The 60,948-nt window shown below is 46.6% G+C and overlaps 1 protein-coding gene across 2 annotated transcripts; it reads right to left on the bottom strand.

Annotated features, from left to right (window-relative positions):
- Positions 1–12,648: 12,648 nt before the first annotated feature.
- On the bottom strand, positions 12,649–45,154 carry LOC146808928 (interferon-inducible GTPase 5-like). Of its 2 annotated transcripts, none has more exons than XM_085615732.1 (2): positions 44,437–45,154; positions 12,649–14,181 (listed from the first exon to the last, which is right to left on the bottom strand). In XM_085615732.1, the coding sequence occupies exon 2, from the start codon at positions 14,174–14,176 to the stop codon at positions 12,941–12,943; it is 1,236 nt and encodes a 411-aa protein (XP_085471858.1). In that variant the 5' UTR covers positions 14,177–14,181; positions 44,437–45,154; the 3' UTR covers positions 12,649–12,940. The 2 variants fall into 2 exon arrangements, with proteins under 2 accessions (XP_085471858.1, XP_085471859.1); XM_085615733.1 differs by having other exon boundaries at positions 44,275–45,130.
- Positions 45,155–60,948: the final 15,794 nt, after the last annotated feature.

Below are 60,948 nucleotides of genomic sequence, written 5' to 3'. Positions count from 1 at the left end.
CTAGCTGTTAGCCTACATCCTCTCCCCTTTACTCATTTTTCATGCACCTTTCCTTGTCATTCTTATGCCTAATTCTTCCTTTTCTTTTTCCTTTCCTTTATGTTTTCCATCCCACCTCTCTCCTGTAATCACTTGTCATCTCTCACCTCAGTGGCCCTCCATCTTTTCCTCTTGTCAATGTTTGATCATATCTGCTACGCTTTAGCACCACAGTTGTACAGACAGGGCCCTGTGCTTTTCAAGACTTCTAATGAAAGGACTCGACCACGTCCACAGCTTCTGGTTGCTCACTAGCTTCTACCATTTAGAGGTCAGTTATGCACTCCACCTTTCATCCTGCCTCACAACTTTACCATTACTTGATCCTCACATAGTTGGGTCTATCCAGATCAGGAACACCAGCGAGCTCAGAATTGTTCTGTTCATGGCAGGATTCTGTTCTCGCATGCCAACAGCCATCACCTCGAATGACGTCACATCTGTAGCAGGCACTGCAAGCAGCCCAGGGCATAGGTGTTAAGCAAGAAAGCTAAACACAGAAGCTGAGAAAACGAGGCCGCAGGTCCAGGTGACTCTAAGGAAAAGCTGGTTCCATAATAGTAAAGGGGCCTTGGGTGGGTGTTGAGGCTACCTAGGGAGGGCCTGGCCATCCCTCTGGAGACGGACCAGGTTACACCTCCCATCCAGGAGCTTTGAATGATGACTCGAGCCAGCCAGGCAGGTACCGTGAAGTGCAGTCCACCTAATTTCCACACAAGACGATCTGCACATGCGGTCATCTGGAGGAAGTTCTTGAGCTGTCCAAGTACTCACTAACCCGGAGTACCTCTTTGCTGCTGATAAGTGTAGGTACTCTGCCATTAAAGCATTGCCCCGTTGCTGAGAAGTGCTGGTACGTTCTACCTGAAGTTAAAGAAATGCAGGTGCTCACTCCTTGACAGAAACTGCCCATTTAAAGCACTGTCTGGAGGTGGCGAGTTTGAATCCTAGTAAAACTGATTACAAATTCGGCTTTACGGGATTAATACCGAGTGTAGTACATAACAGTAACCTCTGTGATTTATAGTGCTTAGAAACAACACAAGTATGGAATGAGGAACTATGGACTTGAACGCGTTATTATGACACCAGCCCCTCTAGAAGCCAAGATGCGTACCCGAGGCCTCTGTGATCCGAGGAGCAGATGACACTCCGATCACTTCCGCTGGAACACTGGGTACGTCACGTCATAGCCAAGAGAACTGGAGCAGGACACTGACAGAGGCATAGGACTCGAGCAAAAAACATCATATAATACAGATGCCACAAACAAGAATGGGGCTCAACATACAGCAGGAGGTGCAGGGCTGCTATGACTTTACCCAGAATACGCATGCATTTAAGTGTGCACCCTCTGGACTATGCACTGTACTTTGACGAACAGACCACTACCCGGCAGATTATCACTCATTCCGCGTGAGCCTCACGCCTCGCATCACTCCCTCTCTTGGCGTGCCTCAGTGACTCAATTGACCCGGTGGATTGCGGCACCTCATCCTGTGCTGGCTTTAACCGTGTCTCTTACGCGACGGCCTCATCGAAAAATAGGATCAGGATCTGGCAGGAGAATAGCTGCCAAGTCTGGAATCTGACTGGATCCCACTCTACCCAGCAGGCGGACCAGTGTCTTTGAGAGGCCAGTAGGGTTGGGGCCGAGTCAGTCACACGTGCTTCTGTTTGCCAGCTGATGCTGGGTGACCATCTATTTAAGTCTGTTGCTGTTATTATCGCTGCCAATGCTCTTTTGTACAGCTGTCTGTTATTCCCATCATGCCTTACACATGGGGCGGGGGGTATGTGTCATTTATCCTCGCTGTGGAGGCCACGCGTGTTCTTTTGGCCCTTGTTCGCACTGTACAAAACTTCAAGATGAAGACATAAATATAAAATCTGCCTTGAACCCCGCGCGTTGTCGGACAGGGCAAACAGGCAAGGCATAAATGGAACATCTACTCGCCACCTTCACCCGAGCCGGTGTGTAATGTACACCTAGGGCACAGCTGAGGCTTCACAAACACAACAGAGTCGGTTCCTCACACCCTCTCAATCACAGCGGTTCAAGTCAAGATCACTGCAGGGTAAGGTCCCCAAGCAGGAAACACTCTAGCAAAGGAAGAGGCACTTCCTTAGTTCAGTTTTGTAGCTCGAATGTTCAGAAATTTTTAAATATTCTAATCATCCATGTCACATATGGCTGCGTAACGGGGTCCGGACAGTGAAAGAAGCCGTCACGGTTCTCTTTTCCTGCACCCTACCGCCGGACTGGGCCAGGTTTGGGAGATACACGGCCGAGCTCCAACATAGACTTATGGAGGAAGAGGGGCTAGGCAATACAAAAGACAATCTGGTTTATCAAACAATCAGTCTCTAGTAACCAGCCCGTGACGACCCCATTTTAACTACCAAACCTTAGCACCCGTATCAAATTTGCAAAAAGGTTGAACTGGCAATCTCTCGCCGTTTTCCTAATGTATATAAGCCACCCATTTATTATGTTTGATGTTTGATAGTGCTGTACGTAAACTCACTTCTTTTATGAATGTCCTTTAATCAATGGTTGTTTTAACTCTCTTTTTAATTGTATGTAAGTCATATTGTAAATGGTTTTAAGTAACTGTGCAATATAAAATAAAAACTCAAACTTCCATGTCACATTCCTGCCACTTTTCACAACTAAATGTACAAATAGTACAAAAGGATGAGAAACTGACTGGGCACAGTTTTTTTTAGAATTGTAAACTTGTGTTTGTGGCGTTTACAGGAGAAAACAAGCATTGGCAAAGCCAAAGGGTCTCCGCAATGCCCAAGCTTTTGGCCTTGTCAATGTGAATGTCTTTTAGCCATGTTGTCTAGCAGCACATCTGCTGTTCAGCATGGCTGAAAGTCACTGAAGGCCCAGAATCACAGGATGTTGAGCCGATGCCGAGTCTCTTCGCCCTCACCATTTTGAGTTTCTTGTTCTGCCCCCCCAAATACATACAAGCGATATACCGTGGCCTGCGCTGCCGCATCATTGCCCTTTTTTCAATGGCTTTCAGTAATGCTGAACAGCATATGTGCTGCTAGAGAACATGACTAAAAGGTATTCACGTTGACAAGGCAAGTAGCTTTGGCATTGCCACGATCTATTGGCTTTGCCAGTGCTTACTTGATGTTGACACGGTGTTGCTGCAAATGTGGAAGTGATACTGATAAACAGTCGAGGAGCTTTGAAGTGAAGCGAGGATGTAAGTTTATGCCAGAGCTGCCGATAGAGGAACTGGGGAACTAGGTTCGAATCTCAGGGCCGGCGGAACAGTTTGTGATTCTGGGCAAATCACTAACACTGCCCCTGCCTAAAACAATGAATATGTCATTGTTTATTTTAACTAGTGAGCACTTAAAGCGCTCCAGTACCATCGGCTGGTGTTACCACTATGGCAAGATGGAAGACAGAACAAGCGCTCTAATACCATCAGATCGTGCAAAAATAAATAAATAAAAGCAGCAGTGACGAGGGAGGTGGTGGGGGATGGGTCAGCAGGAGGGGAAGGGAGAGAGGCAAGCAACAACAGAAGAGGGTGGAAGAAAGCAACAATGAAGGGGGAAAAAACATGTTAATTGAAAAAAATATGTTAATTGGATCAGCGACAAAAATGAATGTGTCATTGTGGAATGTAATTGGTGAACACTTAAGGCGCTCCAATTCCATTGGCTCGTGTTCGCGCTATGGAAAGATGGAGGATGGAGTGAGCGCTCCAATACCATTGGACCGTGCAAAAAAATATAAACAAGTGCTGTTCATGTTTTAGCAACGTTTTAAGAAATGCATTCATTTATGTACAAAGGCAGGCATTTTTGTGGTTTATGTGTATGTTTACAAGGGAGACTATGACAAGATGGAGGACGGAACGAGCATTCCAATACCATAGGATCGTAAAAAAAATAATAATAAAAGCAGCAGTAATAAGGGAGGTAGTGGGGGGGGGCGTGTCAAACAGGGAAGCAGGCATGGATAGGGAGATCTGCAAGCGAGGACAGGAGAGTGCTGGAAAAAGCGACAATGAAGTGCTAAAAATATACCTTAATTGAAGCAGGACGAGCGGCAAAAATTAGTGTGTCATTGTGGAATGTAACTAGTGAGCAATTAAAGTGCTCCAATACCATCAGCTGGTGTTCGCACTATGGCAAGACTGAGCCAGCGCTCTAATACCATCAGATAATGCAGAAGAAAAGGTTTTCTTGTAACAACATTTTAAGAAATGCATTTGTTTATCTATACCTGCATGCATTTTAGTTGTATGTGTGCATGTGTACCAGGGAGATGACCTGAAAACACAAGTACTCCTATGGAGTGCTTGCAAACAAAGAAAAAATAGCTGCGCAAACTGGGAACAGTGGAAGGAGACATGTACTTGGTTCAGGAGCTATGGGAGGGCCAAACACAAGAAGAGGGCATGCCACCTGCATGCCAGGATGAATTGCATCAAAGAAAATGAGAGCTATCTTGAAGATTACCAATGGCAGGAGATGGGCTGTCTGTAAGCCCACAAACAGAACACAACACATCTCTTTGAGACAAAGCATTACCTGTCTAGCCGAGACCTAAAAACAATACATTTTGTACCAGTGAAAGCTACTGGCTTTGCCAATGCTTATTGTGTTTAGAAACGGGGAGATTAAGTGATTTATCTGTAATCACAAAATGTGGAACTGAGGCCAAGGCTAGGGAGATGATATTGCATACTTTTGGGTTATGATGTGGTGTAAGGGCCCCGAGTTGCTGACTATGGAGCTGGTAAATGGGGTTTGAGTTTTGGCGTTGGCTTAACATTCTTGATTTTGAGCAAATCAGTTCATTTGGTGCTATTGTAAAGCGCTCTAATACATTCAGGTGGTGTTGGCGCTACATAATACTTCACCAAAAAAGCCAAATGTGAAAAGCAGAGTTGGGGGAGGAGGGGATCTGGAGGAAGTGGGCATCAATCAATCATGTGTTTGTTAAGCGTGACTACTCACCAGTGAGGGTCTCAAGGCACAGGGGAGATGCAGGTTCCAGTCCATCAACGAGGGGGTCTGTTGAAGACCCAAGTTTTGAGGTTTCTCTTGAAGATGGGGAGCGATGTTGTCTGTCTGAGGTGGAACGGTAGGGCGTTCCAGGCTCTGGCCACGAGGAAGGAGAAGGAGCAGCCTCCCAATCTGGTCTTTATGGTGCGGGGGACCACGGCGTAGGAGAGCTGGGTTGATCGTAGCGTCCTTTGGGGTGCATAGAATTTTAGTTGGTTGTTCAGGTATGCTGGTCCGGTGTTGTGGAGTGCTTTGTGTGCGTGGGTGAGAATCTTGAAGGTGATTCTAGCCTCGATGGGGAGCCAGTGGAGTGTGCGCAGGTGCTGGGAGATATGGCAGTGTCTTGGCAGGTTGAGCACCAGTATTGCGTCGGCATTCTGGATGTTTTGTAGCTTGCAGGTGAGGTTTTTGTTCATTCCGGCGTAGAGTGCATTGCCGTAGTCGAGTCTGTTGGTGACGAGGGTGTGAGTAACAGTCTTTCTGTGCTCTAGGGGGATCCATTTGAAGGTATTACGAAGGAGGCGAAGGTTGTGGAAGCAGGAGGTCCATCTTGAGCTCGGCGTCCAGGATGATTCCAAGGTTGCGTGCGTGGTCTGTGGGGGTGGGTGGGCTTTCGAGGGCAGGGGGCACCAGGTGTCATTCCAGGCATCAGGTTGTGTGCCCATGATGATTACTTCTGTCTTGTCATGTTTGAGATGGTTGTCATCTGCGTATGAAACAATATTGAGCCCATGGGTTCTGGCAATGGGGGCGAGCTGGGCCATGAAGACGTTGAAGAGCATGGGGCTGAGGGAGGACCTCTGGGGACTCCGCAGGTGGTTGGTGTAGGGTCCCAGAGGAAAGGAGGGAGTCTGACCCGCAGCGTTCTGCTGGAGAGGAAAGAGTGGATCCAGTCGAGGGCCTTGTCCCAGATCCCTGCATCGTGTAGTTTGCGTGTTAGGGTGCGGTGGGATACTGGGTCGATGGCCGCTGAGAGGTCTTAGAGGATGAGGGCTACTGTTACTCCTCTGTCCAGGAGGGAGTGGATGTCGTCTGCGAAGAGGGCGGTTTCTGTGCTCTGGTTTTTTTTGAAGCCGGTTTGGGAGGAGTCGAGGATGTTGTGCTCTTCGATGAAGGTGGCGAGTTGGCTGTTGAAGGCTTTCTTGATGACTTTCGCTGGGAATAGGAGCAGGGAGACGGGCCTGGAGTTTTTAAGGTCGGTGGGGATTCTTTAGGAGGGGGTTGATCTCGGCGTGTTTCCAGTCATCGGGGAAGGAGGCGTTCGCCAGGGAGCGGTTGATGGTGTGGCGAAACATGGGTCTGATGGTGTCGGCGGCTCTGTTGAAGATGTGATGGGGGCAGGGGTCCGTAGGGGGCCCGGAGTGGATTGACCTCATCGTATTCAGTGTGTCTTCGGTGGTGAGGGCTGTCCAGCTGTTAATCGTTGGCTTCAGGGGGTGGCTCGTGAGGGTTCAGTGTGTTGGCTGTCTTCGTCGAAGTTGTCGTAAATGTTCTGGATTTTGTCGTGGAAGAAGGTGCTGAGTTTGTTGCAGAGGTCTTGTGAGGGAGGAATGTCAATAGACTCGCTGGTGGGTTGGGCGAACTCCTTGATGATGCTGAAGAGTTCTTTGCTGTTGTGCACGTGTGTGGAGATTCTGTCTTCGATTTCTGTTTTTCTCGTACTTCTGATTAGTTGGTGGTGGGTGTTGGTGGCGGCTCTGAAGTTGTTGTGGGCTTCTGTGGATTTGGAGTTCCTCCAGGCCTTTTCCAGGCGGCGGTATGTGCGTCTGGACTCTCGAAGTTTGGTGGTAAACCATCTGTCTTTCTTGGGGTTTGTGGTGTTGTTCTTCTTGAGGGGGCTATGGTGCGGGCATCTGTGAAATGCGAATTCAGCGTGTCCAAGCAGCAACGGGCGGGAGGTTGACGGGCAACCAACAACAAATGCGGGCATGACTTGGATAGATTATAAGATTTGCCTAAATTTACGGTATCCTCGTGAAAAGTAACTTGTGTTAATGTAAAGCGCTCCAATACCTTTAGGTGGTGTTAGCGCTATATAAAACTGCACAAAACAAATGTGAAAAGCAGAGTCGGAGGAGGAGGAGGGCATCTGTGCAACCAAGTTTAGCGGGCCAAGCATCAACAGGCAGGAGGTGGACAGGAAATCAACAGTAAATGTGGGCTGCCATGGGGAGATTCAGTGATTTGGCTGTAATCACAAAATATGGAACTGAGGCCAAGGCTAGGTAGACTATGTGGTATCCTCTTGGGAGAGAATGTGTCATAAGGACCACAGCTACAGACTATGGAGCTGGGAAATCAGGTGTGAGTTTCAGCCTCAGCTTAAAGACCTTGATTCTGGGCAAATCACTTAATCTTACGGTGCCTGCAAAAATAAATGTGTCCTTGTGTAAAAGAACTGCTGCTAATGTGAAGTGCTCCAATACCTTTGGGTGGTGTTGGTGCTATAAAAAACTGCACAAAAAAGTAACTGGTGCTAATCTAAAGCACTCCACTATCTTTGGGTGGTATTGGATCTACATAAAACAGCACAAAAAAACTGAAAGAATCACAATGTTGGGCTACTTTACAGTAGTGAACATGAGGAAATACATTGCATCTGCAACCACATTAAAAGGCCTACTTTTGCCATGGACACTGAGAGGAAGGCAGGCACGCCTGGATGACATCACTCAGCCTGCCTGCTTTGAACATAATTCAAGTTAAGAAGCAATGGCAGACAGAAACACTTCACTGGTGAATGCGGAAAAAGTAAGAAAGTGTCCCGACGGGAGAAATTTGAAGAAAAAGAGTCCCACCCTATGAAGAGAAAAGCAACAAAGTGAGACATCAATAGTTCAATCATTTCACACAGGAGAAACATAACTATGCAATTACAGAAGAAGACACAGGTTCTATAGAAGCTTGGACATGCCCTGTGATAATGCATACCTGATTCATTTGAGGTCTGATTTTCCAGCTATAAACACCATTCCGGAACAACCACATATGGAGTAAACATACACACACCTAGTACCCACATGACAGGAAAAGAAACAGAGACTACACATGTGCCAAGTAATAGAAGCTGTGCACACATGCTCCAATCAGCACGTCAGCTATACACAAACAGCACATTAAAAGACAGAACACCATCACTCACTAAAATGAAACAGACTACAATGGGGGTTTAAAGCAGTGAGGTGGTCGGGAAGGGGCAATTTGCGTACCAGGCAAGCACTGGGAGGTGTGAGGGAGCAAGCAGCTACGGAAGGGAGGGGGTGGGGAAAACAAAAAGTAGCAACAATAGGAAAAGCAGTGACTGGGAGGGGTGGGTGGGAAGAGACGGAGCTGGTAAAAGCTCAAGCACTGTGTAGAGTACTGAAGAACGAAGAAAAAAGTAGGTCCTAAAATGGTTGTAAAAACGGGTGCAGTGGATGTTTACAAGTACTTGTTCCATGCTCTGGGGGGAGGGCTGAACACATGAAGAGGCATGACCATGCATGCCAGGGACAAATGGTGACATAGAATATGAGACAGATGAAGCGAGCAAAATGTAGCCCCCAGATTAAACAAGTCTCTTTGAGACAGCGCATGCACTGTCTCTAGCCAAGACCTAAAAAGACACTGTGAACAGCTTCAGTGGCCCCATCCACTTCAATGGCGTCTCACACCGCAAAACAGTCTCACCCTTGGTGGCAAAGACTAATGGAGGATCGCACTGTGGACATCAATTGCCTTCAATGGAGTCTCACACTTCATGACAGTGTCACTTTTGGTGGCATTGAGTCTAATGGAGTATCACGCTGACTGTGGACATCAGTGGCTTTCAATGGAATCTCACACCTCATGACAGTCGCACTCTTGGTGGCATTGAGTCTAATGGAGGATTGCACTGTAGACATCAGTGAACTTCAATGGAGTCTCAGTTCTTGAACAGTTTCAATGGTCCGGTTGGCTTTAATGGAGTCTCTAGCACTGGCATGCCTCAATGAAGTCCTTGTGGTTTCTTCAAGAGAGACTCACATCTTGGCCAGAATCAATGTCCATTTGACTTTAATGAAATCTCACTCTCTGGACACCTTGAATGGCACCGCAGACTTTCAATAAACTCTCACTTCCAAAAGAACTATTGGCCCTGTTGACTTTAATGTTGTCCAAGACCTCGGCCAGTGTCACAGTCTCAGCCTCAGCCCTCATACATCGTCGCTAGCCCGGTCAATCAGCTGATATCTCCCAAACCATAGTCTCAAAGACTATGATAACTTTAGTGAGGTCTCACAGTACGTACACCATCACCATCTCCTCTGAACCTATGGATCCACTTTTTATTTACCCCCCCCCCAAGACTGCCTTGGGTTTAGGGAGCTCACTCCTGGAAATCAGTCCTTTTTTCGGCCCAATTACTTTTTGGTGCCAGAGAACCCACCACTGCCCCCACCCCGCCGAGGCGATATCTGTGGACTCTTGGTCATGGATACAACGATCAAAGGAGATCCTGGGGCTCTGTTTAGCGCTGGGTGCAAGGCCCCGATAAATGCAGCGCCCCTTAAAAAGAAGTCACCGATTTTGTGTGGCTTACTCCAGCTTTTTAAAGAAGCCGTGCTCTCTCTGTTTGGCAGGTTACTGTGCCACAACAGAAAAATGCATGAACAAGTTTATTTTACTACTCACAGGACATAACTACAATGCAAAACGGTATACTTTATATTAAAAGTGAGGAAACGAGGAGAAATTCAGCCACCCAATGTTGGACTAGTCTTTTGGGCAGTCTGGCACTGCCAGATGGGCCCGCTTAAAAGGGTCTTTTAAAAACACACTCTGGCCAAGCATGAGTCTGCAAAAAGCCAAATAACATCTAAAAAAACAAAAAATACTAGCATTTGTGCTGAGAAGTCTTCCGCTGGCGTTGGAGTAGACCATATGGAGAAGCCACTAGGAATCCCTTTAGTACGTGTTAGACAGACACTTCTCCGACTGCCACAGCCCACCTGCATTTTCACAGTTACCACCCACTTGTTGGGGCATCTTTCTTTCACCACAGCCGAACATGACTCTAGGTGAAGATGTGGTTTAGTGGCCAAGGATCGGATTCCAAACCTCTTGGCTCACCTAACTACAAGGTAGGTGTGCAGGAATGTACAGGAGTAAATTACAGACCCTGAGACTAGGGCTTCAATGTTAGTAAACTGCACTGATGAATGTAAAGGGTCCACAACACTTCACTCTTTGGAGAGGGCCTTAAAAAGCGCAGTGATAGTAGGCTTGTGAGCATCCAAGAACCTCTGGCAGGTAGCCTCTTTTCTTGCAAAGGTCTTTCTAGGCTTGTGAAAGGCAGCCAGAAGTGCCTTTCCAGGGGGGAAAGGAGAGGAAACATTTGGTGTACTTCACAGGTCTATACAGGAAAGGGTGTCCTTCCTAGCAAATGCTTGCAAGTTGGAGTAGTCCTGGAAATATACATCTGAAATCTATTTCAAGGACTACAGTGGTTAATTTGTAAAAGAATGAATGCCGGTGCTCAAATATCTGCCCAGAAGCCCGCGGGCGGTGATACTGAATGTCAGTGTGTTGTCATGAATCCAAGTCACGCCTCTTTAATCCACTCCCAGCCCCTTAACCTCACTCTTGCTGGTTCCTGTTTTCTACCTTTGTAACAGTTTTTGCGTCTTTCTCTTCCTCTGTCTTTCCACTTGTGTGTTTTTCTTTCTCTTGCCTTCAGCAAATGTCTGATGCAGAAAAATAAGTGCTGGTGGGCCCCTCCAGCAGCCACCAGCTCAAATTAAGCACTGAGGACTACTGCTATATTTTTAGTTCTACGAACAGGAGAACATTTACTGTGACTCAAGCCCAAAGTATTAGCTGATTTTTTAATTCTAACTGCATCAGTTGCAAAAACAGTGTGATCTTGAAGAAAGTGCAACTCTCGAACTTAACAGCTAATGCTTTAAAAAAAGGAAAAAGGAAATTGACTTATTTCTAGCAATTTCACAGGGCATATGTGGTATCAAGGGCAATAGAGTAAATTATGTAAAAAATAAAAATAAATAATGGTATAACAAACCGTGACAACGGGGGTGATCAGACTCTGTTCGGGCGAAGATGGAGCATGGAGCAGACTGCGGCAACCATGGGACTTGAGTCCGTCATACTAATGTTCTGTGAATTGGGCCAAGAACAACAAGCCTTTCCGCAATGGACTCTCATGGTAGCAAGGCGAGGAGTGCAAGGCTTCCCAGTCACAGTGGACAGCAGATTTAGCCTAGTCTTGCAAAGTACAGTCTTTGGGTCAGTTCATGGTCAAGACTCACGCACAGAGAATGGTGGGACCACCCTCAAGATATGGTTCCCTTTGAGTTTCGCTTGCTGTCAGCGTCAACTTCACCTGGGTGATACACTCACAGGGGATCACATAGGGCTTTTCTTCCTTGATGGGCTACTCTTGTAAGGTCAGGGACAAAATGGGATGGTTTGAACACCATTTTTATAGACATTTTCTAGGCAGCAGCTGTACATCCATTCTCTAAAAACATCATAACTGATTTCATGTGGTTCTCTTTCAAGTGTCTTTCTCAGCCTGCTCTCCAGAGACAATCTTTATGTAAAGTGATGCTTCTCATAGGAGGTAGCATTGGAGCGGTCTCTAAGAAGAAGGACCCAACGCATGAGCACAATTTCTCTGCACCAAGCAGTCATCAGCTTTTCTATAGCAGTAATTGAGGAAAGACAAAAAGGGGACCTAGCCTAAACACTCCCTCACCTTGAAAAACAAACTCAGGCTTGGGTTCATACATACTGTGCCACTGGAACCAAGCTGTACCCCACTGATGAGCCCTAAAAAGAGAAAAACAGGTCTGGGTGACGTGTTCCAGTTCAGGAGGTACCTGGCTTGGCGGTTTGGGCAGGACTGTTTCTATTGGAGCAGGGTTAAGACTGATTTGCAATTGTTTGGGTTCAAACTGAGGTGTCATGGAGTGCAAAATAATGATGGACTGGGATGTGTCCCGAATGATTACCAGCAGCTGGGATTAACTCAAGCATTCCATCCATCAATTTTTTGCACTAGAGTTGCTTGAACAGCATTTCCCGAGTCTCAGGCCAATGCACCAAAAGGTACATGCCAAAATGTTTTAAATTCAGTCTCATTGGATGTTTGTGCATGGGCATGACACTCAGATCTACCCAATCTCCTTGTAATACCCAACTAGAGATTACCACCAGTTGAAACTTAAAAACCGTTGTCTCTCAGAGGGATAAATCAACTCATGAATATCACTGCGGTTTTATTAAATCAAGGAATGCTCCAGGGTCCATCCATGCTTAGTTTAGTAAGAAACAGCCAATATCTTGTCCATAGTCCATGACCCAATTGCCTCTTCCAAGAAGGTTTCAAGCAGAGTTTTTTCACATATGTCTGTTTGGAAATATGAGACCAAATACATACTGAAATATTAAACTGCAAATTCAGCAAAGGATTGAAATTAAAAGATCAAACTTTTATACCAGCAGAATAAAAGACATAGACTACTTCAACTTGAGAAAAGTAAATTATCTATAACAAAGAAACACAAAGCAAACAAATTCTTCTATAATTTAGAGATGTTTAATTGTTATGCTTGTACATTTTGTTAAACATAGAAATATTACTCATAGATGTGTTTGATTGTGACTTTCTCATTAGGGTTTGAATAAGACTATTGACTTTGCATATTTAGTCTCTCAATAAAGCAATTCCTGGTAGAGAACATATTCAAGATAAAGTGGCAGGTCAGAAGGAACTGAAAATCGAAAAAGTCAATTAATCTAGCCATCTGCGCTCACCTCCTGCTGAGGGTCGTTCCACTCCTGGTTGCTTTAAGTGTTGATACTGTACAGCACTTTAGTCAAAGTAGAAATATCCTGGGTCGGGCACCTCATATGGCTGGTCCATGTCCACCTCCTCCTCACTAAAGGCGGTCTTGAGCACCCTCTGCGTGTCCTGGCAGAATTCATCCAGGGCACTATTCAGAAGGGTGTATGCTGCCACAAAGGAGATGCTCCCAGAAACAATGTGGCTCAGAATTGGCACACGGCTCCTCACCAGGCTTGCCACCATTTGCCCACTCTGGGCAGCGTCTTTGAGAACTGTCTGCACCTTGTGCTCTGAAATGTCCTTCCCCAACATAGACTTGATCTGGCACTTGAGGTCGCTGGGTGTGGCATTGGCTCTTCTGGACAGTGCTAGAAGGGACTCGTCATCAAGACCGAAGTGCTTCTGGTAGCCGCTCAGATTCTCGATCAACATAGGGATACTGCAGTCCACGGGGTGGTTAGGAAGGACGGAGATGATGCAGGTGCTCAGGGCCTTCTTCCAAACGTGTCTCTTCAGTGACTCCTTCTTCTTCTCGATGACCTCAGCAGTGAGGTTAGGCAAGGACAGAAGTAACACATGCCTCTTCTGTCCAGTAAGTTCATCAACAAGTGTACTGTGTAGCTTCTGAAAATCATATTTATGAAGTTCAAAGCTAGACAATAAGAACACCTTGGGGTCCTCCACACCTACCATCTCTAAGCTCCTGATGCAGTCTTCACGCATCTCATTGAGTACCTGCGCCTCTGAGAAGTTGGCCTTCTTTCTTCTCTTGCATGCCTCCATATCCTGGTCTATCTTCGATCGTACAAAGTAGAAGTTTTTGTTCATTGCTTTGATGCTCCTTGCAAGGTCTGCATGGTTCTCACGAAAACGTCCAGAGGCAAGGACAATATAGAAGTCGTATTTTTCAAAGTTCACCTGCCGCAGGTACTCAGTTGCCTGAAAGTTGGGCGTTCCAATGCCCGGCAGATCCCAGAGCTGAACAGTTGGTAGTTTTGGATGTGGGTAGCCCTCTGTCACCATGGTGGTCTCTGTGACACCAGTTTTAGCAGCTCCGGGCTCTTCATCACCCACGTCGCGTATGGCATTGATGAAGGTGGATTTCCCTGCCCCGGATTCCCCAGTAATGGCGATGTCAAGCGTGGTGGTCTCCAGTGATCTCAGGAGGGACTGGATCTGGTTTGAGACTTCCGACACCACCTTGGATTGAATCATAGTACTCATTTCCTTCATGTCCAGCTCCCGAATCTCCATGGCACACATCTTGTCTTTAGAAAGGGAAAGAAGAGAGAGAATATGCTGTTAGTTCTTTCCATCATAAGCACACTACACCAGAATTAAAATGACAACATTGAGAGTTCAAGATGTTGCATCAGACTCCTTTCCATCGCCTACAGATGGCCCCACATGAACAGTCAACAGAGACGCCCATGCGATGGAATGTATGTGTGCCCTATTTTTTATGCATTGCCAGATGTTTGCTTAACTGTTCGATATAACAATGTTGTATACTGCACACTCCGTGGTATAATACTGCTGGCCAACGTTTTACATACTGTACCCATGTCTGAATGTCACTGCATTTTGGCCTGCTTTGTCAACCCCTTACCTTTGTTTAAAACTCAATAAAAGGGATTCAAACAAAAAACAAATCAGACTCCTATCCATGCTGCATGTTCTTGGAGTGGACTCGAGGGAATGAAGTGGCGTTCAGTGTCTGTGCGCAGCATAGTCCAAGGTGGACACATTTAAAGACCAGCCTAGCCCCTCTTTTGATTCACCACCTGTGAGGAGAGGGAGTGGAGTTTAGTCTCAGTGCCCAATCAAGCACTGATGTCCCCACAGGATGATCACCGTTTTTAGCCAAAACTCTCTCCTGGTGCATTACCTCGAGAGCTAGAACGTTATATCATTTGAACTTCCCGGGATGGATGGTCTCTAGTGTGTGCACTCATGACCATTCAAACCTTGGCTTCTCCATCGAAGGGACTCTTCTGTAGGGATTGAATGGAGAGTGAAGCATACATGAACTTTTGTAATAGCAACGTCAAACTGTAATCTATTTGCACTTTCAATGTTTCGCTTCTCTTTGGAAAAATAGCTTCAACAGATAGAAGAGGCCATTTCGTATTTAGGTTTCACTTGGAAACATTACTCCTGGAGATGACAAGGGAAATGATGTCACTATGTCCGTTCAACATTGCATTTTGTCTTTCTGTTGAGACATCCCTTGTAGAGGTGTGGTGACCATCTCCTGCAATTCAGCCAGGGTCTTTCTACATCAGGTCTTCCTTAGAGCAAATGGGAAGTGTAGTTTCTACAGTGCTTCCCAAACTTGTTAAAAACTATTTTTAGAACAACAAACATGTGTGACCCACCTAGCTTTAATGGACATGCGCTGGGCGATTTTTATATGCAAAGCAAGCAAAGTGTGGTAGCGCACTGTAATTTACAGACAGCACGTTATCCATTGAAATGGCCATAAATTTGCACAGACATACAGTTTTACTGATAAAACTATATTGTTCACAAATGATAATAAGTCGAAATCGAGGATCGGTGAATGTTTACCATTTGTGACTCACCAAGTAAAGTGTCTTGGTCTGTTTTGATCCTATTAAAGTCTTTGTTTTCATCACCCTTCAGAATTACAAAAACTATGTGCTCATTTTTGCTGTACTAACTCCTGATACGTACAGTTCATTTACAGGTAGCTACATGTTGTTGTGGGTTACAAAAAACTGACATCCTACAGCCTTTCCTTTCATAGAGTAAAGAGAACTATTTACCAGGTGGTCACATAATTCACTTTACTTTGTCTGTCTGAAAAGTGAGAGGAGTTTGTAAACACTAATCCCCAAGTTAAAAAAAACACATAAGCAGCAATTTGTCAGAAGATAGCTTGGTATTTGACCTCTGACTTAGACTCGCAACAAATGTGACCAGATGAATATAGAATCTGAAGAAATTTTTATTTATTGCTTAGACTTTCCTGAACCACCAAATATTGGATCATGAAACACTGCTCTAATGCTTTGTCTCTGTTCAAAGCTCTGTTTTAGAGGAGTGGGGTAGTGCGGTCCTGGACATCTTTTTTCACCAGAGTGAAGGACAGAGTACAGACATGGGTCTCAATTTCCAGATAGAGTCAAGTAGAGTTATGGACCTCTTCCTAGAGTACAGTCCATAGCCTCTTTCTAGACAAGGTCTCATGCAGAGCGAGTAGGGAGTAAAGTGCAGGGCCTCTTGCTAGATCAGATGTCCTGCCGAGTGTGGGTGTGTGTGGTGGGGTACCATCCAGGGCCACTTTCTAGATAAGGCCTCATGCAGGGTGAGTGGGAAGTACAATGCAGGGCCTCTTTCTAGATAAGGCCTCATGCAGGGTGAGTGGGAAGTACAATGCAGGGCCTCTTTCTAGAGAAGGCCTCATGCAGAGTGTGTGGGGAGTACAGCCCAGGGCCTCTTTCTAGATAAGGTCTCACAAAGAGTGTGTGGGGAGCACAGCCCAGGGCCTCTTTCTAGATAAGGTCTCACAAAGAGTGTGTGGGGAGTACAGCACAGGGCCTCTTTCTAGATAAGGTCTCACGCAGAGTGAGTGGGACACACAGGTGTGAGTCTCTTTTTAGATAAGGTCTCACACAGAGTGTGTGGGGAGCACAGCCCAGGGTGTCTTTCTAGATAAGGTCTCACGCAGTGTGTGTGGAGAGTACAGCCCATGGCCTCTTTCTATATAAGATCTCACGCAGAGTGAGTGGGACACACAGGTGTGTCTCTTTTTAGATAAGGTCTCATGCAGGGTGAGTGGGGAGTACAGTCCACGGCCTCTTACTAGATACGATGTCCTGCAGAGTGTGGGTGTGGTGGGGTACAGTCAAGGGCTGCTTTCTAGTTAAGATGTCTTGCAGAGTGTGGGTGTGGTGGGGTACAGTCCAGGGCTGCTTTCTAGATACGATGTCCTGCAGAGTGTGGGTGTGGTGGGGTACAGTCCAGGGCTGCTTTCTAGATACGATGTCCTGCAGAGTGTGGGTGTGGTGGGGTACAGTCCAGGGCTGCTTTCTACATACGATGTCCTGCAGAGTGTGGGTGTGGTGGGGTACAGTCCAGGGCTGCATTCTAGATAAGATGTCCTGCAGAGTGTGGGTGTGGTGGGGTACAGTCCTGGGCTGCTTTCTAGATACGATGTCCTGCAGAGTGTGGGTGTGGTGGGGTACAGTCCAGGGCTGCTTTCTACATACGATGTCCTGCAGAGTGTGGGTGTGGTGGGGTACAGTCCAGGGCTGCATTCTAGATAAGATGTCCTGCAGAGTGTGGGTGTGGTGGGGTACAGTCCAGGGCTGCTTTCTAGATAAGATGTCCTGCAGAGTGTGGGTGTGGTGGGGTACAGTCCAGGGCTGCTTTCTAGATACGATGTCCTGCAGAGTGTGGGTGTGGTGGGGTACAGTCCAGGGCTGCTTTCTAGATAAGATGTCCTGCAGAGTGTGGGTGTGGTGGGGTACAGTCCAGGGCTGCTTTCTAGATAAGATGTCCTGCAGAGTGTGGGTGTGGTGGGGTACAGTCCAGGGCTGCTTTCTAGATACGATGTCCTGCAGAGTGTGGGTGTGGTGGGGTACAGTCCAGGGCTGCTTTCTACATACGATGTCCTGCAGAGTGTGGGTGTGGTGGGGTACAGTCCAGGGCTGCATTCTAGATAAGATGTCCTGCAGAGTGTGGGTGTGGTGGGGTACAGTCCAGGGCTGCTTTCTAGATAAGATGTCCTGCAGAGTGTGGGTGTGGTGGGGTACAGTCCAGGGCTGCTTTCTAGATACGATGTCCTGCAGAGTGTGGGTGTGGTGGGGTACAGTCCAGGGCTGCTTTCTAGATACGATGTCCTGCAGAGTGTGGGTGTGGTGGGTTACAGTCCAGGGCTGCTTTCTAGTTACGATGTCCTGCAGAGTGTGGGTGTGGTGGGGTAGCTGCTTTCTAGATACGATGTCCTGCAGAGTGTGGGTGTGGTGGGGTACAGTCCAGGGCTGCTTTCTAGATAAGATGTCCTGCAGAGTGTGGGTGTGGTGGGGTACAGTCCAGGGCTGCTTTCTAGATACGATGTCCTGCAGAGTGTGGGTGTGGTGGGGTACAGTCCAGGGCTGCTTTCTAGATACGATGTCCTGCAGTGTGTGGTTGTGGTGGGGTACAGTCCAGGGTTGCTTTCTAGATACGATGTCCTGCAGAGTGTGGGTGTGGTGGGGTACAGTCCAGGGCTGCTTTCTAGATACAATGTCCTGCAGAGTGTGGGTGTGGTGGGGTACAGTCCAGGGCTGCTTTCTAGATAAGATGTCCTGCAGAGTGTGGGTGTGGTGGGGTACAGTCCAGGGCTGCTTTCTAGATACGATGTCCTGCAGAGTGTGGGTGTGGTGGGGTACAGTCCAGGGCTGCTTTCTAGATACGATGTCCTGCAGAGTGTGGGTGTGGTGGGGTACAGTCCAGGGCTGCTTTCTAGATACGATGTCCTGCAGAGTGTGGGTGTGGTGGGTTACAGTCCAGGGCTGCTTTCTAGTTACGATGTCCTGCAGAGTGTGGGTGTGGTGGGGTAGCTGCTTTCTAGATACGATGTCCTGCAGAGTGTGGGTGTGGTTTGGTACAGTCCAGGGCTGCTTTCTAGATAAGATGTCCTGCAGAGTGTGGGTGTGGTGGGGTACAGTCCAGGGCTGCTTTCTAGATACGATGTCCTGCAGAGTGTGGGTGTGGTGGGGTACAGTCCAGGGCTGCTTTCTAGATACGATGTCCTGCAGTGTGTGGGTGTGGTGGGGTACAGTCCAGGGTTGCTTTCTAGATACGATGTCCTGCAGAGTGTGGGTGTGGTGGGGTACAGTCCAGGGCTGCTTTCTAGATACGATGTCCTGCAGAGTGTGGGTATGGTGGGGTACAGTCCAGGGCTGCTTTCTAGATAAGATGTCCTGCAGAGTGTGGGTGTGGTGGGGTACAGTCCAGGGCTGCTTTCTAGATACGATGTCCTGCAGAGTGTGGGTGTGGTGGGGTAGAGTCCAGGGCTGCTTTCTAGATACAATGTCCTGCAGAGTGTGGGTGTGGTGTGGTACAGTCCAGGGCTGCTTTCTAGATACGATGTCCTGCAGAGTGTGGGTGTGGTGGGGTAGCTGCTTTCTAGATACGATGTCCTGCAGAGTGTGGGTGTGGTGGGGTACAGTCCAGGGCTGCTTTCTAGATAAGATGTCCTGCAGAGTGTGGGTGTGGTGGGGTACAGTCCAGGGCTGCTTTCTAGATAAGTTCTCATGCAGGGTGAGTGAGGCATTCAGATTTGGGTCTCTTTCTTTTCTAGAGGGGAGAGGAAAGTTCAGGGCACACGGTCATTTATTCGACTATATGGTATGGATGAATGAAGAAATATTTGTAGAGTGCAACTACTGCTTCAGAAGTCCTGGTGCTCGTGTAAGTCAAGAAGGACCAAAGGTTACAGCTCACCAAACAGCACTGTTTTCAACTGTGCTTTGAACAGGCTTTCGCTGGAGATGGCACGAAGGGGGGGGTGGAAGGGCATTCCAAAATCCAAGAGCCAGAATAGAAAAGTACCTGCCTCAGATCTGGCTTTGCGGAATCTAGGGATGCACAATAGGTTGTGGCTGGAAGAGCGTAGGGGCCGAGCAGGAGAATACTGTGTAAACTTGTCCAGGATGTAGCTAGGACCCCTCTGGTGGAGTGCTCTGTGATTAATCATTATCGCTTTGAATTATATCCTAGAATTGATTGGAAGCCAGTGTAGCTCTTTGTGCCCTTGTCCAATAACTGACTTTTGGGGATATTCAAATGAGCTTGCTGCGACGTTTGTACACGCAGCAAACGTGACAGCAGATTCTGAGGGGAAATAGGTAAAGTATGTTGGCATAATCCAACCTGGAGGTGATTAGCGCATGCACAATGCCCTTGCGGGTGTCAGGGGAAGAGATTGTAAAAGCTTTCGCAGGGATTTTAACAGACTGAAGCAGGTAGCAGTGGTGGCCTTGACGTGGGGTTTGAAGGCAAATGCAATGTTCATCAAGACTCCCGGATTCAACTGTGTTAGGAGTGAGAGCAGGCCATAACTCAGATGGCCAGAGACTCAGTGCGTCGAGAGTGGAGACTGAGCCAAACATCAAAGTTTCTGTTTTGTCAGAATTGAGTTATTAACAGCTGTTGTGCATCCACTGAGCAATGTATGCAAGACAGCCCTGAAAGTCCCCAATTAAAGTGTCATTAAGCTGATGGAAGGATAGCATTAGTTGAGTGTCATCCGCGTGAGAGACATGAGCCCTATTTACGAGAAACTAACGCAGCACGATTCCGCAAGTCATTTTACTGCACTGCGTTCGTTTCGAAGCACAGGGATGCGACATATTTACCACAATATGTTGCATCTCTGTGCTCTTCCCTGCGCTGGTACAAACTGCTGCCATGCGCCAGCGCAGGCACCCTTGCACCATGGTGCAAGAATGACCGCGTCACGGGATGATTGTTTTTGTGCAGGAATGGGCACCTTCCTGCACAAAAACAATCAATTGAGGTGATTTCCTCTTCCAATGCGTGCTGTAGAACGCAGCACGCATTGAAAGAGGAAAAAAACAAGGAGAAATGAAAACATTTCTCCTGTGTGCGCTCCTCGCTACGCCACCCATGGCGTAGCATTCCGACGCATTTCCAGGTTTACGATTGCTTGTAAATATGGAAATGCATCAGTGGACACGGGTGTTGCGTGGGAACACCCACAGCAACACCCATTTCACACCCCATAACATGCAAAGTGTTGTGTGAAAAGGGGCGATATTTACAAGCACATGTAAAGCCACGCAGGGTGGCTTTACGTGTGCTTGTAAATATCATGCAGCAAGTTGCGCCACCAATGCGTCACGCAACGTGGTGCACCGGCGGAGCAAGGGGCTTGTAAATAAGCCCCTATGTTTGTTCCCCAACTTTGTGCAACAAAAGATAAAGGGGCCATATAGATGTCGAAAAGGGTTGAGCTCCATGATTAACCCTGAGGAACACCACAGCCTATGGCTCTAGACTGGGAGGAAAAGGTTGTCAGTCTGCTAGAAAGGAGCGAAGCCTTTCCAGAGTGTGGCCCATACCTCCCGCCTGCTCCAGCCTTTGTAGAAGGATCCTGTGCGACACAGTATGGAAGGCGGTGGAAGGCTCTAACAAGAAGGCAGCAGGGTCTAACAAGATGGCCACCGCCTTCTGCCGCAAATCGAGGTTGCCCCTGATGTATTCTTTGAGACCAAGAAGGGCTAATTCTGTGCTGAAACCAGCACGGAAGCTCGACTGGGCGGGATGCAGAATCTTGTTCTGGTTCTCATGGCTGGTGATCTGATGGTTCACCAGGGATCCTAGCATCTTGCCAAGGCCTATAATTGCTCACATTGCGCGGGTGGGCATTGGATCCTTTAAACAGAGGGATCACCAGTCCCTTTTTCACAGATGACACAAAGTCCATTAAGATTCGCTTTCTTCCCGTTGTCGGAGGGGTAGTCGCGTCAGTCGACACAGAGGCACAGCAAAGCTAAGTGCAAGCTTTCCTGATCGTGCTCTGAAGGAGGAAGAAAGCATTAATACTCATCCTCAAATATCACGATCAGAACAATCACTGAACCAACCTCCTTTACTGATACTTCCAACAAAAGTGAGTACCTAGGGCTGCCTCAGGATTCACCGCCCTGGACCTTCAAACCGCGACATAGGGCCTGGCTTAGAGTTTGGTGGACGGGTATCACACCTGCCTTATTACTAGTTTATTATATCACAAGGGACTAGTAATAAGGAGGGTTTTGGGACCGGGACTTATCCTTTGTCCTCACTCTGACCCAGAGCCACGGAGTTAAAGGAAGAAAAGGGATGATGAAAGAAGAAGACAAGGACTGGTAAACAATGAAAATGGAGAGTGCAGGGATGAAGCAGAACCTGCGAGATGACATAACACAGAATGTGCCTTGAAATTCGGCGAGGAGTGAAACCCCGAAACCGGTCCTAGGATGCTTGTTTCCAGTCCAGGGAGGACCTGGCTTGGCAGTTCGGGCTGGACTGTTCCCACGAGGCACAGGGTCAAGACTGATTTGCATATAGCTGGGTTCAAACTGGAATTGCATGGTGAGCAAAAAAAAACGATAGATTTAGGCCCAGATCTCTGTACTGGGGTGAATGTATGACATTGTTCTGCATTCTGTCCATCAACTGTTGTTTTTGCATTGGTCACCCCGAGTGGGATGGGTATGCTCAGACGTGAGTCCCGTACTCTCCATGCCACTGGAATCAAGCTATTCTGGCTGAAGAGGGGTGAAACCCCGAAACCGGTCCTAGGATGCTTGTTTCCAGTCCAGGGAGGACCTGGCTTGGCAGTTCGGGCTGGGCTGTTCCCACGAGGCACAGGGTCAAGACTGATTTGCATATAGCTGGGTTCAAACTGGAATTGCATGGTGAGCAAAAAAAACCGATAGATTTAGGCCCAGATCTCTGTACTGGGGTGAATGTATGACATTGTTCTACATTCTGTCCATCAATTGTTCTTTTTGCAATTGAAGTTTAGCAGCGCTGGCATTCAGCAGCGTTGGCGCAGTGCTCTTTAGAAGAAATTTAAATCACAGCATTTTTTTTCTCAAATCAAGTACAACTCTGAGCCAGGCTTCTCCAAGCAAAGCCACTCCAACTGGTCCCACGTTATGGTTGAAGCGCTCTATTCCTGGACATAAAGTCGCACTCAGATCTCACCTCACCAGGAACTTATTTAGAGGAGAAAAGTGGCTTCTCTAATCTTTCTGTCCATGGCCCTTTAAATGTCGAAAAAAGAACCTTTGCGTTGAGATGAGGCTCATCCTCTGCGTCTTCCCAATAGGCATACTGGATCTTTCTGCTTTCCCTGTGGCACCATCCATCTCTGTGCACATGTTCTGTATATTATTCAAACCAAAAGCATCATCCAATGGCCTCTGTGTGATCCTAGCTGCCAGCCCTGCTGCAGATGTCCCCGTTCACTCCGTGCTCTCAAGAGAGATGGAAGCGATGCTGCTCACATCCATGGTTGAAACCCCTGGATCTAACGGCGCCCAGTGTGCAGCTGCACGGTGACACTCTAAAAAACATGACATGGTCCAACACAGTCCTACACGAGCCACCTGTGGAACACCCACTACATCCAGATGAGGAAACTAGACCACCACCTACCATTCTGGGAAGGATGTAACAACTTGGATAGTTACATTTCCTGGCCAGCAAGTGATCTTTCAGCGACCCACAAGACAACCCTCAGCAACAATGGAACTAGTAAACACAAGAAGATAATACACCTTCCAAATGAAAACTCACTGACCTGCAGGTGCAATAAAACTGCATGAAGCGTGGTCTGTCCTGTGCCCATACATGCTTTAAATATAAGTGTGCATACCACCAGTGCATGTTAGCGAGCACGTATCAGAACTTACACACCTCACCCAACTCTCCCCACCAAGATCAGACTGCAGTCACACACATCACCATGCATACATGTCTGCATCCAACCCCTCGGAGGGGAGGAGTTAACGTGCCATGATGCAGTTCACCACTACACAAATGCCAGATAACTGGATGGACCCACTTGAGGACACAGCATCCACCTCCCCCCCTTCCGCTGCGAAGCCACTGGGATCATCTGCGGCGTACCCCAAGGCTCATCCCTCAGCCCAACGTTGTTCAACGTCTACATGGCACCGCTTGCCCACATCGCACGACCTCAACATCACCTCCTACGCTGATGACACCCAGCTGATCCTCTCCCTCACCAAGGACACCCACACTGCCAAAACCAACCTCCACGAAGGAATGAAGGCCGTCACCGACTGGATGAGGAACAGCCGACTGAAGCTAAACTCGGACAAGACGGAGGTCCTCATCCCCGGATCCATCCCCTCGTCCTGGGACGACTCCTGGTGGCCGACTGCACTAGGAACACCCCCAACACCCACTGCCCAGGCATGCAACCTAGGGGTCGTCCTCGACTCTACCCTCTCCATGACGAAGCAGGTCAACGCCGTCTCCTCCTCCTGCTTCAACACCCTCTGCATGCTTCGTAGGATCTTCAAGTGGATCCCCACCGAAACAAGAAGGAGGTCACCCAGGCCCTCGTCAGCAGTAGACTGGAATACGGAAACGCACTCTACGCAGGAGCCCCGGCCAAACTCCTAAAACGGCTTCAACGCATCAAGATCGCCTCCATACGCCTGATCCTCGACATCCCTGGCCGCAGCCACATCACACCCCACCTGACAGACCTGCACTGGCTCCCCGTCAACAAGAGAATAACCTTCAAACTCCTCACCCACGCACACAAGGCACTCCACAACACCGGACCAACGTATCTCAACAGCCGACTCAGCCTCTACACCCCCACCCGCCAGCTCCGCTCCGCAGACCGCGCCCTCGCCACCGTCCCCCACATCCTAAGAGTGACCGCCGGCGGCAGATCATTCTCCCACCTCGCCACCAAGACATGGAACATCCTCCCCATCCGCCTACGGCAGACCTTCTGAAGACTTCTCAAGGCCTGGCTCTTCGAACAGTAGCAGCCCCCCCCCCAGCGCCTTGAGACCCTCGCGGGTATGCAGTGCGCTTTACAAATGGTATGATTGATTGATGCTCTGTGAGAGGTGTTGTGGAGAGTAAGTATTGAGAATGAACTCTGTTACTGTCGGTCATCCAGGACATAGTCAGCCAACTGGCATAGGCAGTCAATAGCGCATAATCAGTCAAATGACATAGTCCGTCAGCTGACATAAGAACCACCAGTGGATTACATGCAAAATGTAAACACTTGTGCACCGGTTTATGAAATGCCTGTGCAAAATCTGATATACAACATTCGCCCAAATTATCACAGCCACGCGTTTTGTGGTCTTTCCAAAAAGCAATCTCTCCAGATATATTTCTGAGCGCAATCATGTCCACATCCACAAAGTATTAAGAGCTTGCCCTGCCCAAGTATTTAGTCCAAGTTGGCTGGGGGGCACTACAGTGTCTGGTCGATAAAAATACACAAAGCAGAATGAAAAAGAAAGAAGAAACAGCAGTGGGACTGACTATGAGTTCCTCCTAATATTCGGACGCGTATGTAAACTCCTGAATTATGAGTCTGAAGGTATTAACACATATTATAATTGTTGTAGGAGTTAAATAAATCCAACCTTTGTTAAATTTCGGCAGGTCAAACCTGCCGAAATTTACAATGGCAAACATACAGTATTTACCGTTTCATTTGGATTTTGGTGCATTAGACACCAAAGTCCCCATGTTATTCCACATGAACTCGTAACTGGTGTTATTTATTGCACCCGATAAATAACGCACCCCGTGGCATTGTTATTTAACACCTTAGCTCGTAATAAGACCCTGTAAATAAAGTTCTTTTTATTTCAAGCATGAGCCCCGAAACATACAGGGAACTAAAACTATCTGCCACGAATCCTTGTTGCCTGCGAAACTTTTCACAAGCTACAAAAGCTCTCCAGAAAAAAGCAATTTAAGCAATGTATACCACACAATCCAAACAAGACGATATGAGCCATCAGCACAACTACCACTAACACTAGCTGACAGCAGTGAAGTCTGGGGACCCACTCTGAACCGAGGCATTGAGAAAACCAGCAGGAGAAAGACATCTACTGTTGTCTATCAGGATTATAAAGTCCACAGAAACACCACCAACAACGCACGCAGAGCAGACACTGGCACAGCCCCTTTACTGCTGCCTACAACAAATGCTAATGACATTTCAGCGCTCTCTAAAAGCAAGTGATCTGTAGCCAACCACTTTCAAGCCAAAAACACACAATACAATAAAAATTATCATTTTCATCACTGACATGAAGCAGCTGAATGACTACATAAACCTATGAAGGAAACAAATAATGAGCTAATGAAACAAGACTAAATGTTACAGAACATTGAAGAGGGACTTGCAGAATAAACAAGATTTAAAGACACCATACTCAAAGGCCAAGTAAAAAGTAAGAGGCTACTGGATACAATCAGAAACATGAAGACACACAGATCTGGAAGGCGGGATCTGCGAGCAATGAGCAATGGATCTTATACAAGAAGCACAATCACGCTCATACCCACTGTACCAAATACAAAGAGTAAATCACAAAGTTTCAGAAGCTAAATGATGATCAAATGTTGTGGGTGCTGCTAAGCGAGCACTACGAGGATACCCTGGCAGTGTGTGAGAAGGGAAGCCAACCAAAGGCCTAAACAGACAAAGATTGGCACTGCTCAGTGCAGAAAGGCTTTATGGGGTATATAGACTGCACGGCAAGGAACCGATCAGCGTTCCTTCTATCAATGGATAATTAATATATAATCAGAATATAGCACAATTACGGTAAAGAACCAAGCTATGACAATATATACGTGCATAGGCATACAGATGAAGCTTTACTGTATTGTTAAACACGCTAGGGCGACCGCATTCCCATATCCATGTATCCCTTGATCACTCTACCTAGGTCACTGCAACAACGAGCAGGCGTTGTCCGCCCACTGGAAACACGTGTTTGGCCCTGATAAACCACGGAAGACCTCCAAGTCTACCGCTTTTATCAGACCGCACCCAAACTGCACCCTAGTCCACCTTCTGGCACTGAGCCTAACACACCACTTCCCCTTAAAAAAAAGCTTCCACCGGTGCATCCGATCCTCCAGCACCCACAACAGGCCCCTGCTGTACTTGTTCTGGGATGTAGAGGAAGTTTGCACTGTGGCTGTCCCTGCTGTACTGGTTCTGGGACATAGGGGAAGCTTGCACTGCTGCTGCCCCTGCTGTATATATTCTGGTACACAGGAAGCTTGCACTGCTGCTGCCCCTGCTGTACATATTCTGGTACACAGGAAGCTTGCACTGCTGCTGCCCCTGTTGTACGTATTCTGGGACAGAGGGGAAGCTTGCGCTGCTGCCCCTGCTGTACATATTCTGGTACACAGGAAGCTTGCACTGCTGCTGCCCCTGTTGTACGTATTCTGGGACATAAGGGAAGCTTGCACTGCTGCTGCCCCTGCTGTACGTATTCTGGGACAGAGGGGAAGCTTGCACTGCTGCTGCCCCTGCTGTACATATTCTCAGACATAGGAGAAGCTTGCACTACTGCTGCCCCTGCTGTACTTGTTCTGGGATGTAGAGGAAGCTTGCACTGCTGTTGCCCCTGCTGTACTCGTTCTCAGACACGGGAGAAGCTTGCACAGCAGCTGCCCCTGCTATACTTCTTGTACATTGAAAACTTGCACTGCTGCTGCCCCTGCAGTACATATTCTGGTACATAGGAAGCTTGCACTGCCGCTGCTGGACGTATTCTGGGACTGAGGTGAAGCTTGCACTGCTGCTGCCCCTGCTGTACATATTCTGGTACACAGGAAGCTTGCACTGCTGCTACCCCTGCTGTACTTATTCTGGAACAGAGGGGAAGCTTGCACTACTGCTGCCCCTGCTGTACATATTCTGGGACATAACGGAAACTTGCACTGCTGCTGCACCTGCTCTACTTTTTTTGGGACACAGGGGAAGCTTGCACTGCTGCTGCCCCTGCCACGCCATACCTGTTTTGGGACACAAGGGAAGCCTGAACTAGTGCTACGTATTCTGGGACAGAGGGGAAGCTTGCACTGCTGCTGCCCCTGCTGTACGTATTCTGGTACACAGGAAGCTTGCACTGCTGCTGCCCCTGCTGTACTCGTTCTCGGACACAGGAGAAGCTTGCACTACTGCTGCCCCTGCTGTACTTGTTCTGGGATGTAGAGGAAGCTTGCACTGCTGCCGCCCCTGCTGTACGTATTCTGGGACAGAGGGGACGCTTGCACTGCTGCTGCCCCTGCTGTACGTATTCTGGGACTAAGGGGAAGCTTGCACTGCTGCTGCCCCTGCTGTACATATTCTGGTACACAGGAAGCTTGCACTGCTGCTGCGCCTGCTCTACTTTATTGGGACACAGGGGAAGCTTGCACTGCTGCTGCTCCTGCCACACCATACCTGTTTTGGGACACAAGGGAAGCCTGCAATAGTGCTATAGTGTGGTACAGTATGTGTAGTATGCTGTTACTTGTGCCGTACTGTTCTATCAGCTTGAGGCAAGCTTTAGCTGCCGCAGTCTGTGGTACATCTGCTCCATGTGAGAGAGGCGCACACTATCTGTACCACCTGTGCCACAGAACGTCTGTGGGTGTCTTTCTGTATATACAAATCAATGTACACGTGCTTGTGCACACAGACTAACAGACATACAGCTGCCCGGGTATGAGGGCGCACAGACACACAAGACAGCAGGCGCGGTGCGTCCGTTGGGGCGTAGCCCCCCCGCCCGCAGCTACCTCAGCGTCTTTGAACTTAAGTAGTCAGTTTACTTAAGCTCAAAGACGCCGAGGGAGAACTGACAATCATGTCAGTCAGCATGACGTCGGACCGCCCACCCCCTTCAGAGTCTGAAGGGGGTGGGCGGTCCGGCGTTATGTTGACTGACATGATTGTTAGACCAGGGGCAACAGGCAGCAGCATAAGTGCGCATGAGTGGGGAAGGTGGGCGAACTTTTCCGCCGTGCCCAGTCATGCGCACTAGTGTCTGCTCTGGCTGGTGCATGCCCATTAGGAGAGCAAGGGTTGAGCAAAGGCTCAAACCTCGGTCTCCTAATGGGCAGGCGGGCGAGTAGTAACCGTGCCCTAAGCCAGCAGCGCCAGGATTGGCTGAGAGGGGTTGCCAGTCCACTCCAGTCAGTGCCGTTCGTGAAGGTGCCAAGGGGAGCAGAGGTGTCGCGGACCGGCTGTGAGGTAAGTTTTCCGTTTTATGTTTAATTCCCTGGCCCCCAACCCCGCGCGACTGAATGCTATATTATTATCGTAGTTTTGGGGGAAATAATGGCCCACTAAAAGTACACGTGCAGCGATCTGTGTACATTGTGACTGAACACTTGCGTTTTAATTATGATCAGAGACTAATATATTTCGCCCGAAGTGAAACAGCACTGTAACGTTTAGTCTAGCTTTGACTGGTCATCATTCCCGTTTAAACTAGCTCATTGGAGCCGTTTTCCGTGATCCTTTGCTTTCCACCCTCTGATAGCCACTCGTGATGCTGCTGAACACCTTCTCACATTTTTTAAATTACGAAGAACATGCAATACTGACATCATGTGGTTTTCTTTGGCAACGCTTTGTATTTTTATTTATTTTATTTATTTATTTAATGCGTTTTTATATAGCACGGACTTTACCCGAAGGTGTCAGAGCGCTTCACAATAGGAAAAGTACTGATACATGAGGAGAAAATTACAAGTGAGCATGTTACAAAAGCAAACGTTACGTTACATGAGGCCATAGTGACAATTGTGCAAATATCAAGAGCAAACAAAATACAAGAGGTAGCAAACGATACGATACAAAAGGAAAAAGTGACATGTGTGCATGTTACAAAGCATACAAAGTACAAGTAGAGGTATACTACTGCAATAAATGGCAGACACTCAAAACACAAAAACAAACGTTACGTTACATGAGGCAATGGTGGCAGTTGTGCATGTATCAAAAGCAAACAAAATACAAGAGGTAGCAAACAATACGTTACAAAAGGAAAGGTGACATGTGTGCATGTTACAAAAGAGTACAAAGTACAAGTAGATGTATAATACTGCACTAAATGGCAGACACTCAAAACACAAGAACACACTGGGAAGGCACTTCTATAGGCATGGATAACAGAATTTCCTATAATGGAAGGACATCCTTCAGATAATAGAGAGGGCGTGAATTAAATTTGGAAGTGTCTTTAAAGGAGGAGAACTTTGAGGTCAGTTTTGAAGGCCTGGGAAGAGGTTGTGGTCCGGAGCTGAGGCGGAAGTGAGTTCCAGATTCTCACCGCGTTGCCTGAAAAGGATTGGGCCATCGATCTTTCCTTCTTGAAAGTGGGAGGATCAAGCAATACATTTTCTGCATTACGTGATGGTCTAGAGCCTCCAGAGAGTTTCAGTTTATTCGCCAGGTAGCGAGGGGAGGAGGAGTGCAAGACTTTGTGGGTGATACAGGCAGTCTTGTAGACAGATCTTGCCTCGATGGGAAGCCAACGGAGGGTGGATAAAATGGGTGTGATGTGGTCGCTTCTTTTGGCCCCATATATGAAACGAGCTGCTGAATGGAGAACAGACTTAAGGGGGGACAGGTGGGATTTGGGGAGGCCAGCAAGAAGAGAATTGCAGTAGTCCAATCTGGAGAGAACCAGCAATTGGACCAGGGTTTTAAAGTCTTGCTCCGGGAAGAAGTGACGAATCCCCCAAAGAAGGCACAGTTGGTATCGAGCAGACTTTGCAATGGAATTGATGTGGGAGAGTAGATTTGAGTTTTTTGTCGAATATGACACCAAGGGATTTTGCCCTGTCGACTATGATGGGTTTATTGTTAAGTAGATTCATCTGATCCATCCATGATTGAACCGGGGGAGGAGAAAGTGAGGAGGAGAGGAGGAGGAATTCAGTTTTGGAGGAATTCAGAATCAGTTGATGTGTTAACATCCAGTTTTGAATGGAGTCGAGAGTAGAGCTTAGGATGGAGAGATCGTGAGTGGAGGCCACCTTAAGGTAGATTTGAGTGTCGTCCGCATAGAGATGATAGTGGATCTCGGATTTACTAAGGAGATTTCCCAATGGTTCTAAATAGAGATTGAACAATGTGGGTGCAAGTATAGAGCCTTGAGGAACACCTTGACCGACCGCCAAAGGAGATGAAAGACTGTTCGCTATTTTGATCATTTGGGATCTATCAGAGAGGAAGGAGGCAAACCATTTAAGCACAGTGCCCTTCATGCCCATTCTCTGTTGAAGAGTGTTAAGGACAGTGTTGTGATTGACAGTGTCAAAGGCTGCAGAAAGGTCAAGGAGAATTAGAAGACAAGACTCCCCCAAATCGAGTATCCGCAGCGCGTCATCAATCACTTGCAGCAGGGCTGTTTCAGTGCTGCAGTTTTGAATGAAGCCGGACTGGAAATTGTCAAGAAGATCATTGTCCTTGATATGACGAGAGAGTTGTTTCACTACACATCTTTCTGTGATTTTCGCAAGAAAAGGTAGGTTAGTGATGGGGTGGAAGTTGTTGAGGTCGTTCGCATCAGCGGTGGGTTTTTTAAGCCGAGGGGTGACCTGCCCAGTTTTGAAGGAAACAGGAAGGGAGCCTTGACAGAGGGAGAGGTTGACCAGAGTGGTCCAATAGGAATGAGAATGGGTATAGAAGTCAATGGCAATGGCACTAGGGATGGGGTCAAGAGAATGGTTGGAGGGCTTTGTATCGAGGATGCATTTGAGGAGGGCATCTTCAGAGATGGGGTCAAAGTTCTGCCAAATGGTTAAGGATTTGCGCTCTTCTGTAGGGGCAGGATGAATGACCTGATCCACAAGTGATTTCACTCTTTCGTCAAAGAATATAGCGAATGCCGCTGCTTTCTTTGTAGAATCCTCCAACTTGGAGGTTGGGGAGAGGAGTTTGGGTTCTTGATGAGATCGAATAGTTTTTTGGGTCTATTTTTGGCTGAGTCGAGGAGGGATCTGAAGTGCGACGTTTTTCCAAGGAAGATGTGCTTGTGGTACTTGGATCTTGCTGAACGAAGCGTGGCCAAATTATCGGTGGAGGGTGCGTGTCTCCATTGTTTCTCAAGGACTCTTAGGTACTTCCTCTCTTCATGGAGGGATTTGTTGAACCAAGGTGCTGAGGGAGTAGGACTTTTCTTTTTGCTTTGGAGAGGAGTGACATTATTGATTTCGACTGCAAGGACTGTGAGGCATTGGGAGGTGAGTTTGTTAACAGCTAGGTTTGGGTCTAGCCTTGGAAGTAATAGCAAAGCTGAATCACAGAGGGTACCAAGGTCAATATTTTTAGTGTCACGGAACCAGGAAGTAGCCCTCTTAGGTTGGCCGAGAGTTATAGAGTGTGATAGGTGAAGAGAGAATGGGATGAGGAGGTGGTCAGGCCAGTCCACATGAATAGGGGTAGTGATAGTCAGCAAGCCTGCTTTAGAAATAACAAGGTCCAGGATTGAGCCCTTAGAGTGTGTTGTTTCTGTGCAGTGTTGGATAAGATCGTTTGCACAGAGGAAGGTGGCCAGCAAATTCGCAGAAGAGTCTTGAGGCGAGCCCCAGTGAACATTGAAGTCACCCACGAAGATCTGATTGTCACTTTGCGAGTATTGGTCGCTGATGAAGTCAGTGAGTTCCTCCATAAACGAAGGGATGCTACCAGGCGGGCGGTAAATGGCATGGAATCTGAGGGGTGAGCGGTGGTGCAATTGAAGCTCAAGAGACAGGCATTCAAAAGTGCGGAAGGAGCTGTTAGGAAAAGCTTTAAGTTGAAGGGAGTTTCTAAAGATGACTGCAACAACTCCCCCAACTTTGTCAATTCTGTCATTTCTAAATATAGACTAGCCTGTGGGTAATAGGAGATCAAACAGAGTGAGAGATATCGTTGAACCAGGTCTCTGTGAGGAAGACCATGTCAATATTGTGAAGGATGATGGTATCGGAGATTTCAAGTTTGTGTTTTATTGCAGATCTGCAGTTGTGGAGCAGACAGCGCAGCTCTGTCAAGACTGTTTTGGTGACGGGGGCACTTGGACTATGAGGGGTGATGGGGATATTGTACTTATACGAGGGTGCTCGGGAGGGTTTAGGTGGATGAGTGGTTCTGACAGAGGAGATGGTCGGAATAGTGTAGATAGTAGGGTTACTTGGAGATGAAAGTGGAAGAAGGGTGGCGTTCGAGGGCTTGTGTGAGTTTGCGATGTTTACAGATGACAGGTTATGCTTGGCTATTATGAAGTGTGGGGGCGAGGTGCGTGGGAAGGTGAGTGTTTTCCAAAGGAATTGAGGTGTATGGAAAAGTGGAAATCTTGGAGCTTAAAAGTGAAATGGTAGCTTCAAGTTGGGAGATGGAGGTGATAAGAGAGCCTAGCTTATTTTCCACAGAGAGTAGGGCAGAGCACGGCATGTTGGGTGGCTCGATGGCAACAGGAGGGGGTGCTCTTGGCGGTAGAAGGCAGCGATAGGTGGGGGAACGGGAGGGGAGTTGGGGTACAGGGTTCAGAGGTGGGGAAAGGTAGTGGTTGAGAGCAGGCATTGGTGCACCAGAGATGAAAGCAGAGTTGTCTTTGTTGGCGTTGCAAGAAGGATAGGAATTAAGGACATAATTAGGGGGAGATAAGAAAGGAGCGCGGCGGTGGGGCGGAAGGAGAGTGGAGGAATGTGTGGAGTCATAGGGATGAAGGAGGTTTGGGAGGAAAAAAGGGGAGGGGGTTGGAGAGGTCCTGTCAGCTAGGTGAGGTGGCTGTGAGGGAACAGGCATCTGGCAGAGTGAGGGGGTTGGGAGATAGGGAAGTTGAAGAAAGGAAGTGGTTCTGCAAGGCCCGAGGGAGGGAAAGGGTTACCAAGGGGGGAAAAGGGGATAGCACAGCATTACTGGAGGAGTGGGGGTTAGGAGAGAGATGCAATGGGTTTGTGGAGAAATCGGGGTACATAGCGAGGGGAGGAGGGGGTAGAAAAGAGGAGAAGATGAGGGAAAAAGGGGAACGTAAGGAAAGTTAACTAGGGGAGAAGGTTGAAGGAGAGGTGGACTAAAAAGGGGGGTGGCAGGTAGGGATAGGGGGGAGGAGATGAGATTGGAGTACCGGGACGGTGCAGATTGGACGAGGAGCGTGTTAGCTAGAGGTAAGGCTGAAGTGATGAAGGGGGGGCATACTGTGAGGGGGAAGAATGGGAGGGGAGGGCACAGGGGAGGGGGAGGGAAGAGGGTCGACTTGTGCCTCTCGAGGGTGCAGCCTATTGGAGAGTAGGGGGGTCAGGGGAGGAGAAAGGGAGTAATTGGTGGAGCTAGATGAAGAGTCAAGGGATAACCCAGTCGCAGGGGAGGGGAGTAGGGAAGGGAAGAGGTGGTCAAAGAGAGAGAGACAGGTGTCTTTGGCTTGGATCATGACAGTACCGTTGTTATAGAGTGAAATAGTGAGGGAGCCGTTGAAACACGCAGAGGGGGAAATATGTAGCTGCTTCCAATGAGGGAAAGAGGAGGAGGAGGTGACGTTAAGGGAATTGTAAAAGCTGGTGGACCAAGAGGGGATGTCGTGAGTGAAAAAAATGAAATCGTTTTTGAGCCTCCCATAACGACCATTGTAAAATTGATCAACAAAAAGGGAATCAGGGAAACATTCAATGGTGTTATGCTTGAATCGTTTTGCTGAAGCTTTAGTCAGGTTAGAAGGGTAAATGATTTTGTAGCAATTAATTTCAGACATAACTCGAGTGGTGGCCATGTTGGGAAACTGAGGAGGAGGAGGGTGGTGGGGATATGAGAAGGGTGTTACTAGGAAAGCGGTGGTGAGGAGAAGTATAAGGACCAGAAGTGGGCACATATTCTAGACGTCGGGTGAAGAGATCTGAACTAATGTGCAGTCAGGGAAGTGAGGCGATTAGGAACAGGTTGTTACTTCAGAACAGGACTGATTCAACAAGATAGGACTGAAGATAGAGCGGTGTAAGAGGAAGATGGGGGCACAGATTCCAGTAGTCAAGAAGGCTTTACTGCTTGGGAGACTATATGATTCCGCTGGTATTTGATGGGCCCTTCACCTAGGTAATCACATAATATACATGGTGCCACCTGGCACTAGATCATATTTACAAGGGAATTATTTACACATGACAGGGCCAACTGGACCGCTGTCAGAGCCATCATAAAGCAAACTTAGTAACAGTAAAACAGATCATAAACGTACAACCAGTAACCACTAGTAATAACTGTACTTAGCATCAGCCTGTAACATAAACCACATTATGCACAGCATCACATTAGGAGCCAAACGCATTGTACGCCCATAATCTCAACAGTCTAATATTAGACCCTAACCTCCTAAGTATCACCAACATTAGGGGCACAAAGCACAGGGTGGAATATAATCTCACTAGCATAAACCATAGTATTGAAGACAACATCATAATCATAAAAAACACATTTAGAGGTAGCCAGAACAGGGTCCGTAAATCATACTACATGAAATACATTTCCTAGCACCACATAAACACATTAGGGCCTGGCGCCCTACAAACCTCCTAGTCCCCCTGGCCAACTGGCCATCTCAAAGGGGCTCAAATGCCCTGGGTCCAGAATGTCAGGGCTGCTGCCAATGCATCGAAAGTCCAGGGTGCATACTTGCGCAAACCTAAACGTTGCAGCTGGCACTAAGTGCTGCGCAGCTGTGTACAGTTTTGTCTGAATCAAACGAAACCATCTATGGTTAAAAGAATGCACGCGTTGCTGGTGGCAGACTGGCCCACAATGAAAGTGCATCGGCTCAAGGTCTATTGATCTGGTCTGTGATAATTGAAGGCTGCAGGGGTGCTGGAACTATTTTCAGAGTGGGGGTGCTGCCATCAATGCTGTGACTGAAATCACAGGGATTGTGTAAAATCCAAAGGTAGCACAAGACAAGTGTCACAAATGCACTACACTCGTTCATCAGGAATGTGGTAAGGGTGTAGTATTTACCTGGTAAGATAATTAAAAGCTTACATGTTGCACTACTATGTGTACACTACAGTCAAAGGTGGGTATGTTTAGTGCTGTAAGATATGGGGTATTTTGTAATGTACTTGCATATTTCAAGTCTACACCTTCAGAATTGCTTTATAAACATTCTTGCCCTCTCAAATTTGCTGTAAAATGCTCCATTTGCACACACTTTGCAAGACCCTCTCCCCTCGAGTCCCTCCTATGATAGTCGGCACGCTCGCTATCGACATAACACTCATCCTCAACTTTTACGCCTCACCAATTTCAAATGTCACCAGCCGCCCCTGAGTCACAGACAATAAATAGGAACAAGCATTTACAATGCAATGGTCTCGGCATTGTTAAAGTTAGAGCTATTGGCATTGCTCATGACATTGTTTTTGTTTTTAAAACATTTAAAGAAACGGCATTGTTATTTACAATGTCAATAGCTTAATCTCTCTCAAATGCGAGACCTATTGCATTTGCACCCACACACAGAGCCACACACACAGAGCCACCCACACACACAGAGCCACCTACACAGAGCAACCCACACACAAATAGAGCCACCCACGCATAGAGCCACCTACAAAAAAAAGCCAGCCACACACATACACACACACACACACATAGAGCCTCACACACACATAGAGCCACCCACAGAGCCGCAATGTGTGGCGCAAGCTGCCCTGGCACTTATATGTTTTTTACTTCTATATATATATTTTTTCATAAATTAAGCACTGCAGTAACCACAAACTGTTCTGAGCATCAGTATGACGGTTCTTCTTAAATTCCTGGGTCTGGCCACAGATAAAAGGATCGTGACTTCAAAGGGAGGTGCTCAGAGTTCAACCCCGCAGCTAGGAAGAGTGGACAGCAACTGGTAATTGAGGGTAATAGCCCGCGCAGGCAGCCTCGCTTTGAAAGGGAGACCGGCTCTTAGATGGCTGGTCAGCGGTCAGGACTGACATTCCGAAATGGCTGCCGAAGTTGCACTACCGGACAACCACTGCGGATAGTCCTTCCTTTGTGTTTTGGAAGCTGAGAGCGGGCGCAGTGACAGTAAGTGGGCAGAGAGGGGAGGGCAGCCAGGGAGCTGCACACAGTCGCGGCGGAGGAGGCAGCGTTCAAGTGCAGGTGTGTGTTCCCTCACCCACAGCACCTGCAGCCCCTCGGGGGCGCCTCCTGCCCCAAGCCACCTTCTCCTTGCAGAATATTCTCCAGGAGGAACCATGGAGACCTCAAGAAATCTACACAGAAAGTTCTGGACCCGAAGAAGGACGTCTTGACCCGCCTGAAGCACCTGCGAGCCGTGTTGCCAAAATCACATTCTTAAATTTCCGGTGTTATTGTTTTCCCCTCCTTCTCGAAACATTTTTACAGGACGGTTTCCAATTATGCTGGTGTTCGGTTCAGCCTACTACCTAAAAGTCGCACACTTTCAGTACAATTGTGTTTGTATTGCTTTTTGTAAAATAAAAATTAAAAGTTATTCGGAGACATTCCCAGACTTTGTAAAACTGGGCTCAGAAAAGCTGACTATGTGAATTTAGCTTGCCAATTCTCTTGCAGAAGGGGGTGGTGGAGCTGATTTTACTGAGACCTGATACCATTACCAACCAACACGTTTCTATAGTTGAGCACTTGCAAAGGAATGCGAAGGCAGCACTTTCATGTAAAGGAACCCCCACTGCGGTCTTGAAAAGTTAGTAACTGCACAATTCAGAATTTGCTTACTTCAATATTCATGTTCTGTTGAGAGAATCCGGTTCTCAGTTAAAGTCTTCCATTATAAACAATTTGCGAAAATTACAAACACGATCTGAAAAGCATTCCACCCTGCGAATTTCATCCGCTTGCAGATTAATTTGTTACCAAAAAATATATATAAAAATTAAATAAGTAAAATAAATGGCGTATCCCAGACACTCCTATTGTATGATCTGGACTCAGCACTGTGTAACACAGAACTGAATTAACTAATGCATATTTTGCTGGACAATTACACGCTCGCCTCTTTACAGACACACTAATTCAGTAAATTCATTTACATGATAAGCAAATAAGTAGGATTCCAAAATGGTTCCAAATTGACTGTACACAAATGGATTTAGTCTGGACATCGTTGAAAAACGAACCCTCAAATATCCTTTTCTTCACATAAAATCAATATGAGATTGCAGCGGTCATCACAGGGAGGCTACTGGATGCAGGGCCACCAATGCACAAAATCAATTCAATATAGGAAGCGGGGAGCTTCACTTACAGTGCATCTCGGCTGACCGCCTCATAAGCTTAACAGCTACGCTGGGTGCATTTAAAGCAACAAATAACAAAACATAGCACGTTCGTGCCTTGATGCTGTGGTGAAAACTGCAGATGAAGGGGCCTGATGTGAAGAAACACGAGGACATATTTGTATTCTGCTGCCCATCCACCAGAATGGTTTTTCGCTCATTTATTGCTCTAACCCTGCAGTAAACATTGTGCGATATTAACCGCAGCTGCTTGCAACGTCCCGAACAGGACACATGTTTTCCTGTCAAATGGTGGCTTTTTGTGGCTGATTAAGGCTAGGGTTACATAGACACTGCCTTAGGTGAGAAACTGCTTAACATTTTTCTCATGGTTATTGGAGCACATGTTTTGCTTACGCCTCGTATATTATCGGGAATGTTTCGTCTCCATTTGTTAAACATGCACGTCACTATTTCGTGGTAAACGGTGCCTGTTCCTTACAGAACATAACAGAGCCCAAAACTGAAACACTTGGAGTGAGATGTACAAAGAACGAGGTATAAAAGACTTTATTGTATCATTAGATAAAACCTTTGCAAAATGAACAAGCAACGGACGAAGGGGGAGCGGACGAGCACACGACCAAGGCAGCGTCCTTTTCGGATTCGGGGGCGTGTTTTGCTGTTGTCTCCTCCTTGAGACTTTTCGCAAAAAACACGCCCCCCGATCCGAAAAGGACGGGGCATGATTGGAGTGACGGGACCTCTTCTCCAATGGCTGGCCAGCATTTACGAGGCCAGCCAATGGAGAACAGGGCAGAAGAGGGGCGGGTTCAAGCCCCTCTTCTCCCAAGTCATTAAATCTCCGGACTTCCGGTCTGCCGACCGGATGGTCCCGAGACCTAAAAACTGGACAGATGGTTGGACAGGAGTATGGAAACATGATTGGTTCAGGAGGGATGCAAGCACACATCTTGAGTCACAAAGCCGCCCAAGCAGGTACATTGAGCCGACAGGTACACGTGGCTTGATTTACGAGTGCAAATTGGCCTCTGATATTGACAAAACAAGTCTATGCATTGGTAAAGTGATTTACTCATGTACAAATGTAACGAGTATAATGCCGAATATTGCCCCTTGTGGTCTGGTATCTCTGATGAGTAAAGCCTATTCCAAGGGCAGAGCGAGGGAGGGAGGGGGCGGGGTTCATCCCCCAGAATGCCCCGTGAGGACTGCGCACCGCCACAAACTCACAGGTTTCTGGGGTGTTCATGCGCGTCTGCATGAAAAATTGCCACTGACTGCACTCGCAGATTTACTCCACTGGAAACCTTTTTCCCTCGTGCAGTCAAAAGAAAACAATCTACTGTAACCCACACTGTCCTTTTTAGGTCTCGGCTAGCGAAGGCTGCGCTTGCGCAGTCTCGCTTGCGAGATTTAATGTCTTTCAGTAGTGGGGCTTGAACCCGCCCCTCTTCTCCATTGGCTGGTATCTTAAATGCTGGTCAGCCATTGGAGAAGAGCTTTGTCTGTCGAAACAAGCCCAGTCTTTTTCGGATTCGGGGGTGTGTTTTTTCGCTTCTTTCTCTTTTTTTAAGCCCGTCCCTTTTACACTGGTGGGCGTGTTTTTTTTTTTTTTTTTTTACAGGGACCTTCTCGTGTTTATTAGGTCTCGGCTACCGAAGGCTGCGCTTGTTGATCCTTCGGGTCGAGTATGCGCTATATAAATATGCACACAAAAAAATAGGTGGCTTTGGAGAACGCTATTCGTGTCTTTTTGTTGGCGGGAAGTGCTTTGGTTCTGTTCTCACGGCGGCTCCCTCGGTCACAGGACGGGCGCACAGTTGATCGAGCCGAAGCCCACTGTGCCGAAGCCCGGCTTGAGAACGTCGTGGTCACGGTAACACACGGGTAAGTGAAAGCGGCCCGCCACCACCCACAACAACCTCCTAATTATAGGGGCTGTTGTTTTTAATTTTGTGCTGCGTCGCCAGTCCTGTATCTGTTGCTCAGCCGGCGGCTTCCTCCGTCCACTGTCCGCAGACCACCCCTTCTATTGTCCACAATTTGCAGTTCCCAGTCACACACCCTTTTCCGTCCCTCGGCAGACCCCAGACCTTCCCGCCTGCTGTTCACTGGTAGCCTCTCTTCTCACTAATTCTGTACTCATATCCCCTCACTGCCCACAGCAGATCTCCCTCCCATCCTCTTCAATGGGATCCTCCTGGTCTCCTTTCCAGCCTCTTCTCACTAACTCTGTGCTCAGCCCACAGACCACAGATCTCTCACCCATCCTCTTCTCAGCCTCTCTCCACAGTCCACAGATCTCCTTCCCTCCCCTGACAAGCCACTCCGGAGCCCGCAGGTCTCTCTTCTCACTCAGGATCTCTCTCAGCCCATCATCTGCCTCTGCTCACAGACCGCAGATCTCTCCCTTCCATTCTCGCTCCACAGTCGGCAGATCTTCCGCCCCGACTCGCACCTCCGGAGCCTGTCGACCTCTTTCACATCTCACTCGGTATCTGTGTACTCAGTCCCTCGTCTTCTGCCTCAGTCCACAGAGCTCAGATCGCTCACCCATCCTCTCTCCGCAATCCACAGATCTCTCTCCCATCATCTTCCCAGCCTCTCTCCACCGTCCCGTCGCCCCTGCTCCGTTACCCTCCCTCCCAGCCTGACCGCTTCCCCGCCGTCCACACATTCCCCAGACATCTTCCACTTTTTTTTTTTTTGCATATTTATATAGCGCGAACTCGACCCGAAGGTATTGGAGCGCTTTACACGAGCACCGTATTTACATTACACATTCAGGCACGGGAGAATAAGTGATTTGCCCAGAATCACAGGATGTGGACTAGACCCGAGGCTCAAACCCTGGTTTCCAACACCAAAGTCAGCAATCTAGCCGACGGACCTCATCCCCTCCACTTTCAATATCTCTCTCGGTTCCTGCTGGTCCACGCCAGGCCCCGCTCGTGGGGGTCAGCCCCACTGACAGGCGTGTCTCGCTCCTCGTGCAAGGCGTCTATCCTCTTATAGAAGAGCTGGGTTCAGTTCAAGCCACCAAGTTTGGTCACCTAGGGGCTAAAAGCGTGTACAGATCAGAGAGCAACAACTCCCCCCCCCCCCCCCTCCCTACAGCCACCACAACCGTGTGGCGGTTTCCGAAGTGCCAGTACCAGTTAAGGGGGTACTGGTCGAGGAACTCAAAACCATACACTTTGGGGGAACTTGTAACAGGGCCCCGCATTTGCGTGGAAAAAGGATGTTTGCTAGCTATATTAGTCAGCAATACTTTATTTTTATAGCAAAATTAATCTAATACATCTTTCAATAATAATGTTCATTTGTTGACAGTAAAAGGTTCCCAAACAATCTTAAAACGGTGTCCCTTTGACAAGTGGCTCACGTATTCCCACACTGTGCACGCGGTGAATTTCCTCTCACAACAGTCATAGTGCCGGGAAAAAATATGACACTTTATTATCTGTGACACAGCAGCAGCGTGTGTGGGTTGCTCTATGTGAATAGCTCTGTGTAGGTGGCTCTGTGAGGGTGGCTCTGTGAGGGTGGGTGGCTTTGTGTGTGTGGCTCTGTGTGTGGGTGCAAATGCAATAGGTCTCGCATTTGAGAGAGATTAAGCTATTGCCATTGTAAATAACAATGCTGTTTCTTTAACCCCTCCCCTGCTCATGACGGAGCCATTCCGTCATGAGCCACGGTTGCCGTGTGCTCATAACGGAGTGGTTCCGTCATGCCGCGACCGTTGGCGGCCGCTCCGCCCATGCGGCGCTGTTTCCCCGCCTGTGCGGGGGGACAATGCAACTGGGCGGAGTCATGACGGAACCACTCCGTCATGAGCACAGCTCAACCGTGACTCATGACGGAGTGGCTCCGTCATGAGCACAACGCCACCGCGCTGCCCCCCCCAAACCCCCCAGCGCTGCGGCGGAATTCCCGCCGCAGCGAAGGGGTTAAATGTTTTAAAAACAAAAACATAAACAAAAATAATGTCATGAGCAATGCCAATAGCTCTAACTTTAACAATGCCGAGACCATTGTATTGTAAATGCTTGTTCAGTTATTTACCACTGCATAGAAAAGAAAATTATGAACAGTTTTATTTCCTCTCGAAAATAAGTAACCCAAGAAAAGGTGGAGAGGCTGTGGCGTTACGGCCAGAGAGGAAAGACTTTGGAACTGGGAAAGCAGGTTCGAGTCTCGGCGTCGGCTCAACATCTTGTGATTCTGGGCAAATGACAATCTCTTCGTGCCCAAAAACATGAACGGTACCTTGTGTAATGTAACCAGTGCTTTGAATGGGTCGGTACGGAGTACCGGCACTTTTGTATTTTGAGAGAGAGAGTACCGGCACTTCTCAAGAGAGAGGTAATGATTTAATCAGAGTGTACCGGCACTTCTCAGAAACAAGCAGGTACTCTGTTACAGAGTACCTGCACTTCTATTTTTCCATTTCAATCACTGAATGCAACTAGTGCTCATGTAAAGCGCTCCAATACCGCTTCGCGTTGTATATAAACTGCAACACCAAACAAGCATTTGCAATGCAATCGGTCTTGCCTTTGGGACGTGTAAGTATTTAGCGATGAAGCACATTTTTGCATATTACTGCAACGAGACTGGTTTTGTTTCTGCTTGCCAACTTCTAATAAGGTCTATTAATGACGGCATCACCAGCTGTGATTACGCTACGTGTTGGCCTGGTGATGACATATTAATAATCTATAAAGTCAGGTCTGTTCATGTGATATCAATTTCGGGGATGTCATAATTAATTTGCAGGCTCAGGCTCGACCTAAAGATGAACGCGTCACCGCCCATTCTCAGCAATGAACGGAAGCACACGCCGGCAAAGGAAGGGGTTGGGATGGGGCAGCTATTTCCTGCGACGTCCATTTTTGTTTAACAAACTGTTTTCCCTTAGTGGAGATAAAAACCCTACTGTGTAAATATAAATAAAAAGTGTACGCATTAAAAAGGAATCAATCTTTCTGACAGGAAGAGTACGCTAAACAGAACGCTGACTCAGGCTCGCCCTAACAAAACAGAAAGACCCCGAAGAGAAACTCCAGGAATGTGTGGTATGTGATGAAAACTTGCACAAGAATCATCAGGGACAAAGAAGGGGAAAAAAACACAAGGGCTGAGGGAAGGAGCGTGGGCAGGGATAGGGAGGGACAGTAGGGGCCAGGGGAGGTGACGGCACAGGTATGGGGGAGCAAGAGAGGTGCTGAGCGATAAAATGGGCAGAAAAGGACCCGGGGCAGAATAGAGTTGAGGGATACAGGGGCAGGAAATACCCGCGGATCTATCTGCTGGTGACAGTAGAGAGGTATAAAGAGGGACGCAGCACAGGGGACAGCAGACAGGTGTGAACAGGGACGCGGCACAGGTGACAGCAAAGAGGTATAAACAGGGACTCTGCACAGGAGACAGCAGAGAGTTATAAACAGGGACGCGGCACAGGTGACACCAGACAGGTGTGAACAGGGACTCTGCACAGGTGACACCAAAGAGGTATAAACAGGGACTCTGCACAGGAGACAGCAGAGAGTTATAAACAGGGACGCGGCACAGGTGACACCAGACAGGTGTAAATAGGTGACAGCAGAGAGGTATATAGAGGGACGCAGTACAGGTGACAACAGACAGGTGTAAATAGGTGACAGCAGAGAGGTATATAGAGGGACGCAGCACAGGTGACAGCAGACAGGTGTAAATAGGTGACAGCAGAGAGGTATATAGAGGGACGCAGCACAGGTGACAGCAGACAGGTGTGAATAGGGGGCAGCAGGCAGGTGTGAATAGGTGACAGCAGGCAGGTGTGAATAGGTGACAGAAGACAGGTGTGAATAGGTGATAGCAGGCAGGTGTGAACAGGTGACAGCAGGCAGGTGTGAATAGGGGACAGCAGGCAGGTGTGAATAGGTGACAGCAGGCAGGTGTGAATAGGTGACAGCAGGCAGGTGTGAATAGGTGACAGCAGGCAGGTATGAATAGGTGACAGAAGGCAGGTGTGAATAGGTGACAGAAGATAGGTGTGAATAGGTGACAGCAGGCAGGTGTGAATAGGTGACAGCAGGCAGGTGTGAATAGGGGACAGAAGGCAGGTGTGAATAGGTGACAGCAGGCAGGTGTGAATAGGTGACAGCAGACAGGTGTAAAGCCGGCGCCAGAGGAGGTGGCACCAGATAGGTGTAAGAATGGATACAGGACAGGTGAGAGGAGGGTTCGGAAAGGAAAGATGTTCGGAAGGAAGCAAGACCTATTTAATGTGCCTATAAGTGTGCTTGTGCAAAGCTTACGTGTGAAAATCCTAAGAGGTATTGTAGGACAAAGAGAACGAAGACAACAAGAGCATAAACAAATCAGTGAGAGCTGATAGAATGAAATGGCAGGATAGCCGCCCAGGACACTGATCTCATGTCCGACACCTCCAGTCAGTCCGTGTATCGCGTGGATGGGGGGGGGCTTGATCCACTTAGAGGGCCCTCGTGGTATTATTCCACCTCCCTGGGAGGGCTTCCATTAGTGCACGAGGGGCTGTTTACCTTGTAAAAGTCCACTCTATCATCACATTCGGATCTTCAACTCTGCATTCTATACAGAGAGTGCTCCTATTTTGTTACTGCCTACGCCCATTGGCGGAGACAGAATGAGAGTGCGGAGGGAGGGGTAGAGCGAAGGGGCACAGGAACGAAGGGGCCTCTTACTTGTGGTGTCTGGTCCTTATTCTTTCGTTTCAGGTCGCCTCACTCGTCGTCCTCCGGCTGCCTTTTCTTTTCTTTCACTCGATGACCGTCCGTTCCCTGCCCCTCCTCCGCGGGCCTCTCTGCCTCCAGGGTTCCCCCCGCTTTAGTCTGCGTTCCTCCGTTCTCCTCCTTCCACACTAGTGTTTTCCTGCCCTTTTCCCTTCTCCGGCTTCCCGGATCGCTCGCCCACTTTCGTTTCTTTTCGCCTCTCCCTCGGTTTCGCTCTTGTGCTCTCAGCGCTCCCTTTTCTCGGTTTCCTCTGCCTCTCTTCCGCCTCGGTTTCTCTCCCCCTGTCTGTCTCGCCCTCCCTCTCAGGCAGTCTCTAACTTCGCTGCTGTTTTCAGATTAGGGCCCCCGCCCTCTGACAGGAAAGCGAAACTTGCCGGTCCGCGTGCTGCCGACAGGGACCGGCCCCATGGACTGGGGTGGGGGTGGGTAGAGATGAGCACGTGGCTGTTCAAACGGATGTATTCTGGGACTCAGGCTGGCAGCTAGAGCCACATTTCGGGGGGGGGTTAAAAGATTTCGGCGGGGGAGTGGTTGTAAGAAGGGGTGAAAACACAACAAAAGCCTAATTAACAAGTAAATGGTCTTTTAAAGACCTGTGGAGTACTCGGGTGCGGCTGCAATTAGAGCGTCGCCAGCGGGCGAAGCTCTCTCTGCCGGGCTGACACACACGACGGGGCGGGGCGGGGGCTGAAGCCCGGAGAACCCAATGGGTGTTTCGCGCCTGTCTGGGGGCTGTATCCCACGGTCATCACAGCTGAAGCAATAGGCTTTATTTTTATTTATTTTATTTATTTATTTAATGCGTTTTTATATAGCGCGGACTTTACCCAAAGGTGTCAGAGCGCTTCACAATAGGAGCAGTAATGATACATAAGGAGCAAAAATACAAGTGAGCATGTTACAAAATCAAACGGTAAATTACATGAGGCAATAGTGACAATTGTGCAAGTATCAAGGGCAAACAAAATAAAAAGAGCGATACGTTACAAAAGGAAAAAGTGATGTGTGCAGTTTACAAGAGCATACAAAGTACACGTAGAGGTAAAAAAAAAATTGCAATAAATAGCCGACACTCAGAACACTAAAACAAAAGTTACATTACATGAGGCAGTGGTGGCCCTTGTGCATGTATCAAAAGCAAACAAAACACAAGAGGTAGCAAACGATACGCTACAAAAGGAGAAAGTGACATGTGCATGTTACAAAAGCGATCAAAATACTAGTAAAAGTATAATACTGCAATATATGGCAGACACTCAAAACACAAAAACACACTGGGAAGGCACTAGGCATGGAGAAACGCACAAAACAGCAGTTGTTTTTAATGGAAGCCCAAAGTTTCAAATGAGGGGTCCCTTAAACAAGGGGAGCAACTAGTTATTTGATATTCCCAAAAGGCAGAGAGAAGCAGGCTGTGAAGGGGGGGGGGGGGGGGGGGGGGGGGGGCTTTGGAACACGGCTTATTCAGGTGCCACCCGCCTTCACACTGAAACACCCTAGGGCAGGTCTATTATTCTATCCAACAGCACCCCCTTGCTTAAACTTCTAGGCACTGCATATGATCAGCAAGCTAACTTCTTTTCAAAAAGAAACTGGCTGCAGATCCTAGAGTACGTGCGTGAGCTGCCCTTTCTTTCAAAGTGCCATTCTGCAGGCATCTTGGCATCAGAGTGAGGCACAGCTGGCAATGGCGTGGCTGGTGAGGTGAGGCTGAGGGCAGGGCATGTAGTCTAAGCTGGAAAAGAAAGCCAGCACCCATATCACAAAGGGAGAGGGGAGGAGAGAGCACCCACGTGTTCCTCCTGTACATACATTATCTTACTTACTTAAATAACTTTATTTTGGTCAAAGACCATAAAAGCACAGAATAAAAATACTACAATATACAATTTCAGTGCAAGCAGGCAAAGACTGCCGCCAGTTACATAAAAAATAGTGCAAATTTTGGTTGACCAGAAACGTAATCATTAATTAATTGTAAAAATTCATTACAAAAGAGTTACACAGATATAAATGCTATCAGAATTTCTTTGTAATATACATAGATAATAGGACACCAAGAACCACGTAAATCTAAGGATACTGCAAAATGGACTATGCAGAGAGTCCATCGTTTATATCTACAATGTAAAAAGAGCCTCATTTAACTAATTCATCTCGTGTCAAAAAGACATTATATTCAGCGTGTACATCTTAGGAACAGGAAAAAATTCAGTTTAAAAAATGTCATAAAATAGGATAAAAACACTCAAAGAGTTAAAACCTAGATCCAAATTAGAAATTTACAAAGTATACACAGAGATTCACATGTCACTTTACGAGGCCCCTGCGTAGATACCACATCGAATTTAAAAATCGGGAAACAGCAAAATCTATTGGGGGGTGGGTATCATATTTTAGTATCCTAAAGGCCTCTAAATATAGCTTAAACCCAAGATTGCGGCATATTGGTATTATCCAGCGTTTGCGTGGGAGGGTGTATGCCGGGCAAAAGAATAATACATGTACTTCCGACTCTTCCCTATGGGTACATGCGGGACAGGTCCTCTTATTCCCTAGTGCCCATTTGCTAGTAAGGGCATTTAGAGGGAGGTTCCCCACTCTGAATTGCATGTAGAGTTTCCTGGCCTGCAAAGGATAGATCAAGTCCAGGAACTCTTCTTTCCTATGTTCAGCCTTAACTAGCAAAAACTCGTCAGTCATCGAACCCCCTATGGCACTTCCCTGGATAGCCAGCAAGTTAACCTGTCTATAGAGGAGCACTAGGTCTTGTCTAGATATTGCTCTGCATGATATCTCTGGGGTTAACCAGAGATCCGGCCTACCCAGTGGTCGAAGTGGGGAAAAAAAAGTAGGGGAACTGTGGGCGGAGCCTCAGGGGGCGGGAATATTCCGAGGATTGGGTCAGTGGGCGGAGTCAGGTGTAGCTAGAAAGAGCAAAACATCCCAATTTTTAGTATGTTTGGCATTTCACTGATGAGTTACAGCTTATAATGTTATTTATTGCAACCAATAGATACACGTTTATTTGAGGTTTAATAGATGAGTTATTGACATTAAAATACATTTACAATGTGGGATACGTCTTCAATCACAGAATGTCCCAAATACGCATATAGGTGGAACCATAAGCCATTTGTTTCCGAGCCATGCAGTTTCTTTCATTAGCACTTCTCCTCCCTTTTTCTAACCATTTCTGAACATAACATTTGGCTTTAGATTCGATGACAGGAAGCCCCACGTGTTGGGGAGCACTGTTGATGACATCATTCTGTGCCCCACGGTCAATGCAAAATTGTATTCATGTGTTTTTACATGCTTCACGTAACATGTCATGAAGCCAGCAGTAGATGTCTCTTAGTTTCCTGTTATTGTATCTAGACCTACCACTCTAAAACAACCCAGACCTGTTGGTTTTGCAGATGCTTTTAGCAGTATCAGATGAATGAGATACAACTATTTTATGAGTAGTTTGTGTAATTACCACTCAAGTTAGATAGCAATCAGAATTGCAAATGCATCAATTCTGAAATTATGAGACTCAAACATTGGTAGAGTCAAAAATAGGTAGTGGTCCTCAGATTATTTCAATCAGTTATTTTCTCCCCTACAGGCTACTATCCTCTGCAATCACTATTAGGCACCTTCCTCCTTTGTCTTTCCATGAGCACTGTAGGTGTATAGGAATACCACGCACCAGACACTGCATGAGAGAAGTTCAAACATGAATGGCAAAATATCCTAGTTTGCAAATGTTTTCCACATAATTATAACTCTGCCGTGTTTCATAAGCTGATGGTTTTACCTAAAAATTTGTTTGTATCTCAAATGGATCAAAACAACGTGACTTGTGTTGCTGTGAAGTGGAGGGCCCTTTACAAAGGTTGACTGGTCACGTTCTCAGGGCTGCTATTAATGAGGCGAAAGCTTTGCAGAGACTGTTAGTATGTGTAAAAATTTCAAAATAACAAAGTATCAGAAAATGTACCACATTAAGCTGCAGTCTTTCATTGCTGCATAATTTAGTCAACACTGCAACATAATTTTGCCCTCCATTACTGCGTAATTGCAGCGGCCCAAAAGCAGGCAGCACATGTTAAACATGCTTGCTGCTTGAAGCAAAGAGACACCGTGAAGTTTGAGAACTTAGGGACATATTTACAGGAATGGTGGTGCAACACATCAAGTTACTTTGCTGTGCTGCGTCACAGTGAAAGGGCAGAAATGCACTGTCTTTATCCAATACGGTGCATTCCCGCCCTTTCCAAGTGTGCTGGTGCCGTTTCGTCAGCCTAGCGCCAACGCAGGCACCCTTCCACCATGGTGCAAGGGTACCTCTGTTGCATGCAGCATCGTTTTTGTGCACAAAAGCAAACCTGAGAGGCTTTTTCTTCTTTGTATGAGTGCTGCACATATAGAAAGAGGAAAACAGGGAGAAATAAAGATTTTTCTCCTTGTTGTGCCTCCCTTGGGGAGGCGTAAGATTTTGAATCAGTCCCAGGTTTACAAGTCCTTGTAAATCTGGGAATGCATAAAAAACGTGAGAGTTGAGTGGGAACACCCACTGCAATGCCTCCCTTGTGCAGAGTAAGTCAAAGCAGCAATTTGCGCTGTGTTGCATTACTCCATATTTATGAAACCATTCAAAGCCATGCAAAGTGACTTTGCTTGGCTTCATAAATATGACTTGCAGATTTGTGACGTGCATTTACCACGTTCCGTGGTGCAAGCATGACGCAAGGCCCTTGTAAACATGCCCCTTAGTCTGGTGTGCATGCAAATCCTGCGTTGCCAATCCCTGGTGAGTTGCATTAATACTACTGGAACAAGGCCAATGGAGGCACCTATGTGTGAGGCGGACTGGCCTCAAGGGTCCTGTGCCCTCAGTGACAAAGTCACTGCTGTTCTAGGGTGTGCTGCTTCGTAGGCCTACCCGCAAGACTGTAGGTGAACTTCAGTATGGATTGTGATGGACAGGCCTTCAAGGTTAACCCACACTGGCCACCGGTAGGGTCCACTTGCTGGTGCTTAGAGACCAGGGCTTCTATGGTCTAGTATGGCCTTCTAAGGTCTAGTAGGGGAATGTGCTCCCTCAGGAGAGTGGTCTGGTGGACTGGTCATGAAGCCCGATTCCCCAGTTCCAGATTTGGTAGCTCTGGCCGTAGTGCCACATCCTATCCTCGCTGAGGACCCTTCTGTCCCACTGAGAGACACTTGCACTGCCTTCAGCTACAACCCAATTCTGCCCCATTATAAACACCTGGCTGTGACTCAATTCAAATTACGCACTGCCTGAAAAAAGTAACATCCTGGAAAAAGCAAACACTCATAGGCACAGGAAGATGATGTAAAGCCTGCGAAATAAGCAGGAACGACATGGCTACTTTAGTTTTTACACTCCTTGTTTAGAAATCAATGAGTGTTTTTTGCCTCAAACGTTGAGGACATGAAAACTGTGCTCTTAGTGTACACAGGTGTGCCTTTGGTGTACTCGTGGACAGCAAGGAAGGGCATAAGCAGGGCTCAGAAGATTAAGGGATTCTTGAGGAAAATCTGATCTGACTCACAGAAACCCACAGGGCTCCTCCACATTCATGTCAGCCAGCAAGCTGCTCAAACATCGACATTATGTATTCAAGTGTCCTGCTAACTATACCTTTTGAACTGTCTGGCTTGCTAACTCTCCTACCCACAAAAAACTTGAAAGAGCTCTTGAGGGTAAAAGGCAAAATTATATTTTCATTTGGGAAGTGAAGGATACATCCAACTTTATTTTTTGTGGTGACACAATCGTACATTAGTTAGGCTGTAATGCATTGCTAAAACAAAATCACAAACCTAAGAGGTCCCAAAGGCAAGACCTATTGGTTTTGCCAATGCTTGCTTAGATATCTCATTTGTTAAATGGGGCACTTTTAATTTGGTGCCAGACAGGGCCAAACTGGGAACCCAAAGCAGCCCTGGCAAATTTGTGTCCATCCCCTGCACAGTGTGATGCATGCGAACGCAGCAAGCAAGCCTGATGACTGCAAAAGGGACACGGGGAGAGGGTCTTCTCTCCCCTAGAACATTTTGGAAAAAATTACATAAATGGTGCATTCTACAACACATTGTATTAAACCTAAGAGGTCCCAAAGGCAAGACCTATTGGCTTTGCCAATGCTTGTTTAGATATCTCATTTGCTAAATGGGGCACTTTTAATTTGGTGCCAGACAGGGCCAAACTGGGAACCCAAAGCAGCCCTGGCAAATTTGTGTCCATCCCCTGCACAGTGTGATGCATGCGAACGCAGCAAGCAAGCCTGATGACTGCAAAAGGGACGGGGAGAGGGTGTTCTCTCCCCTAGAAAATTTTGGAAAAAATTACATAAATGGTGCATTCTACAACACATTGTATTATGTATTCCATTGTATTAGCTTTTAGAGAACAGTAAATGATGACCTTACGGTGCACCAGGATACGACAATCTTGTTGGGGCCCTTCAAGGATTCCCTCACTATCACCCTCCAACAGAGCCCCTCATCTCTCCACTGCCCCTCTCTCACATGTATTTAAATTGTTTTATAGTGCCTCTCATACCAGTGAGGGACTTGGAGCACTTTACATCATGCACACATACAGAGACAATTAGTCATACGTGTGTAAATCAATGTTTAGAAAATGTTTACAACACAAAAAGGGCTAGAAGGTGTTAGGATTCACATGCCATCAATTCTGGTTGGCATTTTTTTAAGATCTGGAACACAACCCGAGGGTTCAAAATGTAACACAGTAGTTGGCTTTTCTAATAAGAATGTATTTCTTCCCAAACAAACCAATTTTAGCAGTATTAGGATAATGAATGACTGGGAAAAAAACATAACTTCCAAACCCTCACCATGCAGTTTGCATGCAGCTCTCTGTGACAAAAGCAGTAACTCACTGAGCTTTGCCCATTAAATACAGTTCTGTGATTTCTATGGTACAGGTTCTTTGCAGCAGGCATTTTAACCCTCTGCGCTACAATGGATGGGTCAAAACTGGCAATAGACAATACTCCAATCTCTCTCCAACAGGAAGATCAACCACCAGAGATATAAATTTTGACTCTTTTATTGTTGCCTGAAATCTGCTGGGCTTACAAGGAATCCTGCAGTGATTTTTGCGTTTTTGAGAGTGTGAAGTGAGTCATTGTGCTGGACAGCCCTGCGGGTTTTGTTACTGTAGTCGATTTTGCAGCCTCCAGTAATAAAACCAGATGCCCAGTACACCAGACCGGCCTTGGAGCCAGGGCTTATTTGTTTTCACAGTCAGACCCTGGATGGGGTTCACAAGGGGCTCTGGTGCTCGGGTGTCACAGAAATGGACACCTCGGGCTGCTTTTATGTTATATCCCTAGAAAAGGGTAAACAGTATTTTCAAAAAGACCACATCCCTGAACATGATAGACAGAGAAGCAGTACACATTTTATTAAATATAATACGGAAAACAGCAGATAAGACATTAAACATTTTCCACATTTATTTTTAAAACGCGCCAAGGTTTGAGCACAGTCTGCGATGAATTCCACATGAAGTCCTCTTCCTTTCCGTGTGGTATTGTCAGTCTGGGTGAGCTGGAAAATAAAGGGCAGATGAGGTCAAGGGCGGGGCCGCCAATGCGTCCTAATGTGTCCATTGTATTGGTCACAGTGGGGGCATGTGGGTGGCCTCCTCACTAAATGAGGTGTAAATCACTGCACAGCCGGGCCCATCAGAGGTAGCCGGGTTTTTGTGCCGATTGATTGCTCCTTCAGTGCTCCACGGCTCCTACAGTGTTGCTGGGCAGGTCCCTGCCCACAGATACAGTGGGGAAGGGGGAGGGAGTCCTGGCAACTGCAGAGGCCTTCCTCGCTATGCAGCACACCGGCCTGGATGATCCTTTAGGTTTTTTTTTAACCTCAGAGCATTCCTGCCGTCCCGGGACGCATTTTTGAAATGAAGAAGTAGGGGAACGGACTTTGTTAAATTAAATAAGTAGGGGCACGCCGTGCCCCTCCGTTCCCGCCCACTTCGACCACTGGGCCTACCTAGCTTGGCCAAGAGATCCTTAATATACAACAACCACGGGATCTGGTAATAAGGATCTCCCTCAGCCCGTCTCTGTAGGCGGAAAGTTCTGGGGTCACCCACACCCTGCGCCAAAATGTAATGGGCCTCAGGGCAATTTCTTCATTTATAGGCAGCAAGCCCAGGTCCATACGAAGGGGAACTAAGGGGGTACTGGGTGGGAGACCTACAATCTGTCTCATAAAGTTGTTCTCTGTTTTTGCAAAATTGGCAGCAGACATGTGGCCCCACATTTCAGCCCCATATAAGGCGGCTCCTCTTGCCTGGGCTTTGTATATTTCTAGTGCAGGTGCCACTGACCTATATGTGGTTGACCTATGAAATTTCATTATCCCACTTACCATCTATGTTAATTTGAGGCTGGCCTTGACCATTTGGGGTTCCCATGTAAAATCTTCTGATAGGGTAATACCCAAGTAGTCAAATATCCTCACCCTTTCCAGGGGTATACCATCAAGAGAGGGACTTGGTCGAGTAATTTTTGGGGGGTTGAAGATCATATATTTAGTCTTAGTTAAGTTGATCTCCAAACCCCGCTTAATACAAAACTCGGCAAAACCATCCAAAATGCGTTGGCTGCCGGATGGAGTTTTAGACAGCAGCAGGGAGTCATCCGCAAACATTAGTGCGGGAATCTTCCCCAAACGCAATTTCGGGGCGTCATTATCCTTGATGTTGTTAAGATGGTCGATGAGTCCATTGATATAGAGGCAAAATAGGGTTGGGGCAAGAACACATCCCTGACGTACCCCCTTTTTAACAGGGAAGCGCGCAGATAATTTCCCATGTTTCCCACTTCTTACTTGCGCGTAGGTCCCTGTGTGTAACCTCACCAGGACTTTAAGGAGATAGGGCGGAATCCCTAGGTCGTTTAAGACTTCCCAGAGTTTCCCCCTGGGAACCAAGTCAAAAGCCGACTTTAAATCGACAAAAATAAGATAGAGGCTGCCACCCTCCATCTTAGCTGTTTACATTATCACAAAAAGCAGGGTGCCAGTATCACGGATACACAGACAAGACACTATCCTGTGTGCTAGAGGGGGTCTTACCCGTAACAATTACATAGAAAAAGGGTTGAAAGTCACATGAGGGAAGCCATCCTTAATGGAAGATGTCGTCTCACACACATATTAGTGTCAAGCTTCATCACAGATATCCTCTACCCACCCTGGTAAGATGGTACTACCAGGGCAGACTCAGACCTCCACGAAGACTCGGCGGCAGGAGAGAGTTCTTATATAAAACTTACCAGATAGAAACAGGATCCAGATACTCTAAAAATACCTCAAAGTTCCTCGGTTGTCACCTTTATTCATGAGTACTTTGGGTATAGTTAAAATCAGGTCGCTCTGCAGGTATATTGAGCTCAATGGTTCAAACCCGTCTGGTAATCACCATCATGTTTCTGCCCATTCGAAAGCCTAACTGGTCTGGGGCATTCTTCAGGGCTGCAGGATCCCTATCTTAGATTGACCACTGGGCTTGTGCAGATATATGCGTTAGTGAGGAAATATTGTCACCCAGCCTATTACCTAAGGTGAATCCTACCTGATAACCATTAAAAAAATTAATGTAGTAGACCTAAATAGAACAAAGAAACAAAAGAACGATGGTAAACAGTGGTCAGATGGAGTCATTAATACATTTGCTCCTCCAGCCTGCATCTTGGTACAAGATTCACTTTTTGTGTACATTTTTTAAATGTTTTATTTACATAAAGTGAGCTTCCGCATTGCTAACAACGGGTGAGCAAACATCACCACACTCATGTGTGTCACACAAAAAGGGAGAGAAAGTGGTCTCCTGGCAAAACAGGGACCCTCCGCAGGAGGGGAATACATCTCGAGAAGAGATGCCAAGTACGAGCAGGACTTAGAAAAAAGAGAGAAAAGAGAAAATTAGGATATAGTTATCAATCTGAGCGAACGGACATTGAGCCAGACAGAGAAAACTGTCCTTAACAAAGGCCTTGGCTATGTACCCACACCAAAAATGGATTTGTTCAAATTGACACAGGAAGCAATGGATTTTTTTTTACAAAAGTTGCGGCTTAGGGCTTTCTTCCATGATCATCCTCCCTCCACTCATGAAGAAAACACATGCTTACGACAGTAATCCAGCTTTATCCCACCAACATCCATGATGCCACCAGAAGTCCTGGCCTTTGAAAAAGCTATACACTTAGGACAGGATGGGCTAGGAAGAGCCACACAACAGGATTTCACAATACCAGTAATGCTGAACTAGAAGCTATAAAAACACTGGCGGATGACAAAACAATTGTGATAAAACCAGCAGATAAAGGGGGAGCAATTGTAATCCTCCCTAAGGAAATCTATAGACAGGAATGTTTACGTCTGCTAAGTGACAATCGTCACTATAAACTACTAACAAAGAATCCCACTAATGACGTACAGGGGGAGATTTCCTTCCTTGTCAATAAAGGCTTTGACAATGGATGGCTCACCAAACATGAATGTGATTTCCTGATACAAAAATAACCCAAGGTCCCTTACTTTTACATCTTGCCTAAGGTACAAAAAACAAAAATCCTCCACCAGGTCGACTGATTGTATCAGGCATAGGATCATGCCTCGAACCACTGTCGCAATTCTGCGAGATACTTTTTCTTCCACTGGTGAGGAAGATGCTTACCTTGCTTCAGGATAATAAGGATGTCCTCAACTTGACAAAAGACCTCCCCTTTGACAAGACCTGAGAAATACTGATTTCTCTGGATATTGAGTCACTTTACACCAACATTACACAAGAAGGAACTTTAGGGGTGGTTAACAAGATCTTTGTAGAAACTGACTGGCAGTCAATCACACCTCCTGAATTTGTTATCGACATGGCCCATCTAGCCCTCACTCGGAATTTTTTTTGAATTTGATGGTGATTTCTACCTTCAGGTACATGGAACCTCGATGGGAAGCACCTTCGCTCCCAGTCTAGCCTGCCTGTATGTACATGCGTTCGAAATAGACACTATCCAACATGATGACAACCCCTACCGTTATAAGATAAGACTCTGGAAATGGTACATTGATGATGTCATTTTGATCTGTACAGGGACAAAAAATAATGCCCTACTTTTTGGTGAATGGTTAAACTCACAGAACCCCTTCCTACGCTTTACCCTCACGGTAGGAGGAAGTGAAATCTCCTTCTAGACCTACTGATCAAAGAAAAGGATGGCGAACTAACCAGCGAAGTCTTTTACAAACCAACTGACCGGAGCAATCTCCTGTGGTTTGAAAGCTATCACCCATGTGGCCTTAGAGAAAATCTGCCAGTGGGTCCATTTCTGCGCCTCAGACGCAACTGCTCCAACACGAATGACTATCACTGACATGCAAAAAAACTTTCAAAGAAACTAGCTGCTAAACATTACCCAACCACACTCATTAAAAAAGCAAACAAACAAGCCCGGAACAACAAAAGAGACTAACTCCTTTTGCCTAAAGAGAAGAAAACCAGTGACAAACTGATTTGCGTCTCGACGTATGGGACTGTATCTAATAAGTTCCAAAACAAGATTAACAAGAACTGTGGTATCCTCGTATCAGGCCCAGAAAATGAAAAAGTCAATGTTTTCCTTTTGAAGAGCTAGGAACATAAAGGATATGCTAGTCCATACTAGACTAAAACAGAAGAATAGGGGTAACAATCAATCCACATTGTGGGACATCCTCACGCCCACTGGGCATACCTCTTGTGGTGGGTGCAGTGTTTGCCCTTTCACTAAGAAAGCAAAAGAACTTGACCTGGGTCTACATGGCAACTGAAATTCCTCAATAACTGCAACACTACAAACGTGGTATATATGTATGACAACCAGAAAAGTACGGATTAGGATCTCCGAACACCGTAGCACCATCAGAAGGATGCCACTAAACTCACTTGGTTCGTCCTGGAAAAACTGAACCCCTACCCTCTAGACATGACAATGGCCCCTTTGACCTTTGAACATAGATGTGTGCATAGATTAAAAACAGACACATTTGGATTGAATGGTGACATACCATGGGCTAGTCTCTCAACAAAATGAATCTGACACACGTATGTCACACACCATTATCATGGTCTGCCTAAGTACTCCCAGAATCCTGCCAACTTGAAATGACCAATACATGAAAGCTTAATGCAACAATTTGAAACTTGATCTGTTTTAACACTCATGGTTCACCCAGTACCTTTGTAATACAGTTTTCTGATAATGATACATTTATAGGAGCTTTAGTGTATTATCATATTTTGATTTTCTTTACTTTTTTTTTGACAACTCAAAAGCACGAGATATGACTCAATTCATTTTGTCTGTCTGAAAATAATCGCCCACTGGTGCATTTTATGCAGTCCTAATATAACCCAAAACAAAAACCTCTGTCTTCCTGCTATGGTATCTAGACCACAGAACAAGCAGGAAGGGAAGCGAAATACCCATCCCATCACCACCTACTATACAGTGCATTCCATGCCTCCGTATGCACACGCAGCAACTTCCGGTAGTTTGGGAAACTACTAAACGTGACCTTGCGCCCCAGTCTCCCCATACCAGCGGCATGGAGAGGGAACGCCTAGGTCTACCAGAGTGATGGTCCTTTTGACGTAGTAAGGAGAATGGGGGATTGGAGCTTTGGGCATTATCCACCCGCTCCCTCTCCGGTAACACGCATTACCGACACACATTTAACCTTTGCGTTGGCCGCCCTGGATATTTGGCGGCAGCGTGTAGAGAAGAATATTTACTTTGCTCCTCTGTCATAGTGAGTGTATGTATGTGTGGAGATGATCTTCTACTAGTATGTGGTTTGTCAGGAATTTTGTGGGTCGATGGCGAATTACTACTTCTATGTGGGATTCAAGATAAGATATCATTATACTAGTATACTGCAATAGGATTCCAGCATGGAACAATTACGCGTAACTATTACATGACTCAACAACATTCCTGTAGTGATGTAAATGATGATCAAGATCCATGTAGTTCATGAAGTATATTTATTTAAAGTAAGATGATACAAGGATAAAAGTGGATTAATTAAGTAAAGTACATGAAATATTAAAACCACACCAGTAGCAGGATGGTGACAGCTCAGCCCTAACTCGCAACTGAAATCCCAGAGCTATCAGCATTCTATTACATCATCAGGATGACAACATTCTACATGGCTAGGCAGGAGACTATGGGGAAGGAAGTATGAATGAAGACACTACACATCTTCCCCTTTTACAATATCAACGATAAACATAAGGCTTAAACAATGCAGTAAGAAGAAGACAATATAGAGAAGAATAAGAAAAACACTTAAAGAAAGGAACAACAAGAAACGAACATCAAGAATGAGAATAGGAGACAGCAATAAAAGCATAAGGTGGAACAGGTATACAACACATGAACAAAAACTAGAAAACATGAAAGAAACAATGCTAGGGTGCACTGAGTAGGACAAGAACAAAGCCAGATGAAAAAAGGAAGACAGGACATCTTCTCCTTCAACGACAATATAGGAAAGAGAAAGAGGAAAACACAACGAAGAATGCACAGAAGGACGTAAGGTAACATGTATAAAAAAACGTTCAAGATACAGCAAGGCACACCAGTTGGCCATACTGGAATGGATGCATGAATCAAAGAACGCTGAGCGTTGAAAAGAAAACAGAACAAATAAAAACAAAAAAATTACTCGAACAGGAGAACATAAAAGATCTCCAACACAAGAGTGAGAAGAAGGGTGAAGGTAAAGAGGCGCGTGCCCCGTTTCACTCGTGTCAAATTTGAAAACATGTGTCGTTTTTTTAAAACTGCCTATAATGGCGCAGCAATAATACAAAAGTCAATAGCAGCCAAATGTATTGTAAAATGACAAGCTGAATAAAAAACTTCGCCCCTCCACATGGCCAGAGGGACCGGGGGTCCTTTCTCTCCCAACCACAGTTCAAAACATTAAAATAGAATTCTTTAACACGTGGTGGAAGAGAAGGACTTCTGTTTCCAAGGTTGAAGTAGATAACTGAAGGTCTGTTTCAGAAAGAGGCCCAAATATAAAGAAGTGAGAAACGAGTAATAGTGAAAAAAGTGAAACGTGGTAATTTATGAAGATAATAAAAGAAGTAAGAAAAGAGTAAAAGTGAAAAAATGAAAAGTGGTAAATTATGAAGCACGGTTTTAAACACATAAGGATAAGAGAAAGAATGGAAGAAATGAAAACAAAGAGGAAGGAGAATGAGAAAGACAACAGAATTATCTCTTTAGATGACAAGAGAGAACACAGCTTCTCCTTAAAAGACAAAAGAGAAGGAGATGGTAAGAAGGTAGACACCGAACACCATGTTGAAAGTAAAGCAAAGTACACCAATTGGCCAGATTGGTAAAATTGTGAACCAACAAACGAAGAAGTGAAAGGTATAACTACGCAAAGAAAAATACATGAAGAAAGGAAATGCTGCACAAGAGAAAACAAATAGAATCTCCAATAAAATTAAGAAGAAAGGTGAAAATGAACAGGAGCACGAACAGAGGAAAACCTCCATTACCAGACAGAATAATTAATTATGAATGAAACGTGAAAATCTGGCATAAGGGCAAGTAGAAGTAAACTGCGCTTTGAAGAAATACACTTCAAAGGTAATAGGAAGGGAACATGTATTCTTCTTAAACAGGCAGTCAGGAACTGGTTAGCAGAACGTTTCATCTGGGACTAGCACTCATAAGGAATGGGGCGACCGTCTGAATGGTCACTGGTGGGGTTCTGATGTTGGGGTGCCAGTATGCTTGTGAATAATAATTGAATAAAATTGACATTTTTTACCTTGTAGTTTCCTGGTCTTGACAGTTTTATAAGTTGTAGGCTGAAGTGAAGTACGCCCAGATCGTCGCCAAATTGTAGTGAAGGTTAATGCATCAAGGTATTCAGTCCGAGTGGTAGCTTATAAGATTTATTCAAGGTAAGTACATTAGAAGAAGAAGAACTTAATGAAACTCAATGAACCCCACCAGGAGCAGGTTCCTACCCGCTCAGCCTCAGATCTCAACTGACTTCAGGGAGTCAGGGAACATTCTAATGCATCACAAGATGTGAACATTCTACAAGGACAAGTCAGAGGCACAGAAGGATGCAGGGAAGACACTACAATTCCTCTATTTCATAATGACCACGTAATAATGAGACTCCTATGCTGACCATTTCGGCATGGCACCATTACGCCGAACGTCTTAAGGACGCAACATCTTTACCCTAATGTTTTATTACTACTTAGTATTGATACCGTCATGTTCCACCCCTTTTTGAATCTCTGCACGGTTTCTCTTGATATTGTGCGAGTCTATATCTTAGGACAGGCCACCCTACCAGAGTCCTCTTTATAATACCCTTCTCCCATTTCACAATGCCTTCGGGTGACTGTAATTTGACGATAATCAATGTTTTCTCTCGAGATGTTAATTCTAACTATTCCCATCCCCTTTTCTCCCCTTGTTCTGTACGAAACACCTAGAGTGTGACTATAAAATATGTCACTCCATCCTTGACCAATGTAGTGGTATCCCCTAAAGTTTAGGGTAAGATGGTTATCAGTATTTGTTGTACATATGTTATTTAACAGTACATAATGCCCAATGGGTAGTTTACCAAAAAGGTCTATTTTGTGTGTATCATGTTTCGGCATATAAAGCTAATAGCTTATGCTATTTTACAATGTTTAAATCACATGTGATAATATGGTTATATTTCACCAGAAGCGACGCCTAGCAGTATTGTGTCACTTTCTCTCCCTTTTTGTTGGACACTCACACGTGTGGTGATGTTTGCTCACCCGGTGTGAGCAATGGGGAAGCTCACTTTATGTAAATAAAACATAAAAAAACATTACACAAAAAGTACCAAGATGCAGGCTACAGGAGCAAATGTATTAATTACACCATCTGACCAGTGTTTACCATCTTCTTCCATTAAGGATGGCTTCTCTCATGTGACTTTCAACCCTCTCCCTATGTAATTGTTACGGGTAAGACCCCCTCTAACACACAAGACGTTGTCTTGTCTGTGTGTCGTGATACTGGCACCCTGTTTTTTGTGATAATTAAAGAAAGCCAGCAACCTGCCTGCCCTTTTTAAAAGCCTCTTCCTCTGCAGCGCCACAAGCAGGTAACGTCACAGAGGCAGATGAGGGGGGTGGGGGGGGAGGTGCAGGTGAGCAGACGAGACACTGATTGTCAATGCATGCCCCTGTGTTGCTTTTCCCAACTAATGCGGCCCCAGGAATCACACCAGGCAGAAATGGCACTGAATTTGTGACTGCTGTTTTCCACGGGGGCCACACGGAAAGGCCTGGCAGGCTGCAAGTGGGTGGCAGGCTATACTTTGAGTACT

This window comes from Triturus cristatus, chromosome 7, assembly GCF_964204655.1.
Source record: "Triturus cristatus chromosome 7, aTriCri1.1, whole genome shotgun sequence".
Taxonomy (NCBI): domain Eukaryota; kingdom Metazoa; phylum Chordata; class Amphibia; order Caudata; family Salamandridae; genus Triturus; species Triturus cristatus.
The sequence above is the reverse complement of the archived record's forward strand: the minus strand, read 5'-3'. Positions and strand labels throughout refer to the sequence as shown.

Bases quoted from the DNA above. Each gene is read 5' to 3' on its own strand.
- LOC146808928 (XM_085615732.1), bottom strand. From the start codon at position 14,176: ATGTGTGCCATGGAGATTCGGGAGCTGGACATGAAGGAAATGAGTACT.